This window comes from Ceratotherium simum, unplaced genomic scaffold, assembly GCF_057802395.1.
Source record: "Ceratotherium simum simum isolate JZ-2026a unplaced genomic scaffold, ASM5780239v1 HiC_scaffold_44, whole genome shotgun sequence".
NCBI lineage: Eukaryota > Metazoa > Chordata > Mammalia > Perissodactyla > Rhinocerotidae > Ceratotherium > Ceratotherium simum.
The window spans coordinates 58,199-130,287 of NW_028261260.1; the positions used below are offsets into that span (position 1 = coordinate 58,199).

Here is a 72,089-nt window from a genome sequence, read left to right on the forward strand (position 1 = left end):
CTTTGAGAATTTCCAGTGGGCTCCTGGGACTTCTCAAAGAATTTCTTCTCTCTTCTTATAAAAGGGGAAATATTAAACTAATTAAGTTGATTTGGTATGTTAAACTGCATGGGAAGCATTGTCAAATAAGCGATGCTAAGCCTCCTTTATAGATATCTTTGCATACATTTATATTACTAATATAAACATTTTAAAAAATATATGAAATTTTAAAAATTTCTAATACCTCCTGATATAATGTTATCATTTGTAATTGTAGTTATCATAAAATGTTACATGTCACAGAAATAACTGAATTTCCTTGTCAATTGCATTATAATATTAAATCTTTTGTCATCTCTAGAGAGTTATGGTTTTACTCTGATGCTATTGCAAATGTTTTGTCTTCAGAGCGATTCATGGAAAGGACTCTGACACTTACTCTAGAATACAGGTTTCTGATAAACTTTCAGATCATGAAACTGAACTGGGTAAGAAATTACAGAATTTTAACAGAGAAGTTGCTGGTTTCAAACAAAAGAAACTGCTAACAAAAAGTCAAGAATGAATGTTAATTAAATAGGATCACATAAACCAATTAATTAAATAGGACTACATAAGCCAAGGAAGATGCTCTAATGTTTTGTTTTTCCAGATTTAAAGAAATCTTTTTCCTAAGCTATCAACAATTTGGTAAGATGTACCTTTGTGAACAAGGATAAAGCATTTACTTTTTCTCCCTACCTGATCCCTCCAGAATTCAGAAACTCTCAGTGAATATTCTTATTTTCACTTATATAGATAATAATCAGGCCAAATTTTTAATATAAACAAATTAGTTTTATTGTGATTATCTTTGGTAAAAAAAAAAATGAGGGTAATTGTGGAGAAAAAAATTATGTTACACCTTTGTAGATGTTGGGTTCTAGTCCCGTTAATTGTCTTGGAGGTTTTGTTAAATACCTATAGAGCAGACTCCCTTGGCCTAAGGTATTGCCTTTGGTCTTGCTGACTGTTTGCAATGCCCTCTTTGGAAAATATGAACTGACTCCATGTGGGATGATCACCAGCAGATCACTGTCTGTTGGTGTACAACCTTCTGCTGATCCCTTGTCGTCTTATGCTAGCATGACCAGTTACTGTAAGTCTCTAATATCTTATACTCAAGCCTACCACCAACAGGATAAAGAAGCTTTCCCAGATTCCAATTTAAAGGATCCCATTGATCACGGTCTAGAGCCTGGTGACTGGATATCTGGAAACATCATCAGAGGAAAAGAGCCCTTGAGCCCTATTGGAAAGGGCCTTACCAACTCCTTCAGATGACTGGAAATCCACTCTGCTTTCAGACACCATGATAAAGCTGACTCGCAGTAACAACTTCCAGGAAGAGAAGTAGCCAACATCTGTTATAGACAGCCATCCCAAGACCCTGGACCAGACCTGTATATCCACTTCCACGACTATTTAATATTACCATCATCATATTCTTCAAATGTCACTTAAGATTTTTCTGATACCGTGTTCGTTTTTCCAATCCACATCTGAATGGGCCTCTGATAGCAATGTCTTTTTATAATGGGCTCATTCCTTCACTACACGTAAAAATCAATCTAACTGTTGGGTACGTGGGCAACTCTCCCTTTCTAGTTCATCTAGATTACCTTGGTGGATTTCTCCCCTCCAGGGCACAGACTGGAAAGCTTTGAAACAATTTATTAGGCATTCCTATTTCCCCCGTTCCTGCTTTCCAGGTCTTTTTAGTTGGTTACCCTCAGGTCTGGGTTCACTTTTAAGATTGGGTCTCCAGGTCCTCACATTATTGTTGGTTTTAGGACTAAGCATCTGGCTGTTCTTTAAAACAACTCTGGCTTGCTTCCACAAATGCCTTTGGGAAACTGCTACCCAAATCATGATGACTCAACACCTTCAGACCCTCGATGCAACTAATGCCAGAACCTCCACACACTTCCACTCTGAGACCTTAACTGACCTGTAACAGGTACCTGGCTGGACCCCTGCCCTGCATGGCCCAAGTTACTTGATTGGATAACTGAGTTCCACTAAGCCCACGAGTCCCTCCATGGGACTAGATGGACCCAAGGCAGGCAGAGGCCACTTAGGCACCGAAATGAGACAAACACCAAGTTGATCATCAACACTGCCTGTGGCAGGTTTCAATCAAAAGAGGGAAGTGTAGAATTAAAACAAAAGATAGAGGATCCCAAAAATGGACTCTGTGTGGCTAACCAGGACCTAAAACAAAACAGAGTCAAGCAGCCACCCCAGGACTGAGGTGCAGTCACGTACTCTGTTCTCAGAGAAACCACAACTTGTCCCTGAAACTGAGCGTCCCTTCCTGATGGATGGCCAGAAGCCTGATATGGCTGATTTTAGAATATCAGTATCTATAGGGGAACCAACGAATCAGAGGGCTTTCAAAACAATCCCTGTGGTCTATGGTTTTTGCCTTTGTAAGCTCTGCCCTCCCACACCCTCCCCAGAGTGTACTTCCAATTTGTTTTGGAGGCTATGTCTTAATACAAGTCTACATTAATCAAAAGAGTGTGGCATTTGTGTCTAAATGTTTGTGTGGAGTTGGCATTGTTTCTTTTTTTAAAGTTTGGTAGAACTCACCATTAAAGCCATCTTGGTCTGGACTTTTCTTGGTGGAAAGAATGAAAACAGTGGTCTTGGTATGTGATTTCCGTTATGAGTTAAATTTCTTTAATAGATAATAGTGCTATTCATGGTATCTATTTCTTCTTGAGTGAACTTGCTTGATTATGCTGTTCAAAGAACTTGTTCATTTCATCTATGAAATTGAATTATTAGTATAACATTGTTCATAATGTACCTATTACCCATTTAATGTCTGTAGGATCTGTAGTGATACCCTCTATCCTTCCTATTTTGTGTAATTTGTGTCTTCCTTCATTTTTTCTGATCACTCTGGCTAGAAGTTTATCAAGTGTATTGCTCTTTTCAAAGAAATAGGTTTTAGTTTCATCAATTTCTCCCCATTGCTTTTCTGTCTTTTACTTCTTAGTTTTTAGTGCTTATCTTTATGCTTTCACATCTTCTATTAATTTGAGTTTAATTTACTCTTTCTAGATTTTTTTTTTTTTTTGGTGAGGAAGATTAGCTCTGAGCTAACACCTATTGCCAATCCTCCTCTTTTTGCTGAGGAAGATTGGCCCTGAGCTAACATCTGTGCCCATCTTCCTCTATTTTATGTGGGAGGCCTGCCACAGCATGGCTTGATAAGTGGTGCATAGGTCCACACCTGAGATCCGAACCTACGAACCCCAGGCCGCCGAAGCAGAACGCATGAACTTAACCACTATGCCACCGGGCCCGGACCTTCTTTCTAGCTTTTTAAGGTGGAGGCTAGAACAGTTATCTATATCTTTCTTCTTTGCTAATATACACAACTGAACCTATAAATTTTCCTCCAGGTACTCCTTTAGCTGAATCTCACAAATTTTGGTATGCTGTTTTCATTTTTATTTAGGTCAAGATATTAATTTTTTCATTCTGGTTTCCTCTTTAATGCATTGATTATATAGAAGTATGCTGTTTATTTTCCAAGTATTTGAGAGTTTCCTAAGTTATTTCTGTTTTTGGTTTCTAAAGACAAACTATTAGTTTCCGCTTTTGGAACCCCTTGGCTTACTAACCAGGTGCATGTGGTCCTGACCTTTATTTGGTTTCCTTTTCTCCCCCCTTAGCCTGAACAATACTTACCATGGCCTGTGTCCAAGCTTCCATTCTTGGGAACTTGTTGCCCAGTAGTTAAATAGTTTTTTGGAGGCTATCTCCGGGACACAAAAGAAAATGTTCCCAGATAATCTGGTAGTGTCAATTGAACAAGCCGATCAGTCTGACCCTAGGTGACTACCCCATTATCTGGAAGCTCATGTTTCCCATTATAAGTCCAGATCAGGGTTACAGTGGCCCTAAGGGAAGTTTCAGCTTCCTCTGTTGTCATCCACGGCGCTCATCAGATGACAGAATCACGTCAGGTACCCTACTGTTTCATTATGGATGCAAAGACCCACTTTGAAAAGCCATGATCAGTCTTTACATGTTCTTCTTCCTGCTCATGTCACCAGCCAAGGTGGTGGTGGGCATGGTGGCTTGGAGCATGGTGTTGCTCACTTGGCAACTGATTGAAATCCACGCTTTGCCATCCAGCAAAACTTGCATGGCTCCTTTATCTGGTAGCCAGATGAGCCAAATTTCCACAGTCTCATTGGGGCTTTGCCCAAATCTCTCTCCAATTTCCCTTTTTCCACTCGTTTTAAGAGTACACCTCACTTCATCTCTAAAGTTCCTTCGATCACTAGGGAGCATTTTATCTGTAGTTACCACTGTGGTTCAGAGGGAAGTGGATTCTCTTTCTGGGTAGTGCAGAAGGGTGAGCAAGAACCATGTTTTTTTTTTTTTTTTTAAACTTAGTGGGATCCACCCCACTTGTTCTCTAACTCTAACCATTGACACAACTCATCAGGTGTCTAATGCATGACAGTCAAAAACCACTTGTCCCCTTGTCACCGAACACTTCAGCAACCAGATGTAGTACCAGTTGCCAGACTCCTATTCCATACTGAGGTAGCTGGCCTGCAGGATCCTGCCAGTCTTTTTTTCCAAAAAGGCACTGTGATCTTATCAGCCCCTGGGACAAAGGGGTTAAAAGTTTGATCTAGTCAATCTCTCAGGAGTAGGTGGGGCCAAAGGCCCTGTAGCGTGGCCTCTTTTACTGCAACCAAAATGGACCAACTTTTTACAGAGGTTACAACTTTTGTGTTGCGAGAATTCTTTACTTTGTAAAAGACAGCACTGTTTTCTTTATCAGAAGGATTCAGTGTTATGAGTCCACCTATAATTGTTTCAAGACATTTCGCAAGTACAGTCAAAGCACGCCCTTGAAGTTTGTTGGGGCTTATCAGTTACTCCTGCTGATGGGCAGCCAAGGCCACCGAAAAAGATTTTTAAATTGCCAACCAACAAGATACCACTTATACAGTGAAAACTTTGGATGTTAGAGGGATTTTTAACACTTTTTAAGCATTTACAGTTCAAACATGTAACATATGAATTCCAATTACACATTTTTAGAACAACACAGACAATTAATCAGCTCAGAGCCTCACTCACAACATAACCTAGTTTTTCCTCTTCACTACAATTTTTTCTCAAACTCTGTTAGGCACTTTTTAACAGAAACATAGACCAATGAGTTTATACAGGCACTTCAGGAGCTACTTGGTAGTTGCCCAGAGAGCATCTTCACAGCTGGAAGCTCATGGAATGGGGGTGGGGGGTGGGCAGAGGGAGCAGCTCCCACCAGTAAGCACAGCTTTGTATTTACTTTTGGTTTTAAGTAGCCATTTGTTAGGCCTCAATAAATGCACTATTTTATGACAATATTTTGAATTACAAATGTACAATATTTCACTTAGACCTTAAGGCTTGTATGAAAACCCATGCATAACACTGATTTCATGGGAAAGAGGGGTTTTGAATCTTTTAAAAAGGTAAGTTGAGATACACACACCAACACATAATGCATATATTCAGATTAATGCAAAAAACTTTATTGCTAAGTCTCTAACATCTGATGCCCTTTTCTTGGTGCTAAGGGCAAACAAATAACCAGTAATTTCCATCTTATTTTTGTTTTGATATATATGTTCTTTTAACCATGAGAGCTCTGAAGATCAAAATGTTACCTAGCATAAAGGGAAACTTTGCTCATCGGTTAAAGAAGTCTCCAGAAATTGAAATGAATTTTATCCTGCAATCCCTTGGGAGGAAAATAACTTAAAAATTGGAAAAAGAAAGCATAAAAAATCTGGTAAGTCTACATAGACCAAGACATGCTACCTCTAAGACACATGGCATGTTTTCTTTCTTTCTAAATGTCTTTATTTAACTTTTTTTTTACTATAGTAAATTATACACAACATCAAATTTACCATTTTAACCATTTTAAGTGTACAATTCAGTGACATTAAGTACATTCACAATGTTATGCAACCACCACTACTATCCATTTCCAGAAATTGTTCATCACCTCAAACAGAAACTCCGTACTCATAAAACAATAATTCCCCACTCCTTCTATCTCTAGCCTAGGAGTCACATTTCTCATGTTAATATAATTCAAGAGAGTCCTTTTAGAGGGCTTTAGAGGCAAGATTAAAGACTCTTTACATTCCTACTCTTACTATGTTCATCATCCAGGTGAAAAAAAGTAGAGATCTGTGGTGGTGCGGTGGTGTATAGACCCATACGTAGCAGTAATCTGTGTTCTACTTTCTGCTTCTATGGATTTACCTATTCTAGGTATTTCATATTAGTGGAGCCCTACGATATCTGTCCTTTTGTATCTGGCTTATTTCACTTATCATAATATTTCAAGGTTCATCCATGTTCTAAAAAGTATCAGAGTTCCATTCTTTTTTAATGCTGAATGACATTCCATGGTACGTATACATCACATCTTAGTTGTCCATTCACCCATCGATAGACACTTGTGTTGCTTCCAACTTTTGTCTATTGTGAATAATGCTGCTATGAATATTGGTGTACAAGTATCTGTTTGAGTCTCTGCTTTCAGTTCTTTTTGAGTATATACCTAGAAGTGGAATTGCTGAATCATATGCTAATTTTATTATGTATAACTTTTTGAGGAACTGCCAAACTGTCTTCCACAGAGGTTGCACCACTTTACATTTCCATCAGCAATGCACAAGGCTTCCAATTACTCCTCATCAACACTTGTTATTTTATGTTTTTTTCAATAACAGCCATCCTAAATGGGTGTGAATTGGTTTCTAATCGTATGCATTTGCATCTCCCTAATGACTCGTAACGTTGAATATCTTGTCATGTGCTTACAGGCCATTCATATATCTTCTTTGGAGAAATGTCTATTCAAGTCCTTTACCCATTTCTTAATTGGGTTGTTTGTTTTGTTGTTGATTGCAGGAGTTCTTTATATATTCTGGATATTAGACTCCTATCAGATATATGATTTGCCAACATTTTCACCCATTCTGAGTTGCCTTTTCACTCTCTTGATAGTATCCTTTGATACACAAAGTTTTAAAATTCTGAGGAAGTCCAATTTATCTATTCTTTTATTTTGTTGCCTGTGTTTTTGGTGTCAAATCCAAGAACATCACCAAATCCAATGTTGTGAAGATTTCCCCCTATGTTTTCTTCTAAGAGACGTATGGTTTTGGCCCTTACATTTAGGTCTTTGATTCATTTTGAGTTAATTTTTGCATGTGATGGGAGATAAGGAACCAATTCATTCGTTTGCAGGTGTATACCCAGTTTTTCCAGCACCATTTGCTGAAAAGACTGTCCTTGCCCCCATTGAATAGTCTTGGCATCCTTGTTGAAAATAAAATAACCATATAAGCAAGGATTTCTTTTCTGAGCTCTGTATTCTATTCCACTGGTCTAGATGTCTGTCCTAATGCTAGTACCACACTGTTTTGATTTCTGTAGCTTTGTAGTAAGTTTTGAAATCAGCAAGTGTGAGGCCTACAACTTTGTTCTTTTTCAACACTGCTTTGACTACTCAGGGTCCCTTGAGAATCCACGTGAATTTTAGGATGTTTTTTCTATTTCCACAGGAACGTCATTGGGATTTTGATAGAGATCACATTGAATCTGTGGATAGCTTTGGGAGTATTATGATCTTAATGATATTAACTCTTCTGACCCAGGGATACAGGATGTCGTTCCATTTATTTACATCTTCTTTAATGGCTTTCAGCAACATTTTGTGGTTTTTAGCGTAGAAGTCTTTCACCTCCTTGTCACATTTATTCCTAAGCATTTTATTCTTTTTCATGCTATTGTAAATGGAATTGTTTTTCTTATCTCCTTTTCACATTGTTCATTGTTAGCGTACAGAAATTCAACTGATTTTGTGTATTGATTTTGTATCCTGCAACTTTGTTGAATTTCTGTGTTAGCTCTCACAGGCTTTTTTGTGTGTGGAATCTTTAGGGTTTTATACGTAAAGATCATGTTTTCTGTGAACAGAGATTATTTTGCTATTTCCTTTCCAATTTAGACTGCTTTTATTTCTTTTTCTTTCCCATTTGCTCTAGCCAGAACATACAATACTCTGTTGAGTAGAAGTGGCAAAAGCAGGCATCCTTGTCTTTTTTCCGACCTTAGGGGAAAAGCTTTCAATCTTGCACTAACAAGTATCGTGTTAGCTGTGGATTTTTCATAGATAGCCTTTATGATGCTGAGGAAATTTCCTTCTATTCCTCATTTATCAAGATTTTTAGTCATGAGATGGTGTTTGAATTTTGTCAAATACTTTTTATGCGTCAATTGAAATGTGTTTCTTTTTTTCTCTTCCTTCTGGGAGTGTGGTGTATGAAATTGATTGAATTTCATAACTTGAACCATCCTTGTATTCTAGGAGTAGATCCTACTTGGTCATAGTGTATAATACTTTTAATAGGTAGCTGAATTCAGTTTGCTAATATTTTCTTGATGATTTTTGCATCAACATTCATAAGGGATAATGGTCTGTGGCTTTCTTTTCTTATACTATCATTATATCAGGATACAAAGATACAAAGCTGGCTTTGGTATCAGGGTAATGCTGGCCTCAATGAATGAGGAAGTATTCCCTCCTCCTTCACTTTTTAGAAGAGCTCGAGAAGGATTGGTGTTAATTCTTCTTTAAAATATTTGCTAGGATTCACCAGGGAAGCCCTGTACTCCAAGGCTTTCCTCAGTTGGGAGGAACAAATACACTTAACAATTTATAGCATCAGTTGGTGGCTGGTTTCAATCCAACCTCTAGCTGCTTAACTCCAAACATATGTCAAAAAGCAGCATATGCTATCAGATCTGAGGGAGTCCTCTCATATCCCCTAACTTGACCCATGCAGGCCCCAAACAGGTATAAAAGGGGATGGAAGATTTCCCCTCTCTGCTTGTCCAATACTTAGGAGAAAGCATGCACTACCATATCTCAGGAACTTTTGTGTCATTCCCCTAATCCAACTTGCATGTCAATCCCATGCAAGTCTAGATCTTGGGGAGTCTTATGTCTCCTAACCTGGCCCACCAAATCCCTTGTTTGGAGAACTCTCATCCTCCCTCTTCTCTCTCACCCATCATGTAGGTGGGATCATGCACTACCAGATCCCAGAAAATCTATGTTATCTCCTAATCTTGCCCACTTGGCCCCTGTCTTCTAAAGGGGCATTGAAACTTTATGAATCATGTTGAGTGGGGTCACATTTGTGAAGCACACACAGCAGGCAAGGCCAAAAGCTGGCATATTCAGTCTGCAAAGATACAACAAACCGCTTTCATATTCAGACAATTTATTACTTACATAGACAACAAAAGGAAGCATAGTCAAAGGTGCCAGAACCCCAGCCCTTTTCTCACACACCAAAAAGGATGTCACTAAAATGAAAGTGGCTAGATGACTGCAACAAAATTTGAGGGATACCCCATTCCTGAGGGACCAACTCTAGATGGCAGCTAAGTGGTATAAAATGGGAGAGGAGAAGTAGACAGAAAGCTGCATAGCTCATACCAATAGGCAATGAAAAAGTGTCTCATAACAGCCTCCCAGGGGAGTTAGGGAGGCAAAGGAATGATGGCCTCAAGGTAGCTCCCCACAAGCTGCCCATCCTATGTTCCAGGAGAATCACAAGATGTTATGTCAAAACTCAGATTAGCTGTGGTTCAAACTTTTGTTGCATGTCTTATACGGATACTTGTACAGAGGGTGCCATGATGGAGCTGTTCCCCTACACATTTCTTCCTACTTTTTCTATCAATTCTTGACCAGGAAGTGTTGAAATCTCCACTCTTTAATTGCAGATTTGTCTACTTCTTTCTGCACTATAGATTTGTTTAATGTATTTTAAAGCTCTGTAACTTGGTGCATAAATATTTAGATTTGTTATGTACTCCTCTTGAATTGTCCCCTTAATCATTGTGCAATGTTTTCTTTATGCCTGGTAATATTCACTTTTCTGAACTTCATTGTATTTGATATTGATGTAGCCACTCCAACTTTCTTTTGTTTAGTATTTCCATGCTATAATTTTTTGCATCCTTTTACTTCTAACCTATCTATATCTAAATATTTAAAATGAGTTTCTTGTAGATGGCATATAGTTTGGTCTTGCTTTCTGTCCAGTATGACTATCTTTGACACTTAATTACTTGGGGTTCATGTACCTTTTTGTATCTGTGGCTTTATAGTTTCCACCTTTTTTGGAAAACTTTTAGTCATTACTACTTGACATATTTGTTAAGCCCTCTCTTCTCTCTCAAACAGATACCTGCACTTCCATGTTCATTGCAGCACTATTCACAAGAGGCAAGATTTGGACATAACATAAATGTCCATGGATGGATGAATAGATAAAGAAAATCTGGGATATACACACAATGGAATATTATTCAGCCTTAAAAAGGATGGGGGAGTGACATCAGCATCATGGCAGAGTGAACTCTTCCCTTAATCTCTCCCCACTAAGATACAATGAAAAGGACATTCATAAACCACCAGAGGACATTCACACAACACAATAGACGTCTGAGAGATCCACGCAGCCATATGTCTGAAGGTGGAGGTGCTGGACCCCCCAGGGAGGGAGTGGAAGGAGGTAAAGGGATCTCCTCTCCCTTCTGAATGGCAGTGATCTAGAGCATGGGACCACATGTGGCAGCCAGGAGGTGACTCTGAGAGGAGGGCGGGAAGGGCAGCCCTTCGCAGGAACCCCTTTGCTCTTGGAGTTGCCTCCCAGCCTGTAGGAACACTCCACACTGAGGAGGCTAAGCAATCGTGGGGCTGTCTTCACCAAGACAGGCAGCCCAGGAGGGCAGACAGCAAGTGCAGAGCAGGAGTGCCCGGGATTGCATGTGAAAGTCAGCAACCTTTCCCTCCTCCCCCTGGTGCAACAGCTCAGCCGGTCGGCCAGCGTGGGGGACCCTCGCCAAAGCACCTGCATGCCTTAGTGTGTAAAGCAGCGGCAGCCAGTGGGCAAATGCAGATGCACCCTGTCAGCACAGCTTCCAACAGACAGGCACAGCTTCCAGGGGTCACAGTGGGCTCAGAATACACAGCTCCTGCCCCCCAGTGGTGGCAGGTGGAATCTGCAACCAGATACTACCACTATGTGACAGCACAAGTCCACCCCATCAAATAGCATGAAGAGGTACATTAACACTCCAGACCAGAAGGAAAATGACAAGTACCCAGAAATCAATCCTGAAGTCACAGAAATTTACAGTCTAAATGGCAGAGAATTCAAAATAGTTATCACGAAGAAACTCAATGAGTTACAAGAAAACTCAGAAAGACAGTTCAAGGAGCTCAGGAATAAAATTAATGAACAGAGGGAATTCTTCACAAAAGAGATTGAAAGTATTTTTAAAAATCGGAAATGTTGGAGATGAATGAGATAAAGAAAAATCTGGAGTCCTTAAATAACAGAGCTGATATTATGGAGGACAGAATTAGTAATTTAGAGGACAGAAATATAGACATGCTTCAGATGGAGGAAGAGAGAGAACCAAGACCAAAAAGAAATGAAGAAATTCTCCAAGAAATATCTGACTCAATTAGGAAATGCAACATAAGGATTATAGGTGTTCCAGAGGGAGAAGAGAGAGAGAGAGGAGAAGAGAGGTTGTCCAAAGAAATAATAGCTGAGAACTTCCAAAACCTGGGGAAGGAGCTGGAATTACACGTAAATGAAGCTAACAGAACTCCTAACTACATCAATGTAAAAAGACCTTCTCCTAGGCATATATTAGTAAAACGGGCAAAAGTCAGTGACAAAGAAAGAATATTAAGGGCAGCAAGGCAGAAGAACATAACCTACGAAGGAACCCCTATCAGGGTTTCAGTGGATTTCTCACCAGAAACCTCACAGGCTAGGAGAGAGTGGAATGATATAATCGAAATTCTGAAAGACAAAAAGTTTCAGCCAAGAATACTCTATCCAGCAAAAACATCCTTCAGATACGACAGAGAAATAAAAACTTTCCCAGATAAACAAAAGCTGAGGGAGTTCATTGCCACAAGACCCCGCCCCCCACAAGAAATGATCATGAAGGCCCTCATACCTGAAAAAAAAAAAAAGGGTTTACAAAGTCTTGAGCAAGGAGATAAATAGACAGAAAAATCAGAAAATTAAAGCTCTCTATCAGAACAGTTTAGCAAACACTTAATTATAATATTAAAGATAAAGGGAAGGGAAACGTCAAAAATAACTATAACCACTTCATTTTAATCACAAACTCACAACACAAAATGGAGTAAGTTGTGACAACAATAACTTAGATGGGGAAGAGGAAAGGGATGGAACCTGCTTAGACTAAGGAAATAAGAGGCTATCAGAAAATGGACTATCTCATCTATAAGATCTTTTATACAAACCTCACTGTAACCACTAAACAAAAAATCAGAACAGAGACACAAATCATAAATAAAGAGAAAACCATCACAGAGAACCACCAAACTGAATTGGCAGTCGGAAATACATGGGACGAGAAATAAGGGAAATAAAGAACAACTCGAAAACAAGAGATAAAATGGCAGTATTAAGCCCTCATATATCAATAATCACTCTAAATGTAAATGGATTGAATCCTCCAATCAAAAGACACAGAGTGGCTGGATGGATTAAAAAACAAGACCCAACAATATGCTGCCTCCAGGAAACAGATTTCAGCTCTAAAGACAACACAGGCTCAGAGTGAAGGGATGGAAGACGATACTCCAAGCTAAAGGCAAACAAAAGAAAGCTGGTGTTCCCATACTTAACATCAGACAAAGCAGACTTCAAAATAAAAAAGGCAATGAGAGACAAAGAGGGGCAGTATATAATGATAAAAGGGACACTCCACCAAGAAGACATAACACTTATCAATATATATATGCACCCAACACAGGAGCACCAAAATACATAAAGCAACTATTAACAGACCTAAAAGGAGAAATTAACAGCAACACGATAATAGTAGGGGACCTCAACTCTCCACTTACATCAATGGATAGATCATCCAGACAGAAAGTCAACAAGGAAATAGTGGAATTAAATGAAAAACTAAAGCAGATGGACTTAATAGGTATGTATAGAACACTCCATCCAAAAACAGCAGAATACACATTCTTCTCAAGTGCACATGGGACAGCCTCAATGTTTCCCAACATACGGACAGTGCACATGGAACATTCTCAGTGTTTCCCAACATATGCTGGGACAGACCATATGTTGGGAAACAAGGCAAGCCTCAATAAATTTAAGAAGGTTGAAATCATATCAAGCATCTTTTCCAACCATAATGCTATGAAACTAGAAATCAACTACAAGAAAAAAGCTGGGAAAGTGACAAATATGTGGAGACTAAACAACATGCTACTGAACAACCAATGGATCAATGAAGAAATTAAAGGAGAAATCAAAAAATATATGGAGACAAATGAAAATGAAAATACACCATACCAACTCATATGGGATGCAGCAAAAGTGGTCTTAAGAGGGAAATTCGTAGCAATACAGGCCCACTTCAACAAACAAGAAAAATCTCAAATAAGCAATCTTAAACTACACCTAACAGAACTAGAAAAAGAAGAACAAACACAAAGCCCAAAGTCAGCAGAAGGAGAGAAATAATAAAAATTATAGCAGAAATAAATGAAATTGAAACCAACAAAAAAAAAGTAGAAAGGATCAATGAAACCAAGAGGTGGTTCTTTGAGAAGATAAACCAAATTGACAAACCCTTAGCCAGACTCACTAAGAAAAAAAGAGAGAAGGCTCAAATAAATAAAATTAGAAATGAAAGAGGAGAAATTACAATGGATAGCACAGAAATACAAAGGATTAGAAGAGAATACTATGAAAAGCTATATGCCAACAAATTGGACAATCTAGAAGAAATGGATAAATTCTTAGACTCATACAACCTCCTAAAACTGAATCAAGATGAAAAAGAGAATCTGAATAGACAAATCACAAGTAAAGAGATCGAAACAGTCATCAAAAACCTCCCCAAAAATAAAGTCCAGGACCAGATGGCTTCTCTGGAGAATTCTATCAAACATTCAAAGAAGATTTAATACCTATCCTTCTCAAACTATTCCAAAAATTGAAGAAGACAGAAGACTTCCTAACACATTCTACGAGGCCAACATCACCCTGATCCCAAAGCCAGACAAGGACAACACAAAGAAGGAAAATTACAGGCCAATATTGCTGATGAACATAAATGCAAAAATCCTCAACAAAATATTGGCAAACTGAATACAGCAATACATTAAAAGGATCATACACCATGATCAAGTGGGATTTATACCAGGGACACAGGGATGGTTCAACATCCACAAATCAATCAATGTGATACATCCCATCAACAAAATGAGGAATAAAAACCACATGATCATCTCAATAGATGCAGAGAAAGCATTTGACAAGATCCAACATCCATTTATGATAAAAACTCTCAACAAAATGGGTATGGTAGGAAAGTACCTCCATATAATAAAGGCCATATATGACAAACCCACAGCCAACATCATGCTCAACAGGGAAAAATTGAGAGCTATCCCTCTGAGAACAGGAACAAGACAAGGGTGTCCACTCCCGCCACACTTCTTCAATGTTGTACTGCAGGTTTTGGACAGAGCAATTACGCAAGAAAAAGAAATAGAAGGTATCCAAATTGGCGAGGAAGAGGTGAAACTCTCACTGTTTGCAGATGGCATGGTTTTATACATAGAAAACCCTAAAGAATCCATTGGAAAACTAATAGAAATAACCAACAACTGTAGCAAAGTTGCAGGGTACAAAATCAACTTACAAAAATCAGTTGCATTTCTATACACTAATAACGAACTAACAGAAAGACAACTCAAGAATGCAATCCCATTTACAAGTACAACAAAAAGAATAAAATATCTAGGAATAAATTTAACCAAGGAGGTGAAAGACCTATACAATGAAACCTAATAGACATTATCGAAAGAAATCGATGATGACATAAAGAAATGGAATGACATTCCATGTACAAGGATTGGAAGAACAAACATAGTTAAAATGTCCATACTACCTAAAGCAATCTATAGATTCAATGCAATCCCAATCAGAATCCCAGTGACATTCTTCACGGAAATAGAACAAAGAATCTTAAAATTCATATGGGGCAACAAAAGACCCTGAATCCTGAGAAAGCAATCCTGAGAAAAAAGAACAAAGCTGGAGGCCTCACAATCCCTGACCTCAAAATATACTACAAAGCTATAGCAATCAAAACAGCATGGTACTGGTACAAAAACAGACACACAGATCAGTGGAGCAGAATTGAAAACCCAGAAATAAAACCACACATCTATGGACAGCTAATCTTTGACAAAGGAGCCAAGAACAAACAATGGAGAAAAGAAAGTCTCTTCAATAAATGTGGTTGGGAAAACTGGACAGCCACGTGCAAAAGAATGAAAGTAGACCATTATCTTTTGCCATATGCAAAAATTAACTCAAAATGGATTAAAGACTTGAAGGTAAGATGTGAAACCATAAAACTCCTAGAAGAATATATAGGCAGTACACCCTTTGACGTCGGTCTTAGAAGGATCTTTTCAAATACCATGTCTACGTGGGCAAGGGAAACAAAAGAAAAAGTAAACAAATGGGACTACGTCAGACTAAAGAGCTTCTGCAAGGCAAAGGAAACCAGGAATAAAACAAAAAGACAACCCACCAACTGGGAGAAAATATTTGCAAATCACATATCCGACAAGGAGTTAATCTCCAAAATATATAAAGAACTCATACAACTCAACAACAAAAAAACAAACAACTTGATCAGAAAGTGGGCAGGGGATGTGAACAGACATTTTTCCAAAGAAGATATACAGATGGCCAACAGGCACATGAAAAGATGTTCAACATCACTAATCACTAGGGAAATGCAAATCAAAACTACAACGAGATATCACCTTATACTTGTTAGAATGGCTATAATTACCAAGACAAAAAAAAACAAATGTTGGAGAGGATGTGGAGAAAAGGGAGCCCTCAAACACTGCTGGTGGGAATGCAAAACTGGTGCAGCCACTTATGGAAAACAGTATGGAGATTTCTCAAAAAATTAAAAATAGAAATACCATACGACCCAGCTATCCCACTACTAGGTATTGATCCAAAGAACTTGAAGTCAACAATTCAAAGAGACTTATGCACCCTTATGTTCATTGCAGCATTATTCACAACAGCCAAGGTGTGGAAGCAACCCAAGTGCCCAAAAACTGACAAATGGATAAATATTGTGTATATATATATATATGCACACATACATATACATAAACAATGGAATGCTACTCAGCCATAAAAAAAAGACAAAATCGTCCCATTTGCAACAACATGGATGGACCTTGAGGGTATTATGTTAAGTGAAATAAGCCAGACAGAGAAAGACAAACACTGTATGATTTCATTCATGTGCAAGATAAACAAACACACGGACAAAGAGAACAGATTAGTGGTTACCAGACGGGCAGGGGGTTGGAGGGTGGGCATAAGGGGTAAAGGGGCACAGATATATGGTGATTGACAAATAATAAAGTGCAACTGAAATTTCACAATGTTATAAACTATTATGACCTCAATTAAATTTTTTTCAAAAAGGAAGAGAATCTTGCCAAATGTGGCAACACGGATGAACGTGGGAGACATTATCGTAAGTGAAATATTCCAGTCACGAGAAGACAACATCTGCATGATCTCACTTACATGAGGAATATAAAATAAACTCATAGAGACAGAGAGGAGTGTGGCAGTTGCCAAGGGCTTGGAGAGGAGAAATGGGGAGTTGCTGTTCAACATGTACAAAGTTTCAGTTATACAAGATGAATATGTTCTAGAGATCTACTGTACAGCATTGTGCCTACAGTTAACAATACTGTACTGTGCACTTACAAATGTGTTAAGAGGGTGATCTCATGTTAAGTGTTCTCACCACAATAAAAATAAATAAAATAAAATAAAACTATACTGCTTTACAAAACCTGAAGTGATCTTCAAGTTGGATCAAGGAGAATCTCCATTGTCACCAGGGGAAGAATTTCTGAACAGAAGGGCTCCAGGTGAGTTATTGAATACTGGCAGAAAGTATCTGTGTGTTGGTCCCAGACTATTGATAGTGATGCTCTCATCTATGCATCCCTGAGGCACCTGCCCAGGCTAGTATCACTCACAGCAAGCCCCCACAGACATTTCCCCCATGAGGGCCAATGCTGCGGCTGGGCCTGCCTTGTGGTTCTTATTATGATCACAGGACGTACTTCAGCACAAACCACCAGGGAACTTGAGGAATAAGATTTATTACTCATAGGTCCTGGAGGGTACATGGCATGCCTGAGGACCACACAGTGAGATCATGGGGAGAGGCGGGGAGAGAGAGAGAGAATAGACTTGGAGATCTGCCCTTATTAGGGTCCAAGAGTGGGATGTCTAGGGTATTTCAGGTTCACTCTTCATTGGCTAATTTAAAACATAAGAGCAGGAATTAGGGCACAGTAAGGGAGAAGAGGGGTCACTCAAGTGGTCGGTTATCTAGGTTACCCAGGGCTTTCTGAAAGAGAGAACTTCATGGGTGGGGGCAGCCTAATTCCTCATCTGTTTATTTTGCTAGTATATTTGTCACACAGCCAACAATATGTTTATTTAAGATGGATGTCTTTTGAAATGGATGCCTCGGCAATCAAAAGCTTAAATGTCAGTCACTTGTAGTACAGCATCCAGGGGAAATTAAGTCCCAGGTAGTCAGAAGTGAACACTAAAAAACATTTTTAAAGACTCCCCTTTTAGAGCCCTTTACTTTTAGGTTTAGAAAAAATATATCTAATGTGAAAGGGGAAGGTGGAAGGTAGGGTACGAAATGTAAACTTTCCGATTTTCTCACTTTCCAAAGCTAGGCACCAAGAATATTACTTAAAGCTGACAAATTAATTAATATGGCTATAAATAACATTAGAAAGGTACAAACTAAGAAATAATATGAGGGCAACTAAATGTGGGGGTTAAAAGATGAGTAGAAAAGGAGAATAAACGTGCTGACTTTTTCATTGTTATACAATAGGAATTACTAGATAAATTTAAATAAACATTGTCCAATAAATTCGCTCCGGTGATGGGAATATTCTATACCTGCACTGTCCAAAAGAGTAGCTAATTGCTACCTGTAGCTGTTGAGCATTTCAAACGTGGCTAGTGTGAGTGAAGAACTGAATTTCTATTATATTTAATAATAACTTAAATGTAAATAGTTACATGTGGCTAGTGGCTACCCCATCAGATAAAATAAGTCTACACAAATAGACAATTATTGAAATTACATAAGATTCTAGTTTAAAACTTTCAAGAACTGTAAAAGGTGTGAAATTTTACCCAATATGCAACTGAGTTTAAGGGATGCTGGCAGAAGATAAAAGACTCCTGGGTCAAAGACAAAGGACTTCATTGCTCATATCAATAAAAATATCCAGAGTACCAGTAACTTTTTATGATATGGATGGAACACAGGTTAAGTTTCTGAGAGATTTTGAGTACAAGATTATTTTTGGAAATGAAACCTTTAAGAGGGACAAATAGCCTGTCCAGATTCAAACAGATAACACTGTGGGCTTTGGAGTGGTGGCATGAACAGCTAATGTGCATGTAGCTGGTGTAAAACTTTTTTCCAGAATGCTGTCTCGTAATTCTTTTATCTGTTGGTACCTAAGCCAGTGGGCTCAGGGCCATATTAGGTTTTTAGCATAGCCCTGACATTGTTCCATGGAATGTGGGGAGCAGCAGGATAATAACAATCAAGTAGGCACAAAAAAATTTATAATAAATATAAAGAATATGTCTAAGATTCTCAGTCAATAAAAACTAGATATCTTGACTGTACACCATTATTTTTAAGATGTACAATATGATTTAATATACATATACATTATGAAATGAGTGCCACAATCAAATTAATGAACATATCCATCACTTCTAAATATATACAATTTTTACTTGTCAATCCTGCCTCAATAAGGATACAAAAAACAAAAGAGCACAGAGCTGAAATTATATCCCCTGAAAAAAAATAAAGTCTGTGTGTGTATGATATGTTATATGTGTGTTGTGTTATAGAAGACCCCAATTAATAAACACCTATTTTGTGTCAGGCTCTTATACTCACACCTCATGCTATCTGAAAAATGTGCAGGATATGTATCCTCTCCCCATTAACAGGGATAGTGTAGATACTGAGGTTCAGAGACATTTGATACTTATAAGTGGCAGATTCATTACTTGTCCAACTGCAAATTTATATTTTTCCATCTGATCTGAAAACATACAATGACTTAGCTCAAGTCACCGAGCAAGTGATTTATAGGGAGGGTTAGAATTCCTGTGGGCTCAATATACAGAGCCAAGAAATTGTGACATGAGAAGGTTTGTGTAGCAATAAACCATTTTCCACAGCGAGACAGGAATAACTGGGTAGATGGGCATTTCTACTAAAAGACTGTCCTCACAAGTAACTTGAAACATCAATGTCAAAACAAATTTTTGAAAATCTGGAAAAAACAAAACTAGGTATCTTGAAAAGTAGATGGAAAGTAGAGTTAAAAACTGGTCAGTAGAATGACTGAATTGGCAAAAATGAGTGAACAAACTGAAAAGAAGAAAATTAAAATTTGAAAGTGAGCAGGATCATTGTTGAACAACACTGATATAATAAACAAAGACATCAGAGTCAAGATAGAGCAACAAATCCAATCCAGGCGGAAAAATGACTTTATCTCCCACCAGTTTTATACTTCCTCTTGTGCATTTGTGTATCTGTGAATAAAAGCCGGGAAAACTAGAGACTGGGCTATAAGTCTGTTCCTTTAAACATGGGTAATTTTTGCCATTTGAAGTTTATTTCGATGATGCGTAGAATGGAAAAGAGAAAAATGCAACTGGAAGCATATAGTCCTAATGAGTACACGATCACTGTAATTTGTACTTGACAATTTGAGAATCTAGACCCTGCTATTCCTACCCAATCCATACCCTGTTTCTGAAATATTCCTGAAAACTCTCACGCACTGATTTTCCTTTTTATTCTATTTATGGTTCATAATCCTTGTTTAATTCATCCTGTTATCTGATTTTACAGTCCCCACAATTAACCAATCTTAAAAACCACTGTTCTCTACTCACGATTCCTTTCCTTCATTTTTTTCGCTACTAGGCTTTGAAAATCATTATTTTTAAAATGCTAAATACCTGGGGCCAGCCCAGTGTCATAGCGGTTAAGTGCACGCGCTCCGCTTTGGCGGCCCGGGGTTCGCAGGTTCGGATCCCGGGCACACACCGGCACACCGCCGGTCAAGCCATGCTGTGGCAGGCTCTCATATAAAGGAGAGGAAGATGGGCACGGATGTTAGCCCAGGGCCAATCTTCCTGAGCAAAAAGAGGAGGATTGGCATCGGATGTTAGCTCAGGGCTAATATTCCTCACACACACACACACACAAAAAAAGCAAAAAAAAAAAAAAAAGCTAAATACCTATGATTATTCAATGCTAGTTTCCTCTCCATTTTCCAAGTAAAGAGAATTTTTCCAAACAACTTTTTTTTCCCAAACAAAGAGAGTCCAAGAAATATACACTTGGGATTACTTTATCCTTTGGATACTAGGCCAGAAACAGGTGTCTAATTAACAAGAGGGCATAGAGCACAGATATATAAGCCCTATTCCATAAAAAGGCTGGGATTTCTAAGAAATTTTAAATTTTTTCTCAGTTTTAGAAGTCAATCAACTTGATAATCTCTTACAAAAAAGCAAAAAATGAAGAAAATATTTGTGGCAAGTTTTATTCACCACCAAAAAAGCTTTCTACAGAGCCAGAGAAAGTTTCTAGAAAACCACGAAATCTGGGCATGGATACATGTTCTTCAAAAAAAAAAAAAGGCCCATAACTGTGAAACTGCACCATCAATATTCAAAAAAGAGAAAAGGCTCTTCAACGTTAGAGATCAGATAACTAATATTGCAAAGATAGCCTATATGGATAATCAGGATGTTATGGCCTTTAGAGCTGTTGCGTGATGTCAACAAAAAGAGTGGAGTAGAGAGCCTCAAGGGCCTGTCTCTCCACAGAAACACTAAAAACATCAAATAAATAAATAAACACCAAAACCTCAGAATCAACTTTGTCAGAACTATGGAAAACAATAAACAATGTAATCAAGCAAGTGATAAGCCAAAAAAGAGACAACTTAAACATGGTTTTTAAGTAATCTCTGCCAAACCACGAGATGACCACAAGCTAAAGGAACAAAGCTTTCAGAGGCCATGTAAGACAAAAAAAAAATCTTGAAAAATTAGTTTATAAATATCATTAAACAGAAAAGCAACTACAACTCACAGCAAGCAACAATAACAAACCCTGAGGAGGGGAAAGAAGTTGATTTCCAGAGTGCCTACATTATAATATTAAAAAATATCCTGTTTTCAACAAAAAAAAATTGAGGCATGCAAAGAAACAAGAAAAGATGGCTTATTTATGGGAAAAGGGAAATTAAGAAAAACCATCTCTGAGGAAGAACAGACACTGGACTTACTAGTTAAAGACTTTAAATCAAATGTCTTAATATGTTCAAAGAGCTAAAGGGAAGCCATGGACAAAGGACTGAATGAAACTGAGAACACAATGTATGGACAAATAGAGACTATCGATAAGGAGATAGAAACTGTAAAAGGAAACAGAAATTCTGGAGATGAAAAGTACAATAAGCAAAATGAAAAAGTAACTAGAGGCTTTCAAACAGATGTGAGCAGGTAGAAGGAAGAATAAACAAACTTGAAGATAGGTCATTTGAAATTATCCAGTCTGAGTAACAGAAAAAAGAAGAATGAACAAAAGTGAACAGAACCTAAGAAACCTGTGAAGCACCATCAAACATACGAACATATGTGTAGTGAGAGTGCCAGAAGGAGAGGAGAGAGAGAAAAGGGGATAAAGAATATTTGAAGAAATAATGGCTGAAACTTTCCAAATTTGATTAAATACATAAATGTATACACCGAAGAAGCTAAACAAATCCCAGGTAGGATAAACACAAAGAGATACACACCAAGACACATTATACTCAAATTGGCCAAAGCCAAAGAGAGAATCTAGAAAGCAGTAAGAGAGAAGTCACTTGTCAAGTACAAGGGATCTTCAATAAGATTAACAAGCAATTTCTCATTAGAGACCATGGAGGCCAGAGAGCAGTGGGAAGACATATGTAAAGTGCTGAAAGAAATAAACCATCAATCAGGAATTCTGTATCCAGCAAAATTGTCTTTCAAAAAACGAGGAAGAAATTAAGATATTCCCAGATAAGTAAAAGAAAAGAGTTTGTTACTGCTATACCTGCCCTAAGAAGTGCTAAAGGGAGTCCTTCAGGCTGAAATGAAAGAACACCAGATAGTAGCTCAAAGCCATATGAAGAAATAAATACTTATAAACATAATGAAATAAGTAAATATAAAGGTCAGTATTGTTGCATTTTGGTTTGTAACTTCTCTTTTCTTGTTGTATGATTTAAAAGACAAATGCATAAAACAATAATTACAAATCTATGTCAATGGGCACACAATGTATAAAGATGTATGTTGTGACAATAACAACACAAAGGGAAAGGGATTGAGCTGTACCAGAGCTCAACTGAATACTGCTGAAACTAACTTGTGCACTTTTGAAACCAAATTGGTATTAATTCAAAATAGATTGCTAAAGTTTACAATGTTAACTGTAACCCCCAGAGTAACCACTAGGAATATAACTATCAAATATACAGAAAAAGGAAATGAGAAGAGAATCAAAATGATACAGTACAGAAAATCAATTAAGCACAAAAGAAGGGACAATGAAGCAAATGAAAAACAAAAAAGAAAACAAACAGCAAAATGGCAGAAGTCTTTGCTTATCAGCAATTACTTTAAATATAAATGGATTAAAATCTCTAGTCAAAAGAAAGGTTGGCAGACTAGATAAAGAAAACAAGACCCAACTATGTGCTTTCTATACTCTTGTAGATACTCATTTTATATCTCTGGACACGCATAGGTTGAAAGTGAAAGGTTAGAAAAAATATTCCATGCAAATATCAATCAAAAGAGATCAAGTGGGGTACACAAACATTAGAAAAAATAGACCTTAGGTCAAAAATTGTTACAGGAAACAAAGAAGGACATTATATAGTGATGAAAGAGTCAATTCACCAAGAATACGTAACAATTATGATCATATACACACCAAACATTAGAGCTCCATAATATATGAAGCAAATATTGACAGACTTGAAGGGAAAAATGAGAGCTGTATACTAATATTAGGATATTTAAATAATGGATCGAACAACCACACAGAAGATGAACAAGGGAATAGAGGATTTGAGCAACATTATAGACCAATTGGACACAACAGACAGACACAGAACACACCACCCAACAACAGCAGAATACACATTTTTGCAAGTGTACATGGAACATTTTCCATTTTCTAACATTTGTTAGGCCACAAAATAAGTCTTAATAAATTTTAAAAGATTTAAATCATACAAAGTATCTTTTCTGATCACAACAGAAAGAAACTAGAAACCAATAGTGAAAGGAAAACTGGAAAATTCTCAAATACGTGGGAATTAAATACACTCTTAAACAAATAATTGGTCAAAAAAGAAATTCAAAAATATCTTGAGACAAATGAAAATGAAAACACAACACACAAAAACATGGAATGCAGCAAAAGCAGTGCTAAAAGGGAAACTTAGAGCTGGAAAGCCTTACATCAAAAAAAAATAGGAATGCCTCAAATCAACAACCAAACTTTACACCCAAAGGAACCGTAAAAAGAAGCAAAGAGTAAAGCCAAAGCTAGCAGAAGGAAGAAAATAATAAAGATTACAGCCAAGATAATCAAAACAGGGAAGAGAAAAAAATCAGCAAAACCAAGAATTGGTTCTTCTAAAAGTTCAACAAAATCAACAAACTTTTAGCTATATTGACTAAGAAAAAAGAAAAAATCCTCAAATAACTAAAATCAGAAACTACTGATTGTACAGAAATGAAAATAATCATAAGAGAGTACTATAAACAATTGTATGCTAACAAACTGGAAAACCTAGATGAAATGGACAAACTCTTGAAAACACACATCTACCAAGACTGAATCATGAAGAGATAGAAAAATCTAACAGACCCATAACTAGTAACAGACCCATAACTAGTAAGTAGATTGAATCAGTAATCAGATCAAAATCAAATAAAATCAAATTGGATTAGTAATCAAATCAAAAATCTCCAAGGAAAAGCCCAGGACCAGATGGCTAAGCTGGTGAATTTTACCAAACACTTAAAGAAAAATCAACACTAATCTTTCTCAAACTCTTCCAAGAAATTGAAGAGCAGGGAACACTTTCTAACTCATTCTAAGAGGCCAGCATTGTCCTCATATCAAAGCCAGACAAAGGCAGCATAAGAAAAGAAAACTACAGACCAATATCCCTTATGCATATTGATGCAAAATCCTCAAGAAAACACTATCAAACTGAATTGAACAATCTATTTAGGGGCTGGCCTGTGGCTTAGCGGTTAAGTGTGCGCGCTCCGCTGCTGGTGGCCCGGGTTCGGATCCTGGGCGCGCACCAACGCACCGCTTCTCCAGCCATGCTGAGGCCGCGTCCCACATACAGCAACTAGAAGGATGTGCAGCTATGACATACAACTATCTACTGGGGCTTTGGGGGAAAAAATAAATAAATAAAAGTTTAAAAAAAAAAAAAACAATCTATTTAAAGATCCATACACCATGACTACGTGGGATTTAATCCTGAAAGGCAAGGATGGGTCAAGATATGAAAATCAATCAATGTAATACACTGCATTAAGAGAAGGAAGAAAAACAAAATCACATGATCATCTCAATTGATGGAGAAAAAGCATTTGATAATATTCAACATCCTTTCATGACATAAACGCTCAACAAACTAGCAATAGAAGGAAATGACACCAACAAAATAAAAGCCATATATGAAAACCCACAGCCGACATCATACTCAACGGTGAAAAAATAAAAGCTTTTCCTATAAGATCAGGAACAAGACAAGGACGTCCTTGCTACTGCTATTAAAATGTCAATTACGTCTATCAAACATAGTACTGTGAGTCCTAGCCAGAGCAATTAGGCAAGAAAAAGAAAGAAAAAGCATCCAAAATGGAAAGGAAGGAGTTAAATGACCTCTGTTCTCAGGAAACATGATCTTATATGCAGAAAATCCTAAAAATTTCACATTAAACCTGTTAGAACTAATAAACAAATTCAGCAAAGCTGCAGGATACAAAATTGGCATGCGAAAATCGGTTGTGTTTCTATACACTAACAATGAACAATTGAAGAGGAAATTAAGAAAACAATTCCACTTACAATAGCATCACAAAGAATAAAATACTTAGGAATAAACTTAACCAAGGAGGTGAAAACTTATACACCGAAAACTACAAAAAGGTTGCTGAAATATGTTAAAGAAGACATAGTAAATGGAAAGACATCCCACGTTCATGGACCGGAAGACTTAATACTGTTAAGATGACAATACTACCCAAAGCTATCTACAGATTCAGTACAATCCCTAACAAAATCCCAATGACATTGTTTGCAGAAATAGAAAAATCCACCCTAAAATTCATATGGAATCTCCTAAATTCATTTTCTAAAATTCATATGGACCTTGAATAGCCAAAACAATCTTGAAAAAGAATAAGTCGGAGATCTCACACTTGCTGATTTCTAAATTTACTACAAAAGCTATGGTAATCAAAATAGTGTGGTTCTGTTATAAAGTCAGACATACAGACCAATGGAATAGGGTAGAGATCTCAGAAATAAACCTTGCACACACGCTAAAATGATTTTTGACAAGGATGCCAAGGCGATTCAATGGGGCAAGGACAGTCTTTTCAACAAATCGTGTTGTGAAACTGGGTATTCACGTGCAAAAAAAATATAAAGTGGAACCTTTATCTTACACCATATACAAAAATTAACTCAAAATGGATCAAGACCTAAATGTAAGCTCTAAAACTACACAACTCTTAGAACGAAACAGGGGAAAATCTTCATGACGTTGGGTTTGGCAATGCTTTTCTTAATACGATACCAAAAGCACAGGCAGCAAAAGAAAAAATAGGTAAATTGGAATTCATAAAAATTAAAAAGTTTTGTGCATCAAACATTATTGAAAGCGAAAAGGCAACCCACGGAATGAGAGAATATATTTGCAAATCATATATTTGATAAGTGATTAACATTCAGAACATATGAAGAATTCCTACAACTCAGCAACAAAAAAACCAAACAATTTGATTCAAAAATGGGCAAAGGACTTGAATAGACATTTCTCCAGTGAAGATATACAAATGGCCGAAAGCACATGAAAAAGATGGTCAATATCACTAGTCATTAGGGAAATGCAAAGCAAAATCACAATGAGATACCCCTTCACACTCATTAGTATGTCTATTATTTAAAACACACACACACACAAACAGAAAATAACAAGTGTTGGTGAGGATGTGGAGAAATTGAAACATTTGTGCATCACTGGAACCGTGCAGCTGCTGTGGGAAACAGTATAGTGGTTCCTCAAAAAATTAAACAGAGAATTATCGTATGATCCAGAAATTCTACTTCTGGGTACATACCTAAAAGAACTGAAAGCAAAGACTCGAACAAATATTTGTACACCCATGTTCATAACAGCATTATTTCACGATAGCCAAATGTGGAAGCAATCCAAGTATCCATTAACTGAGGGATGGAGAAACAAAATATGGTACATACATACAACGGAGTATATTCAGAAATTCCAACACTTGCTACCACATGGATGAACCTTGAATGCATTATGCTAAATGAAATAGCCAATCACAAAAGGACAAATACTGTATGATTTCGCTCACACGAGGTACCTAGAGTAGTCAAATTCATAGCATCAGAAAGTAGAATGATGGTTGCTGGGGTTGCTGTTTCCCAGCTGAAACTCTATACCCAATAGACAATAACTCCTCATTCTCGCGCTCGCCTTCCACGGAGGCCATGGTCCCCACGACTGGAATCAAGAGAGCAGCATTCAAACTCCCCCCCTGGCCTCTGCTTCTGGGGACCAGTCCCCGGGAACAGGACTAAGTGAGGAGAGCCAGAGCACCGGGTCTGCTTTGCTGGGCTTGTAGCCCTTGGTCCCTCCCAGGCCCACTCCTCTCTTTCACCCTCTTGGTCCCATTCTCTGGGATTTCCCTCCACCCACCCTGATTCCTCCAACACGCGCGCGCGCGCACTCCTATTCCCCACTTTCTTGGGATTGCGGGGCTCTGGGCAGTTTCCGGAAGTGCTGGAGGTGGAGGAACCCCAGGGGGGCGCTTACTCTCCGCCCCACCCGGACAGTTCTCCTTCACGAGGATGGGGTTTTGAAAGAAGCCTCGCTTACAGGGGGAGGCGGGGGTGGGGGAAAATGCAGGAACATCCCTGGGATAAGAGCTGGGAGTAGACTAGACGCTGCGCTTTTCCCTCTGAGCAGGCAATTGACAGAAAGTGCCAAACAGCTAAGGGTTGCATCTTTCTGTCTCAGCCTGACAAACCCCTTCAAGTGACCCAGTTAACCCGGAGATCTGATCCTCACAGCTCCTTCTCTTTCCTAGATCCTTGCAGGTTGGAAGACAGGGTGTAGGGCGCACATCTCTTTCACTCCATAAATACTTAAATAACTCAGAATGGTTTTCTAAAGATCTAATGCCAACTTATATCCCTCCAGACTTGTAAATATCAGCCATTCTGGTGGATGTGTAATGGGATACTGATATTCTTTCTCGCGGGTTCTTGCTCTTGCTTTGATTATCCTTGTCTTGGTCCAGCAGACCTAGGAGAGATGAACATTTTCATCTATTGAACTTCTCTTTTGAATAAGAAATGGTGACTTTATAAAGGAAAGAAGTGCACTTTGCTTTGGATTCTTCATTACTGAGATTTGCTTGACAATCTAGCTGAGACAAAAGAGGAGGTGGTTCCATAGCCTGACTTGTTCTAGCTATTTCTCTGAGCGAATCAAAGGAACATTGTTAAAGGCTTCAAGTGTCTGAGCATGGTGGCATTTATATTTTCTTTAAATGCAATAAAATCTTCCCCATATGAGGGCTCTTGGTTTTCCTGCCTGGGGGCTTATTCCTCCATTGCTCACATGGTTTCCTCCTTGCCATCCTTCAAGTCTCAGTCTCAGTGTCACCTCTTCAGAGAAGCCTTCTCTGACTACCTTGAGAATTCCTGTCCTTGCCTTCTGCTCCCATCATAGTCCTTATCTCTACCTCTAGACTCTAAGCTCCAGGAAGGCAAGCAATGTCTTGTTAGCACCAGAAATCCACTTCCTAGTAGCATCTGGCAGGTGTAGGTACTTTTTCCTTTATTCAAGAAGTGTTTGAGCACATGTATGATCAGTGAAACAAACACAAGGTCCCTGTCCTCAGGAAGCTGACCTGCTGTTGAAACAGACACACTTAGGAAACTTTACGTAGTGAAAGAACTATGAGGGGAAAAAAAAAAAAGATAAGAGTAACAGAGGAGTGTAATGCTATCATGGATGGTCACCAACCCAATTAGCTTAACTTCTATGACAATTTATTTCCTGAAATAACTGGAAGCCTGGAGGTGAGTCACTCAGGATGTGATCATTCAATAAACTAATGACATCAAGACTCTGTCACCTACTCAGCATGTTGGCTTAACCTCTACGAGCTCTTTCTACGGTTATAAGAGGCTACAGTCCAGTCTCACAAACAACGACCAAAGGTAGCAAAGGACTGTTTATTCCCTTTGAGTATTTATCTGTAATGAAGAGAGTAGGACACCATTTTTGATGTTTGACTGCTGAGAGCCTTGAAGCCTCACCCCTCCCTCTTCTCCTTGTGCACACATCTAGGCAAACTGGTAAGAAAGCCTGAATGATTCTTCCTTTGGCACTGGCAGGCGATTCAAACCTCGAAATCCCCTGCCCAGGCCTGGGAACCCTCACCCGACCCACTCCCTAGCCACAATAAAAACACAGGCCAGTCTCCTTTCCTTGCTCTCTCAAGCCATTTCAGACCTGCTTGAGGGGCCTGTCCTCTTCTCCCTGGAGACCTCCATGATGTAAGTAATATGACTTTCATATACTCTTGGTGTGCGCATGGCATCATCAGTCTCAACACCCAAACCACATTCGTGTGGGGTCCATCTGCCTCTGTAGGTGACCACAACATTGTCCGAGAGGAAGAGATTTACAAGAACTCTCTAGAGCCTGCTGTTCATAGTTCATGAGCTCCACTCAAGTCACATTTTTATACGTCAGCAAATGTTTGGTGAGGGAAAGGAGGCCAAGATGGTTGGCTTTAGACCAATGACTACTAAAGTCTTAGCGGCAGGTCTTGATCCCCAGAGCTTGTGCAGAATGGAGCAATGGCTTTCCCCAGCAGAACAGTCATTCCCAGTTATCTCCAGGTTCAAAACTAGACTGGCTCCTTTGAGCTGAGTAAGGTGTGAGCGTTCTTGCACAGGCAGAAGGAGATGACTTTAGGAAGAGATATCCTGGACTCTCCTTCCTCAGGGAAGAATGTGTAGCTTAAGAGATGGAAAATAAATATGCTGCTAATCATTCCCAAGCTGTGGAATGGATCACATGGGTCTACTGGAAATATTTATGTATATAGACACAAATTTGTGGCATCAGTAAAACAAAAACTTAACTCTTGACCACACAGATGGCTTTATGATTATTTTATCAATCTGTCCAGAAGTCTTTTTACACAGTATATAGGCATTAAAACACATGTTTACCTGACTTTAAAGTCAGAGCTTATTTCCAAATCTTACGTAGACAAGGAAAGCATTTAGCTCAGATATTTCTAGTGGCAGAATTCCCCGTCCTATAAAGAGCGATCAAATTTCTGGAAAAATATTAATAAGTGAGGGACCAAGATTTATTAAATGTACCAAGGAAGTATGAACATATATGAAGTATTTATGTGTTGGTGAATGTAGAGGGAACGTGCTATGTTAAGCCTGTACTTTAACAAAACAGAACTATTTGGGATGCATAGAAACAATTATGTCACAACTTTAAAATGGGAAAAAAAGAAAAGATGCATTTCCCCATGGTCATGTGATTTTAATCAGAACTATACAATTCAGACCCGCAAGGACTTGCAAAAAATTTTAGCTCTAAAAAGACCAGGAATAAATAAATGAATAACTGCTCAGTTCTACCTCCTGAGAAGGGAGGTTCTGGTCTATGGAAACGGGGAGGACTGGCAACCCACTCCAGAACAAAAAGAAATCATATTTGAGGTGGGTAACTAATCACCCACCACTGACTAGACAAGTACAAATTTTAGAATTCAACTTAATTTACTGTAGTTTTAAAAGCATGTATTTTAATTTAAAATTTCAGTAAAAGTTGATTATCTAATATACACTAAAGAAGAAATATCTGTATTTATGAGTCAGGAATTTCATAGTTTCCAAACTGATTTTCCTTTACATTTAACACTTGTATTGATGATGCAAATTGTGACCCAGCTTGGACCCAGATCCTTTTTTATCGTGTGTGTGTGTGTGTGTGTGTGCGCGCGCGCGCGCGTGTTTAATGATGCAAACACCATTAAAATAAAAGTCTAAATGAAAAGGTATAAAAAAGAAGCATTCCAATTGCAAATTGGCCCTATAGAAAGGGTGTATAAGATGTGATACCAAGACAAGTTGGGGCCATTTTGTGGTCCTTTAATCTCTTGCAGTTACCCTTTAAAAACTTAAAAATTTACTTAAAGGAGAACTAGTAGCCAGTTATTCTGCTTCAATTCACATTTAGCTTACGTTTGAAGGCAAACCCTTCTTTTTGCTTTTGCCATTTTACTGCAACAATGTTTTTCTGTTTGCTAGTTCTAGGGTAGCATTCTAATTCTAAAGCATGATCATTAGCACAAAAGAATAACAAAATATTTAATCATTTCTTCCCTCTTGACAACCGCTGTGCTATCTACACCTAAAACAGGACATCCAGTTAGGCTTTTTCTGTAAAAAGGATAAAAACACATCACATGGCATCAAAAGGATCCTAAAGCAAACAACCTACCTGAGATAACTATCAGGGTACATACTTAAAAGTAATTTATTTGCCTTGTTAAAATTTCCCTGGTCAGAGAAAATGTTTCACAGAAACCATTATTTTTTTCTTGCATTCCACTAACCTCACACATTAAGCAAAAAAAATTGTTAATATCAAAAATGCCTATTTTAAAAAGCCAACTCTTCAGCATTTTTATTGATCGCATTTGGAAAGCCTTATGCTACTATTTAAAAGGCATCACAGACCAATTCATTTGGCCAAATAATTCTACATCATTAGTTTGAAATAACACTTAATGAAACAGCCACAGCATCAAAAGATTTAAGTTACATTGGAATCTCCAGAAATGATAAAACATTTTGCACTACTTTAAAAAAATATATGGAAAGTTAAGAAAAGAAACCCTGAGAATTACATCAACACTTGCAAGGTAAGCACAGAGCATCATCTGTGAAGTCTGACTAAACTTCAAAAGATCTGTTCACACAGCTTAAAAGCAATGAAATTCAAAATACGATAAACAAAAATAAACTTTTGGTTTCTGTCTGACATGTAAAGAGCTTGGACGTATTCACTCCCATCCTCACAACAAGAATAAAGCTGGACAAAATGAAATCCAACAACTCTTCTTAGAGTCACCCGAGAATTGAGATCATAAGACAAACTGTTGTCCTGAAAACTGACAGACAGACAGGCAATTATAGAGAATCACAGCTTACCGGTATATTTAAACTGTAACTGATAAACTGCTGGAGGCTCAGTGTAGACTAGAGTTAGGGTTAAAAAACTCTGAAGGATCCCAGTCTTAGGGAGGCCCCCACACTTTCCACAGTTTTTCTTGAAAGAACCCTACCAGTTCCTCACTACAAAGATCAGAGAAAAATCCTCCAGTGCCTCCCACAGCGGGGAGGGGAAAGGCCACCATTGTCGAAATATGCCCAGAGGTCTCTCCTCCTTAAACAAGGCCTGCCCTCAAGGGAAACTATTTTACCAGAGCCTAACCTAATGAGATTTTATCAAAGCCTATCCAACCTGGGGAAGGAAAACACCCAACTCCAGCTCAAATACATAACTCAGGCTCACAAACAGATTGAGACCTAATCATAGGACTACAGAAGGCTTGCCCTCCTCCTACACATTACCACCAGATCAGTAGCACTCCTGCATAACAGCAAGGGATTATAGCTGAAAGAATTGAAAGCCTCGGACCCTATTTATGGACAAACACAACAGAGGAGACAAAAAACAAGGACACTAGAGGAAGTTTTAGCCTCCGAGCATGTACAGCTACAGCAAACAGTAAATGGCCTAACTCTTAACCAGATAAACATAAAAGCTCACACTAAAGACCAATCTGCTTCAGCTCCTTTTACCTGAGATATCATGTTCATCTTTCAAAATAAAATTGCAATGCATGATAAAACACAAAATCACAGTCTGAAGAAACAAAGCAAGCGTCAGAACTAGACTCAGACTTGGCAGAGATTTTGGAATTACCAGACTTGAAATTAAAGTGACTATGATTAATGTGCTAATGGCTGTAATGGAAAAAGGAAATAACATGCAAGAACAGACGGGTAATGTAAACAGAGAGATGGAAACTCTAAGGAAGAATCAAGTTAGAAAATGTTAGAAATCAAAAACACTGTAACAGAAACGAAGAACGCTTTGATGAGTTCATCAATAGACTGAACATGGCTAGGGAAAAAAAAATCAGTGAGCTTGATGACATGTCAATGGAAACTTCCAAAAGTTAAATGCAAAAAGCTAAAAGAATGAAAAATACGGAATAGAATATCCAAGAACTGTGGGATAATTACAAAAGGTGTAACATACGCATAATGGGAATGCCAGAAGGAGAAAGAACAGAGAACATAAGAAATATTTGAAGTAACCATGGCTGAGAATTTTCCAAAGTTAGTAACAGACACCAAACCACAGATCTGGGAAGCTCGCAGAACAGCAACTAGGCAAAATGCCAGAGAATCTACACCTAGGCATATCATATTCAAACTTTAGAAAATCAAAGACAAAGAGAATACCTTGAAGGAAGCCAGGGATAGTGGTGGTAGACGGGGAACGTTAGATATAGAGAAATAGATAAGAATTACTTTGGACTTCTCTCCAGAAACCATTCAAGCAAGAAGAAAGTGGAGTGAAATATATAGTGTTGAAGGAAAAAACCCACTAACCTAGAATTCTGTACACAATGAACAACTCTATGTCCACAAATTTAATAACCTAGATGAAGTGAAACAAAATCTACCAAAACAAACACAAAGAGAAATAGATAATCTGAATAGGCCTATATCTATTAATGAAATTGAATCAATAATTAATAACCTTTCTAAAAATGCTCCAGGCCCAGATGGGTTCACTGGTGGATTCTACCAAACATTTAAGGTAGAAATGATACTAATTCTCTACAATCTCTTCCATAAAATAGAGCAGAGGAAACAATTCCTAACTCATTCTATAAGGCCAGCATTACCTTAATACTAAAACCAGACAAAGACATTACAAGACAGGAAAAGTACAGAACACATGAATATAGATGCGTAATCTCTCAACAAAATATTAGCAAATTGACTCCAAAAATGTATAAAAGCAATCATATACCATAACCAAGTGGGATTTATCCCAGGTACGCAAGGGGCTTTTTCAACACTGAAAATCAATTAATGTAATCAATTGATATCAATGGGCTAAAGAAGAAAAGCACATGATCCTATCAATAGATGCATAAAATGCATCTCACAAAATCCAACACCTATTTATGATGAAAACTCTCAGGAAATAATGTATAGAGGGAACGTCCTCAACTTGATAAAGAACATCTACAGAAAACTGACAGCCAGCATCATACTTAATGCTGAGAAATTAAATTATTTTCCCCAAGACAGAGAACAAGGGAAGGATGTCCCATCATCACTCCTAGTCAACATGCTACTGGAAGTCCTAGCTAACAGAGCAAAACAAGAAAATGAAATAAAAGGCATACAGACTGGGAAGAAAGAAAGAAACTATCTTTGTTCATAGATGACATTATTGCCTATGTCAAATAATTGACCAAAAAAAAAAAAAAAGCCCGGAACTAAAAAGTGATTATAGCAAGGTTGCAGGATACAAAATTATTATACAAAAGTCAATTGCCTTCGCATAAACCAGCAATGAAAAATTGAAATTTGAAGGGAAAAACACAATACTATTTACATTAGCACCAAAACAATGAAATAAATCTAACAAAATACGTACAAGGCCTATATGAGGAAAACTACAACTCAGATGAAGTAAACCAAAGAAGAACTAAGTAAATGGAGAGATGTTCCATGTTAATGGATAGCAAGTTTCAATTGTTAAGATGTCAGTTCCAACTAACTTGATCAATAAATTCAAGTCAATCTCAATCAAAATCACGGCAAGTTATTGTTTTAGACACCGATAAATTGATTTCAGAGTTTATATGGAAATGCAAAAGATCCAGAATAGCCAACTCAATACAGGCATACCTCGTTTTATTGCATTTCTCAGATACTGAGTTTTTTTACAAGTCCCCCCACCAGCAAGAAGATTGCCACTCACTGAAGGCTCAGATGATGGTTTGCAATTTTTAGCAATAAAGTATCTTTTAATTAAGGTATGTACATTGCTTTTTTAGAATAATGCTATTGCACACTTAGACTACAGTGCAGTGTCAACATAACTTTTATGTGCACTGGGAAACCAAAAAATTCACGTGACTCGCCTTATTGCAACATTTGCTTTATTATGGTGGTCTGGAACCGAACCTGCAACATCTCTGAGCAATGCCTGTATTGAAAAAGAACAAAGTCAGAGGACTGACGGTACCTGACTTCAAAAATTACTATAAAGCTGCAGTGGTCAAACCAGTGTGGTACTAGAGAAAGAATCGACAAAAACATTAATGGAACAGAATAGAGAGCCCACAAGTAGACTCACATAAACATTATCAACTGATCTTTGACAAAGGAGCAAAGAAGATAGTCTTTTTAACAAACGGTGCTAGAACAATTGAACATCCACATAAAATAAAAAATGTAGACACAGACCTTACATTTCTCACAAATGTTAACTCAAAATGGATCATAAACTTAAAAATATGACGCAAAAGTATAAAAATTCCAGAAGATAACACAGAAGAAAATCTAGGAGACCTTGAGTTTGGCAATGAGTTTGTAGAAAACACCAGGAGCACAATCCATGAATGAACAAAGTGATCATTTAAATTCACTAGAATTAAAAACTTCTGCTCTGTGAAAGAACGTCAAGAGAATGAAAAGACAAGCCACGGACTGAGAGAAAATATTTGCAAAAGACATCTGGTAAAGGAATTTTATCCAAAATATATAAGTAACTCTTAAAACTCAACAATAAGAAAATGAACAACCCAATAAAAAATGGGTGAAAGAGTTGAACAGACACCTCACAAAAGAAGATATACTTATGGCAAACAGGCACATGAAAAGAAGTCCGGCATCAGATGTTATTACAGAATCGCAAATTGTGAGATACCACTACACACGTATTAGAATGGCCAAAATCCAAAATACTGACAACACCTAATGCTGGTGAGGATATGGAGCAATGAGAACTCTCATTCGTTGCTGGTGAGAATGTAAAATGATACATCCACTTTTGGAAGGCAGTTTGGCAGTTTCTTATAAAGCTAAATAAACATAGTCTCCACTACACAATCCAGCAATTGTGCTCCTTGGTATCTACTCAGTTGATTTGAAAACTTATGTCAATACAGAAGCCTGCACAACAAATGTTTATAGTAGTTTTATTCATAATTGCAAACGCTTGGAAGCAAGCAAGATGTCCTCCAATAGATGAGTGGATAAACAAACCGTGTACATCCATACAATGGAATATTATTCAGTGATAGAAATGAGCTATCAGGCCAGAAAAAGACACGGAGAAAGCTTAAACGCATATTCTAAGTGAAAGAAGCCAGTCTAAAAAGGCTACTTCCTGTAGGACATTCTGGAAAAGGTAAAGCTATTGAGACAGTAAAGAAATGAGTGGCTGCCAAGAGTTCAGGAGGAGAAAACAAGAAGGGAGAGGTGGAATAGACAGAGCACCGGAGATTTTTAGAGCGGTGAAACTATTCTGTACAATAATGTAATGGTGATTTTACACCATTATAATGACGGATATTACACCAGATGACATTACGCATTTGGCAAAACCCATAGAACTGTACAACACAAAGAGTGACTGCTAATGTAAACTATGGACTGTAGCGAGTAGTAATGTATCATTCATTAAGTGTATAAAATGCACCACACTAATGTAATGTAATGTAAGATGTTAATAATAGGAGAAACTGTGTGTGGGGTGACGAGAGGGGGTATAGGGGTATATGGGAACTCTTCGCGCTTTCTGCTCAATCATTCTGTAAACCTAAAACTGCTCTAAAAAAGTCTACTAGAAAAAAATTATGTTATTGTGTCCGTAGGCCTCTAATTTGTTAAAAAGTCGACGTGTGCACACATTAATTTTCAAAAAAGGTTTGCTCATGGAAATGCAAAATTGATATAATAATTTTCTTATTTTCAGTTCTATGTATTTTCATGTATTACTTGTGTAAGTTTCAACAGCTAGCTTATTCTCTCTCCCCTCCCAACTGCCCTCCCCCCCCCCACCCCGCCATAAACGCTGCCGGTCACAGATGTTACTCTTTTATGTTAATATTGGCTCCATTTTCTCCTATTTGTTCTATTTCACAGCCGTATTCAATAAGAGATACTTGGGCGCGCCTTTCCTTCTCTTGGCAGCTTGATTTTAAAAGGTACACTTCTGCAGGGACAGTAAACGCACCCTAACCTCCCTCCATCTCCTCCCCACCCCCACCTCCACGTCTTCAAACACTCAAAACAGCAGAAATAGTAAAATGAGCATTATATACATATATTACGCAGATTTAATGATTCTTGACCTTTGGCCATATCTGCTTTCTCTAATTGTTTTGCTGAAGTTTTAAAAAGTAAATTACAAATCCATGATTTCATAATTGTAAATGTTTCAGCATGTATCCTTAAAACATAACAATTTCTTACGTCGTCCAAATGTTATCAGTGACCAAAGTAATGGTAATTTTCCTTAATATTTCTAATATCTAGTCCATATTCATATTTCTCCAATTGGCTCCTGCAACTGTTGCTTTTTCCAACCAGGATCCGATCGAGAACCACGCTTTCCAGTGTGTAACGTCGTAAAGTAAAAGTCTAACCCATAAGCTCTAGGATTCAGGAAAAGTCTCCAGCAGTTAGGTTCAATTGTCACGTCTTCCAACCCGCTCAAGAAGCAGAAAGGCTTCCCAAGCTACTTCCTGCGCTCTCAAGGTGCTATGGGAAATGTAGTCTTGGATGTCGTGGGCGCCCCGCGCAGCACTCTGGGAAGGGTCCTCGGCGCTCACTCTGCGCACGCGCACACCCACCCCGCCTCCTCCCGTCCGCCAGTCCGGCTCGAGACGGGAACGGTGTGGGCGTCTTCGGGTCTAGGCGGGAGCAGAGGCTGCGGCCAGGGGTGAGCGCGCCGGGGACGGGGCTCCGCGCGGCTGAGGCCCTGCCGGGTCGGGTGGGCTCGTGTCCGCGGATGGGAGCGGGGAGTCCTCCCCTCCCCCAGCGCCGTGCGCCCGCCGCGTCCCGGCCCGCAGGGCGGGCTCTCGGTCAGGACTCGGGAGGCGCGGCGCGGCCGGGGCGGGGCTGCGGGCGGCGGGAGGGCTGCGCCCCCGGAGCGTTCGCGGGGAGTGCGGGGCGCCTGAGAGCAGCGCGCGCAGCTCTCCGGGGAACGAAAGGGTGGTCTGGGGACGTTGTGTCCGGGGCTCGTGCTGACCCCTGTGTAGGGGGCTTTCGGAAGACCCCGTTTCCTTCGTCTGGGCTTTCGCATCACCCTCACGACAAGCCTCCTTGTCGGTGTAAACGTGCCGTTGTGCACAGTGGAAGGCAGCTCCTGGCGGCGGCATGGTAGACCCCAGGGCACCAGCCGGCGGGTGGGAGAGGTAGGGTGCCAATACGAATACGTTTCACTCCCTGCGTCTGGCTCTGCCTCGTCTCCTCCGTGCCCCAAACCCGACGCGGCAGACCTCGGAGCCCTTAGTAGAGTGTCCTCTCCCCCACATTCCCGGAGGGGTGATTGTGGAGTGCACGCGGACAGAATCTCAGCGCGCGGGAAATGTGTCCTGGGATTTGTGGGTTCTCTCCAGAGCCCCTGGGTCAGACGGCGGCTCTTGACCCTGCCTCGCCGTCCAGGCCGTCTCCGTCCTCAAACACAGCGTCTGGTACCTAATGGAGTGCTGACCAAGAGAAAGGTAATGCAAACCAAACACAATGTAAAGGTTTTCCGTAGCAACGGGAAAAAGAAAAGGATGTGAAGTTAATTTTACTGATGTATTTAATTCAGTACATCCAAAATGTGGTTTTGACTTGTGGCAGTAGCCACACTTGAGGTGTAGTAGCTGCAAGCAGCTAATGGCAACAGTACTGGGTACTACATTTCTAGTGAATTGCAAAAGAGTCAGGCTTCGAGTGTTAGATGAAGGTTTCAAATAGAGTGAGTTTGTTTCTCAGGCCCAGGTCCCAGCCCCTCTCGAGCAAAGGAACTCTTTTAAGGCAGGAAAGGGAGTCTCAGGAACACTGCCACTTGGAAGAACAGCCTTTCTGACAGACCCCTCACCGGAGCTTCAGAGCAGAGGCGGAAGGTTCCAGACGGGAGCAGGTCCAGATTTGCTCCACCAGAAGCAGTTCTTGATCCCTGTATAGCATGAGTCAGACTGGATGATGTCACCACGCCCAGAAGCCATCACAGACTGTGTGACAGTGGACACTGGACCAGCTTGCAGAAGGTGGTAACCGGGCATTGAGAGGGGTGGGTGACTGTCAGGCTGCCCAGGAAAAGGCAGCTCACTGGATGGCTGGTGAGGACATGGTGTCCGGGGAAGGTGTACCCAGCCAGTGCTGACGAAATCCTCAACAGCACCCTGTTTCCTTCACTCTGCCCTCACTCTTCAGATTCCGAGCTGCTCTCACACCATGTTCCTCAGCACGTGTGGCGTCTAGAGTTATGCCGATGCTGCCTCTTTCCTGAACGTAGAGAATAACGAAATGATAGTAGAAGAAGGGTTTTCTACACTGGGCGCCTTTGGAAGCCCAAAACTATCAGGCCTGAAATGAATGGTTTTTGTAGAGTCAGCCAGGACAGAACCAAGAACTAAGCGTGGTGCTGCTGACTTACACGCGTGTGAGTACTATAAGCATCTTATCCGAAGGCCTTTTTTAGAAACTGCAACCAATTTAGAACAAAAAGTTAAACAAATTTATTTCTTGCATGAAGCATCCCATCTTTATCTGGGAGTTTTCTGTGGAAGTTCTAACTCAAGGTGAAAGACAAGAACTTGATTAATAATCCAGCCTGAGTAGTTTTTTGACAACATTAGGTTTAATGAAGGTGGAGGGTTTCACCTCTGGTGCTGCTGACTTTGTTTAATCCTCTGTTGTTTTATTTTGTTGTTGTTAATTAGTCAGAAGAGGATATACATTGTTAATTCATCAAGAAAAAGCAGTTTACCTTACTCAGTGAAAATGCAAGGTTAAGTCCACGTAGTCATATCGAAGATACATGTGCACGTTCAGGTGGTGCTACCTCTGTGTGTTCCTTCTTGCCCCTTCTCAAGAATGTCCAAGGGGTATTTTCCCATAGGGAAGGCTTTTCTCCAGCTCGTGTTATGAGAGTTTTAGGCAGATGAATGTAGGAGTTGTAAGACCGACCAGGTTTCTCATGACCCCGTTTCTCTTTCCTCCTCCCCAGCTGAACCTTCACAGTTCTTTACATTCTTCCAGGAGTAGCAGAAAATGAACATAGCTCAGGTGAGTTCGAGTTTTGATAACCTGTTTGTGTTACAATGGATTTTATAAGGGCTTAAGTGTCTGTACATTAACATGGAAAAGTAGAAATAGAAACGGATCAGATGCGTTCAGAGAAGATATAGAAATACAGTTGGAGAGCACAGCAAAGGTGGCGGGTGGATATATGCAGGTCCTCTGACGTTACAAATGTACTATGTTTGGAGTTCCACATTTATTTCTGAGGTTTTTGATAGCCGTGTCAGGGTATCAGACATGATAATTCTTTAAAGGTTAACATTGGTGAGAAGATAAAGCAAACTGATTCCTCATAGGATATAAAGACAATTGAAGATAAAAAAATATCTTTGTTGTTTTCGAGTAGGTGATTTAGTTAACAACTTCCAGTGATAACCCTAAAATAATATAGAGTGTTGCCTCTACTTGTTCTTCAGTAAAGGTAGAAGACGTAATGCTGAATGTGAACTCAGTCAATACTATTTTTCGGAAACTCAAACACAGGGATTGCGTGAGACATTTTTCTGATGGATCAAATGACTATCCTTAAAATTACTCTCCATAAATATTTCGAGTACCCGTGATTTTCAGGACGGTTTAAAATCGTCAGCTCAGCAGTTTAAAATCCTGTTAAAATTGTCAGCTCAGCAGTTTAAAATCCTGTTCTCTTTCAAGTGTTTCAATGCTTCCCATCCCACTCTAAACTTGTGCATGAGGCCTTGGTTTCTCTCCCCACTTGCCTGTGATCTCCAGTGACCAGAGACTTGGTTATAATCAAATCCATTGGGTCTTGTCTAATCCTTTCCTTACTTGACTTTTCTGTAGCACTTGCCTCTACTTCTCACACTGTCCTGGAAAGTTTCTCTGTTACTGTCTGTGACACCCTCCACTGGCTCTGTCCTTCTCCTGCTGATGTCTTCACGGAGTCATCTTCTTTCCCTTGTCCTTTCACGTGGCTCATCCACAGTTTCCATCTTTGGCCTTTTAATCTTCTCTATTGTCTTGGAATGATTTCATTTTCTCTCATTTTTTTCTTTTTTAAACAGCTTTATTGAGATTCAATTCACATACCATGCCATTCACCCATTTAAAATGTAAAATTCAATGATTTTTTTAGTGTACTCATAGGTATGTGCAAACAGCACCACAGTGGATTTTAGAACATTTTCATCAACTTGAAAAGCAATTCTGGGGGCTGGCCTGGTGGCGTAGTGGTTAAATTCGCATGCTCCGCTTTGGCGGCCCAGGATTTGCAGGTTCAGATCCCGGGCGCAGACCTACACGCCACTCATCAAGCTGTGCTGTGACTGCCTCCCATGTACGAAAATAGAGGAAGATGGGCACAGATGTTAGCTCAGGGACAATCTTCCTCAAACAAAAAGAGGAAGATTGGTGAGAGATGTTAGCTCAGGGACAGTCTTCCTCACCAAAAAAAAAAGAAAAAAGCAGTTCTGTACACTTTCTCTTCTCCCATCATTCCGTTCACCCCCAGGCCCCTCAACTTTTGCTGAACCAGTCCCTGTATTATTTCTCGTAGGGCAGTTTTACCTCTGACAAATTCTGTTTTTTGTTTATCTGGGAAGGTTTTAATTTTTCCACTTTTGCTGGATATAGAATTCTTGATTGACAACCTTTTTCTTTTAGCACTTTGAATATGTCATTCCCCCTGCCTTCTGTCCTCCATGCTTGTAATACTGTTGTACGTGGTGAGTCACTTCTTTCTTACTGCTTTTGAGATTGGTGGTTTGGAGACTTCTTGTCGATTATTTCTTCAAATATTCTTTCAGACCCTTTCTTTGTCTCCTCTCTGTCTGGGACTCTCGTTATACGTATGTCTGTAAACTTGGTGCTATCCCCCGGTTCATTTTCTGTCATTATTTTTTCTTTCTGTTTCTCACTCTGCGTAACTTCAGTGGACCTGTGTCCATTTGTTCACGCTTTCTTCCACCCGCTCAAATCTGCTCTTGAATCCCTCTAGTGCAAGTTTTGTTTCAGTTATTGTACTTTTCAACTCTTGAGTTTCTATTTGGTTCCTTTTTATAATTTCTATCTCTTGATTGATATTCTTTGTTCAGTGGAACATTGTTCTCATACTTTCTTTTAGTCCTTAGGCATTGTTTCCTCTGGGTCTTTGACGATATTTAAAATAGCTGATTTAAAGTCATTGCCTAGTAAGTCCAACATCTGCTTCCTCAGATGCAGGAATCAGTTTCTATTGATTACACGTTTTCCTGTGTAGGGGTCTTACTTTCTTGTTTTCTTCTTTGTTTGGCAATTTTTTATTGATAATTGGACATTTTAAGTAAAACAGTGTGGCAACTTTAGAAATCAGGATTTCTCCCCTCCACAGGGGTCACTGTTGAAGTTTATTTGTTCAGTGACTTCTTTGAGCTAATGCTGTGGAGCCTGTATTTCTTGTGATCTGTGGCAGTTGAAGTCTCTGTCCTGAAATGCCTGGAACCAGTGAGTCTCCCAGTCTTTGCTAAGGGGCTCTGTGCGTGTGAGGGCATTCCTACAGCAGTCAGACAGGCAGTTTACAACTCGGCCTTAGCCTTCACTTCCTTCTTACCCCAAACCTCAAGGTCACCCAGAGGTGACAGCTTAGGGCCTTCTCACATCTTTCCTGGACATATGCGTGGCTCTCCGCATGTGTGCGGCCTTCTAGATTCTCAGGAATATATTGGAGCTTTTAAAAATCTTTATGGACATCTCATTCTCCAGCTTTTCCTTTTAAGCTTTTTGATTAGGACACTGTTTGCCCCAACTGTTATCCACCTCCTCAGGTAGCCACTAAGTTAAGCAAGTGCCTTCAAATGTTTTTGACAAACGCCTCTGAGGATAAGGCTTTTCATTCTCTGTGAGCTCTGAGGTAGCTCAAATAAAGACGTCCTTGCAAGTGAGGTCTTTCAGGGAACCACCCAACAGGCCAAATAAAGAGTTTCCTGGGAGTGGGGCTCTGAGGGAACCTCAGCCCGGTTCTGCCCCCCAGTGGTTGCCACGCTGCTGGTTTCAGCCTTGAGTGCAGACTGTCGGTTCTCACGCCGCCGCCACCACGTTGGAGAGAGAGGAGTGGGAACAGGGTCCCTGAAAAGCACACGCTATCACCGCTCTCACTCTGATTCTGCTGTTTTCCTTGTGTAAATGTTCTGTCAATTGCCTTTGTTACCTTCTACAACTTTTGCCGGTTTATTCATTGCTTTTATGGAGGAGAGAATTTTCTTGGATCCTTATTTCCCCATTTTCACTTAGGTCATTGGTTAGCTTAGGTTTTGTTAATCCGGCTGATTTTTATTAAGCCGGATGTTAGAGAGATTGGCGAAAATGAACACAATGCCGCTTTTCTCACTGATATTTTTAGTTTTTGAAAATATAGTTAAATTTTCTTTACTTTTTTCAGATTAAAATAAATTTCCTTGAGAGGTGTTCCTATTCTTTTACTCATTTGTTTTGGTTACCAGCTACTAGCACTGATCTTCATGCAGAGTAGGTACTCACTCAGTCATACTGAAGACATGAATGAACAAAGAACTGGATACATAACACTGGAAAAAAGCTTGTTTCTGTCCTCTTGTCTCTTGGTCTGTTTCCTTTCTTTTTATTTTTTATTGTGAAAAGAACACTGAACATGAGATCTGCCCTCTTAGAGATTGGGCAGAGTTTTATGTGTACAATATAGTATCGTTAACTATAGGCGTGATGTACAGCAGATCTCTAGAACTTAATGACCTTGGATAGCTGAGACCGAAACTTTGTACCTGCAACTCCTCATTTCCCCCTCCTCCCAGCCCCTTTGAAGTCTTTTGTTGTGGAAACTTTCCCTTTTCTCAGTTTCCAGGACTCCACCCTCTCCTGATCCTATTATTACTTTTCAGAAAACGCCTTCTCTGGCTTTGTGGGCCTTTTTTCTGTCAGCCTCTTCAATTATCATGGTTCCTCAAATTCTACTTTTGGTACTTTTCTTTCCTCAATCCCCTTGTGCTCGGGTTGCTCTGATTGCCTCTGATAACTTCAGTTACCGCCTAAATTGCTAGTAATTCCTAAATGCTTGTCTTCGTCCTAGGCCTCCCTTCTATGTTCTAAAACCGTGTGCATACTAGTTTAAGGGACATTCCTAGCTTTATGTTCCGTAGACCCTTCAGTAGCAACCTGAGCAGATCTGTCTCACTACGACTTCTAGCACATTTTTTCCTTTCGTTTCCCAAATATCAGTGTTTGGCACCAGCACTCAAGAAGCTGCGCATGCAGTTAGACTGGGTAGCTGCACGGGAAAGTCGTTGTCAAGTTGGTTGCTGCTTCTGCTCTATGATTAAGTCCCTATCCTTGTATCCATTGCTGTTCCATCAGCGTAGATAGTGTTCTCTTATACTGGTCTGTTTGATTGCTCTTCATGAGCTCTAAGAGATTTATATTATATATCTTCAGACATGTACTTATCCATAAGTTTGATCATGTATAATGTCTCCGCAACTTAGTGTATCTCTTCCTTGGCCCCCGTTATTTACAGTGATGATGTCCAAGGAGAGATGGACTATCCTAGAATTCTCTAGAATACCCAGGGTAATCGCTTGGGATGTAGAAGAAGCGTTGCAGGAAGTCTCTTTACATTGAGTTTTTTTTTGTTTTAGTTTTTGTTTATACAAATTATAGGTTTGTATAAGCAAACCTATAATTCATAAATATATACAAATGAATTATGTTAAGTTAGAAGCCTTTTAAACTAATGGAGTAGCTGTAAAGTTAAAGACAAAATTAGGTCAAAAATTGGCATCTTTTATAGCCATTTGTTTTAGAGCCTTAAGAGTAAACAGGAAAATTAGTAGTTCTCAAAGATGTTTTCTTTGTCACGTAATTCTGAACCTTTGCACAAAATGTGCTGTTTCAGGGATCAGTGTCATTTGAAGACGTGGCTGTGGAGCTCACTCAGGAAGAGTGGCGGTATATGGGCGCTGCGCAGAGGGCCCTGTACAGGGATGTGATGCTGGAGAACTACAGCCACCTCGTCTCCGTGGGTGAGCAGACCTTACCATGTGACTCCCTCTAGATTACATTTCCTTTTGTTAAAATTACTGCACATAAACCGTTTTTAGAGATTGGTGGTGTTCCGGCTTTTTATTAAGAGGTCTAAGGAAACTAAAACCTTTAGAGAAACAGAAACGATGTTTGTGTCATTACTTCCGCGTTGAAAATTTCAAATGAGCGCCTTCATTTTGCTGCTCTTGCTGCTGTCTCTTTCTCCACCTTTGGCAACCAAAAGGCCTATGGATCTGGTCTGTTTAGACCCCCAATTGTTATGTTTACAGGGTACTGCATTACTAAACCCAAGGTGATTTTCAAGTTGGAGCAAGGAGAAGAGCCCTGGTCCTTAGAGGAAGAATTCCTAAACCAGAGGTACCCAGGTGAGTGAGCCCTGGCAGAAACACCTGGGTAGTTAGACCTTAGAAGGGAACACTTTTGAAAGTTTTTTTTTTTTTCCTTTTAAACAGCTTTATTGAGATATAATTCACATGTCATACAATTCACCCATTTAAAGTACACAATTCGATGGGTTTTAATATATTCACAGGTAGGTGTAAACATCACCACAGTCAATTTTCATCACCTCAAAAAGAAACTCCATACCCTTTAGCTATCACTTCCCTATCTCCCTGTCCCCTCCAGCCCTGGCAACCACTGGTCACTTTCTGTCTCTATAGATTTGCCTATTCTGGACATTTCATATAAATGGAATCACACATTATGTGGTCTTTTGTGTTGGGTTTCTTTCACTTAGGATTACAAGGTTCATATTGTAGCATGTATCAATACTTCATGCTTTGTATGGCAAAACAGTATTTCCTTGTGTGGGTGTACCACATTTGTGTGTCCATTCATCAGTCAGTGGACGTTTGGGATTCCACCTTTTGGCTATTATTGAGTAATGCTGATATAAACGTACATTTACAAATTTTTGCGTGGACGTATGCTTTTATTTCTCTTGAGTTTATATCTAGGCATGGAATTGATGCGTTATATGGTAACTCTGTTTGGGGAACTGCCAGACTGTTTTCCAAAGCGGCTGCACCATTTTACATTCCTAATGACAGCATACAAGGGTTTTGATTTCTCCACGTCTTCACCAACACTTGTTGTTATCTGACTTTTTGATTCTTGCCGTCCTAGAGGATGTGAAGTGGTATATCACTGAGATTTTGATTTGCATTTCTGTTGTAGTCAGCTGGAGTGGCATAGCACAATACCATAGCCTGGGTGGCTTAAATAACAGAAATTTATTTCTCACAGTTCTGGAGGCTGGAAGTCCAAGATGAAGGTGCCAGCAGGGTTGGTTTCTGGTGAGGCCTCTCTTCCTGGCTTGGAGATGGCTGCCTTCTCACTGTGTCCTCACATGGCCTTTCCTTGGTGCATGCATGGAGAGAGAGAGCTCTGATCTCTCTTCCTCTTCTCGTAAGGACACCAGTCCTATAGAGTTAGGGCCCCACCCTTATGACTTCATTTAGTCTTAATTACATCCCTAAAGATGTTATCTCCAAATACAGTTACATTGGGGTTTAGGGCTTCAACATATGAATTTGAGGGGAGACACAATTCAGTCTATAACAATTTCCCTGATCACTAATGATGTCAAGTATCTTTTCATGTGCTTCTTTTAGCCTTTGTCTAAACTAGTAAACGATTCCAGGGATTTCAGAAGTTATAGTTTCAATATAATTCCTAGAGCAAAAAAGTACAATCATCTGAAGTAACTGTGTTTACTGAAAGTTTTGTTGTGAAGCCATGTAAACAGATAGGATAACATAAAGATTGACATAATTTAGATCAAGCGTATCTCCCAGTCACTAAATGCAAATGATTGGATCATATTGATTGGCTAAAAAAGATATCCCTAAATGAGGATCTTAGAAAGTTTGTAATAAAATAATAGTAAACTTATCAAGTTAGTAAAAATAAAATAATTCAGGGTTTCGTGTTCTGTTATTCAGGTTTGAATTTTGGCAATAGATACATTAATACAGTAAAGGTCCTCTAGCTCAAGAGCACAGTTGAAGTAAAACTTGAAGCATTTGAATGACTGCACCAAACAAAATGATATCAATGATCGTAACACACTAAATAAGGAAGTTCTGGGAACTTAACAGTTCACTAGGATCAGGAGCTCATAATATATCTCATCTTATTAAATAATAGGTACTGTGGACATTAAAGAAGTATGCCTGTAGAGGAGGATATACATGATATTTGTACTCAAGTGAATCATGTATTTGTGTATGTGTATGCTGAAATCAAACAACAAGCCTTCCAAAGTCCCATGGGAGAGTCTTAAATTTGTGAAAATGTAGTGTTAATCTAAAAAGAGAACACCAATAAATCCAACATATTAGAATCACCACAAATAACGTTCTCTCAACATAGTTTGATCCATCTAGAAAATAATGATAAAATGAGTAAACAAAAACACTCTTTCGACATGGTAATTTTAAAAATTGTCTCCCTTAAACGACGTATAAAGACGGAAATGAAATCTAAAATTGCACCACATTTATGAAATAAAAAAAAATGTGCATATTAGAAACCTTGGGATATAGCTAAATGAGTGAACAGAGGTAAATTTGTAGTCTCGTATTTATATTAATAGATTAAGAATTAAGAAGAGTAAAAAATATACTAATGAAAGCAGAAGGATTTAAAGTAAAAGTAAAAATTAGTAAACTAAAAAAACTGAGAAATTGTAGAATGTTTCTTAGAATAAAAAACAATAAAATAGATGAAACTTGAACCCTAACAAAGACAAAAGAAGCGCTTATATAATAAATTCAAGTGGGGATATACTTGTAAAGATTTAAAATGCGATATCAGAGTAACTCCGTTCATAAGAGCGATGTGGGACGACTCACTCTACCAGATATCAAGGCTTTATGTAAAGCTCTGAGTAGTTCAGTCCTATGGAGCTGGGGCTGGGATGGTTTAATAAATCAGTGGGGAAAGAATCCTGAGGTAACCTTATGATCAAAACAGAAACTCAGATTCAGGTAGCTTAAAGACCTGATTATCAAAGCAAAACTAGAAATATTCTATGTGATGATTAAGGAGAACATGTTCATGACTCTGCTTAGGGAAGGAATGGGTAAGATCTAAAAAGCATTAACCAGGGAAAAGCTGGAGTAAATGAGGCTTCCTACTCCTCCCACTAAGTATAGTTAAATATGTACTTATGTATAGTACATTTATATAAGACAAACGTAAGATTCTGAAAGATGGAACGAGGAATGAAGATGAGCTAGGGACCTTGGCACCTGATGAAGTACGGGGTGGTTAGTGTCAACGGAAGGCTGGTGGGGAGCCTGATCTCTCAGCTCTGCCCAGTGTTCATGTGGCGGCCTTCTCCTCCAAATCCCAAGGATGTCAGCGGAGGGCTAGTGGGAACCTAGACTTGTCTCCCCACTTGGCAGTAGTGAAGCTGCCCTCCACTTCTTCTGTTGGCGTGGTTTGAGAGGAGGCCGGCTAAAACTTAACATTAATTTTGATAAAGTCCAATTCATTAATTTTCTTTTAAGGACCATGCTTTTGTTGTCCTGTCTGGAAACATTGAAACTCAAAGTAAAAACAGATTTCTTCCTACGTTTTCTTCTAGACATTTTTAAATTTCACATTTTACACTTTGTGATCCATTTGGTGTTAATTTTCGTAGAAAGTGTGAGGTATGTGTCAGGTTTAAATTTTTGAAAAGACGAGTGCAGTTACTCTAGCACCATTTGTTGAAAAGATTATGATTTGCCCACTGAATAGCATTTGCACTGTTCTTGGGAAACGGATATATAGTTGTGCGTGTGTGTGTGTGCGCGCGCACGCACGTGCGCCTATGTACATATATTCCATATATCTAAGACTATTTCTTTGGCATGTCTGTTCTTCTTTATTCATCTACATAGTTATCCTTATGCCAGTACCAGATTAACTTTTTTACTCTAGCTTATTAGTTGGGTCTTGAAATCAGGTAGTGTGAGTCCACCGATTTTCTTTTATATGAATTTTAAAATGAGCTTCTTGATATTTACAAAAAGGCATGCAGGCATTTGAAGTGGGATTGCGTTGAGTGTACAGATCAAATTAAAGAGAATCGACGTCTTAACGATATAGAGTCTTTCAGTCCATAAACCACATATACCTCTCCATTTATTTAGGATTTCTTTCATCAGTAGTTTTCAGCATACAGATACCAAGGTTTTCTGGTTTTGTTTTTTTAGTGCTATGGGAAATTATGTTGTTTATCTGATTTAAAATTCCAGTTGATTGTTGTTTGTATATGATTGGCTTTGTACATTGGCTTTGTATTTTGGCCTTGCGGAAAACACTTATAGTTTGAGGAGTTTGGGGAAGATCTTCCATGTAGACCTACTCCGTATCTTTCATTTTTGTTCTTGCCTTATTGCATTGGTTGGAACTTCCATTACAGTCTTGAGTAGAAGTGCTGAGAGTAAACACCCTTGTCCTTTTCCCAATCTTAGGTGTAAAGCATTCTGGTTAAAGCATTCTGACTAAGGCATTCATCACTCTTAGGTATGATGTTAGCTGTAGGCTTTTTATAGATTCCCTTTATTAGGTTAATGAATGGATTTTGAATTTTGTGAAATGTTTTTTGCCTTAATTGATGTGATTGTGTAATTTTACTTCTTTAGATGATGACTGTGATTGGTTTTTGAATATTGCAACAGTTTGCATTCTTGGGATGAATCCCACTTGATTCTAATTTATTATTTCTTTTTATATATTGCTGTCGTCTTGGGCTACTTTTTCTTTTTTCAGGATTTTTGCATTTTTATCATGAAGGATATTGGTCTGTAGGTTTCTTTTCTTGAACTGTCTTTGGTTTTGCTATGAGGATAATACAGGCCTCATAAAATGATTTAGGAAATAGTCACTCATCTTGTGTTTTCTAGACGAGATTATATAAAATTGGTATTATTTCTTCTTGAAATGTTTGGTAGAATTCACTATAGTTAAAACCATTTGGTCCTGGAACTGTTTTTTGAAACTGCGTATTTTTTGACCACATAAGTCAATTTCTTAAACAGATACTGATCTCTTTGGGTTATCTCTTTCTTCTTGAATGAGTTTGGTAGTTTTTTTTTTTTTCCCCCAAGAAATCCATCCATTTTATTTATATTGTCAAATTTACAGACATAGGGTTTTTCTGTTATTATCTCTTTAAGGTCTATTGTGTCAGTGAGTTACATCCTCTTTCGCATATATCTTTCTGATATTGATAAGGTGTGTCTTCCGTTTTTTCGTCTGTTTGTATCGTTAAAGAAAACTCTTTCTAAGCACTAAGCTCAGGTTTGATTGATTTTTCTCTGTTGTTTTCCATTTCATTGTCTAATCTTGGTTATTTTCTTCCTTTTTCTTTCTTTAGATTTAACTTCTCTTTGTCTAGTTTCTTAAAGTGGAAGCTTAAGTAGCTGATTGGGGGTCTTTCTTTTCTCATATAAAAATTTTAAGCTGTAAATTTATCTCTGAGCACTACTTTAGTTGCATCCCACAACTTTCTGTATGTTTTAAACAGTTTTTGTTTTCGTTCACTTCAAAATATGTTAATTTTCTGTGAGACTTCCTCCTTGACCCATGGGTCAATTAGAAGTGTATTAATTTATAAATACTCTGCATTCTCCAGGTAAGTTTGTGCTACTGATTTCTAGTATAATTTCTCTATGGCTTGAGATCACACTTGATATGATTTCTGTTCTTTTATGTTTGTAAAGATGTGGCTTATAGCCCAGAATGTGGTCTGTCTTGGTGAACACTTCATGTGCATTTGAGAATAATGTGAATTCAGCTGTTTTGTAGTGTATTGTGCCCTTGGGTTGTGAGGGTGTGGTTTTCACAAGTGGTATTTCCTCTCTTCTAGCTGTGACTTTGGGCTACCGTGTGTTCCTGCCTCTTTTCTTGTTCCTGTGCTGCCTTTTCTTCCTTCTTTGCTTCCCCTACCTGCCATGAATTGCCACCAGTGCCTTAAAGCAACGGATTTGTTAGAGTAGATAGGAATGTGGTTCTGGGTGGAATTTTGGCTGTGGCTGCTGATACCATCACCCAGAATGTCCTATGAATGGAACTTTCTCAGGATTTTTGCTGTGAGCTCTTGGTTTGGCTCATGGAGGAAAATTTTGCAAGACGGGACAAATCCTTTATTTCTGTGGGAAGAAAAATCCTTTATTTCACAGGGAAGAGTGTTCCAGGTTTTTTTGGCTTGAGTAGGGTTGATGCCGTCAGCAAGGTTTTCTGTTCTGTTAGACAACCGTTCTCTCAGACCTTTGGGTAAAAGAAACAGGCTTTTCTTGGAGCTCTTCTGTCTCTGCCTTTTATTGTCTTTGGATTGCAGGCTTCTCCAGCACCCCATATGGGATATATGAGAAGCAGAAAGAAAAGCCTTGGAATTCTCTGCCATGTCATTTCTTAAGTCCCAAAGTCCACTTTTCCATTTTGTAGCATCTTCATTTGTTAATTTTTCTTTTCTTTGGTCCAGAGATTTTTAATGGTAAGAGGGAGGGACCTAGAAAGATGGAGCTGCTCCATCTTGGCCAGCACTGGAAATAATACCTGTTTTTTTTAAACAACATAGATGAGGAGAGAGAGTATCTGTCTTTCTGTCTGTGTGCATGAAGTATTAATCTTTGGAAACAGGCAAAAGATACGGCTCTAAGCACCTCTTCATAAGTAATGTGAGTCATAGGATGTTTTCAATTTCTCTCATTTTAGGATTTTACCAAGTCGATGTCCACGTTGAGGGGAACCAGGAAAAACAAGAGAAACCTCTGTGGCAAGTACTATTCATGGATAACAAAACATTGAGTAAAGAAGTACAGAAAGTTTTAGAAAAACCATTTAATCTGGATTCAACTGCAGATTTTTCGGGAACAATGCCCTATAAATGTGACTCTAGTAGAATGAATTTGCCGGTTGTTTCTGAATTAATTATTAATGATAGAAACTATTCAAGAAAGAAAGCTGATTACCTGAATGTATGTGAAAAGTTGCAGGTTGATGTTAAGCAGGAGAAAACTCATAGTGGAGAGAAGTCTTATGAATGTAATAAAAATGTGAAAGCTCTCAGTTATGAGAAAGATCATCAGAAATTTCAAACTCTGGAGCAATCTTTTGAATGTAATGAATTTGGGAAAGTTTTACATGATAAGACTGTCGGTGTTACAGCTAAGAGTTCTCTAACAGGAGAGGAATCCTGTAAGAATTTTGAATTTAGGAAAAACTTTGATAAAGCAACTCTATTTAACCACATGAGAAATGGCACAAGGGAAAAGTGCTTTAGTCTTAATGAAGATGGGAAACCCTGTGACAAAACCACCATTGTGGAATACAGTCAAGTTTGCATGGCTATGACACGCTATGAATGTCATGAAAGTGGGAATAACTTCAACAGGAATTCACCCCTCACTCAACCTCAGAGAACTGTTATAGGACAGGTTGCTTTTGAAAGCGGTAAATCTGAAGAAAACTTGAGCCAGAGCTCAGCCCATGTAGTACATCAGAAGACACAAACTGGAGATAAATTCTGTGTTTATAATGAATGTACAAATGCCTTCTATCAGAAATTAGACCTTACAGTACATCAGAGAACTCACACAGAAGAGAAATTCTACCAGTGTGGTAAATATGGGAAATCCTTCCATCAAAACTCAGCCCTCGATGTACTTCAGCCAAGTGACACAGGAGAGAAGTCATTTGAATATAGTGAATGTAGGAAATTCTTTTACCAGAAAGCACACCTCATTCAGCATCAAAAGATCCAGTCAGGGGAGAAACGTTATGAATGTGAGGAATGTGGGGAATCCTTTTGTCCCAATTCACATTCTATTCATTATCCTGGAACTCATATGGGGGTCAATGTCTGTGAATGTAGTGAATGTGGGAAAACTTTCTGTCAGAAATCAAACCTCAGTGAATATCTGTCAGCTCATACAAAAGAGAAACCTAGTGATAACAACGGACGTGGGAAATCTTACAAGAAGTCTTCCCTCACCATACACCAGAGAACACACAGAGATAGGAAACCCTTTCAAGGTAATGAATATGGGAAAACATTCTCCAAGATGGCACATCTCACAAAATATCAGAGAATTCACACAGGGGAGAAGCTGTATGAATGTATCGAATGTGGGAAAACTTTCTCCAAGACATCGCATCTCAGAGCACATCAGAGAATTCACACAGGCAAAACAGCCTATGAATGTATTGAGTGTAGGAAAACTTTCTCTCACAAGACTCACCTCCTTGCACATCAGAGAATTCATACAGGGGAGAAACCTTGTGAATGTAATGAATGTGGGAAAACTTTTGCTGATAATTCAACCCTCAGAGCACATCAGAGAACTCACACAGGGGAGAAACCCTACGAGTGTAATGATTGTGGGAAGTCTTTTGCCCATATATCTGTTCTCAGAGGACATCAGAGAATTCACACGGGGGAGAAACCTTACGAATGTTATGACTGTGGGAGATCTTTTGCCCATCATTCAGCTCTCAGAGCACATCAGAGAGTTCACACAGGTGAGAAACCCTATGAATGTAATGACTGTGAGAAAACTTTTGCCCATAATTCAGCTCTCAGAGTACATCAGAGAGTTCACACAGGGGAGAAACCATATGAATGTAACGTGTGTGAGAAAACCTTTGCCCATAATTCAGCCCTCAGAGCGCATCAGAAAATTCACACCGGGGAGAAACTCTATCAATGTAATGAATGTGGGAAAACTTTTTCCCAGAAGACACACCTCAGTACACATCAGAGGATTCACACAGGGGAGAAGCCCTATGAGTGTACTGAATGTGGGAAAACCTTCTCCCAGAAATCATACCTCAGTGGTCATGAGAGAATTCACAAAGCGGAAAAACCTTATGAATGTAACGAATGTGGGAAAACCTTCGTTTATAAGGCAGCCCTCATAGTCCATCAGAGAATTCACACAGGGGAGAAACCATATGAATGTAACGAATGTGGGAAAACTTTCTCCCAAAGGACACACCTCAGTGCACATCAGCGAACTCACACAGGGGAGAAACCTTATGAATGTAATGAATGTGCGAAAACTTTTGCTGATAATTCAGCCCTCAGGGCACATCAGAGAATTCACACAGGGGAGAAACCCTATGAATGTAATGAATGTGGGAAAACTTTCACCAAGACATCACACCTCAGAGCACATCTGAGGACTCGTGCAGGGGAGAAACCCTATGAATGTAATGAATGTGGGAAAACTTTCTCCCAGAAGTCATATGTTAGTGCACATCAGAGAATTCACACAGGGGAGAAACCGTATGAGTGTAATGTATGTGGGAAACCTTTTGCCCATACTTCAACCCTCAGAGTACATCAGAGGATTCATACAGGTGTAAAATCCTATGAATGTAATGAATGTGGGAAAACTTTCTCCCGGAAGTCACACCTCAGAGCACATCAGAGAATTCACTCAGGGGAGAAACCTTATGAGTGTAACGATTGTGGGAAATCTTTTGCCGATAATTCCACCCTCAGAGCACATCGGAGAACTCACACAGGGGAAAAGCCCTATGAATGTAATGACTGTGGGAAAACTTTTGGCCGTAAGACAACTCTTAGAGTACATCACACCAGAATGCACACCAGAGAGAAAACCCTTGCATGTAATGAATTTGGAAAGTCCTAAAGGAACTCGTATGTTATTAGGTAACACACAGGGGAGAAGCTCGTGTCACGTAGACCTGCAGATTATTTCCCTTAACTAATTCCTTTTCCACTAGGCACATAGCTTGCCTAAGTTTCCCAGTCTGTCCTTCATCCAGGTGCTGCTGGTCATGGAATATGACACTACTACATTTAAGCTAAGTCTGGACTTAAAAAGTCACCTTAGATTCTTCCTGTCCTGTGTTATACTGGAATGGAGAGACTTCCATGCAGACTTGGGTGCTGTGTGTTGAAGATGGTAGAGCACAAGGTGAAAGAGACTAGAATCTGAATAACTGGGTGAAACAGAATTCTCCACTAACATCTTCACCAGTTGGCTTTTTGTTTTTTTAGGCAAGGATTAAGTTTGGCTGTGTTGAGCTCTTACAGATTTTGGTCTATTGATTAAATGCAATAGCTTAGCCAATTCTCTGTTAGAGTAGGATGAAACACTGAATATAATGAATGTCAGAAGACCACCAAGAATTCAACCTGTCGTTGTACATCAGAGACTCCACATGAGGAGGAAGAAAACTTCTGTCAATATCTTGAATGATCAGCCTTCATCAAAAATCAGAGAAATCTCAGGGAAAAACACAAAAGCCTTGTACTGCAAAGTGAACTTCATTAAACATGAAATAATTAAAACTAGACTAAAATCTTATATTTTGATAAGTGAAACTTTTTACAGATACGTTTGTGTGTTGTCTAACAATGGTATACGTTCTAAGAAATGGGTTGTTAGGCGATGTTGTCGTGTGAACATCATAGAGTACTTACACAGACGTAGGTGGTGTAGCCTACTACACATCTGGGCTGTATGGTACTAGTCTTACGGGACCACCGTCGCATGTGTGGTCTGGCATTGACTGAAACGTTATGTGGCTTGTGACTGTACTGAGTTTGCTTCAGAGAACGTTTTTCTGAGGAAATAAATCAGTTTCTGAATTGAAGATCAAATCTTCGCCTAGAACTGATGTGCCAAAACTTGTGTTTTCCATGTAATACCAAGTTTTATAGAATATAAAGAAGAAAATATTTACCTCTACACAAACTGACTGTGGAATGTGAAGTTTTAAAGATGGAGGAGTAACTTGAATTCTTTGGACAGTACCAATAAATGTTTGTGACTAGTATCTGAGCTATGTGGTACATCTGTCTGAGTCTCTGTAGCAGAGAATTTGTTATTACTGGTGAGTTCCAGTAGAAGGCAGTAGCCAAACCTGCTCTGGACCTCTCCACTTTCCTTTTCTGTGTGACAGTCTGTGTCCTTCTGTTGGCTTCCCTCAGCTTGATGCTGTGATTTTGGCCTGCCTGCTATGTCTGAATATTAGTCTGGTCCAGTTGTTCTAGGTCCTTGGAAATCTGTGAGATTTCTCAAGCATTCTTGTGTGTATGTGTCTGCGTGTGTCGTGTATGTGTGTTTGGTGGATGTTGATTTTTGGAAGCTTTTTTGGCCTTCATTTTATGCCACTCTAGTGGTTCATTTTGCACTGAGTAATTATAAAGCAAATCCTCCCCTCAGCCATCTTGTATGCATGTAGCCTGAGGATCCTGTCTGGGATCTTTTTTACACCCGTGATGCTTGCTCACGCTGCAGTGTTGCAAACCAGTGTTGTTTCTGCCCTGCTTGGGCAGCAGGCTTTGGAATTGGGGTGAGAAATCAGGGCTACTTTCATGTCAGAAGCACTGCATTGGTACTGAAAAGCAGACTCACTTTTTGGGAGACTATGTAGTATACATAGTATAGTCTTAGCCAGGAACATATTTGATCAGTCTGCCATCATTTCAGGCTACATGGTTTGGTCAGCACAGAGAAGAAAGTAAATGAAACCCTCATTTTTAAAACCTGAAACACTAAAAATTTCTCTGAATCCTGGGCATGTTGCTGTCTGCAAGTGTAAGCTGGTATATTGAGCATGAGGACAAGTCAGGTGGTTCTCAGGTTAAGTTTTCTATTCCCTATCCTCTGTTGATACCATGTGAGGGAAAATGATGGTATATCTTGAGCATTAATTGGAGAATAGGTATTTCTTCAACACTGGGTTATCACTTAACTTAGTGGCATCACTGCCAGAGAAAGGAGCCAGGAGTAAGAGCCCACCATTGGATGAGGGCTTATCATCGCACCACCGGAGATGGATCAACACTCCTTGTGGTGGAAAAGTTCCAGCAGCGGAGAGAATATGTTTGCCCCTCCTCAGTTTCTGACACCCTGATGCAACTAGAGCTTATTGCACAGTGCCAAAAGGGAAATGAAAGTCAAGAGATCTCTTTCTACATGCTTGATTTTTCAGAAAACTATAGATGAAAAGGAAACTATCTAACTTGGAGTGCTTCCCAAAAAGAATTTAAAACTAACTTCAGTTTAGAATAGTTTTAGATTTCAAGAAAAGTTACCACCATAGTTCGTATATACCCCTCACTCAGTTCCCCGTATTAACATCTTATATTGCTCTGGTTCATTTGTCATAACTAACTAACATTGATACATTACTAACTAAACACATCATTTTTTAGATTTCACTAGTGTTTCCCTGCTGTTTTTGTATTCCAAGATGTCATCTAGGATACCACATGGCATTTAATTGTTATGTCCCCTTAGCTTCCACTGGTCTGTGACCATTTCTCAGACCTTCCATGTGTTTGATTACCTTAACAGTTTTGAGGAGTGCTTGTTGAGTATTTTGTAGAATATCCCTCAGTTTGGGTTTCTGATACCTTTTTTTATGATTGTGCTGGTGTTACGGGTTTTTTATAGGAAAACCACAGAGATGAGATGCCATTTTCATCACATCAGTAGTATGTACTGTCAACATGAGTGATCACTGATAATGCCAAGCTTGATCACCTGGTCGAGGTGGTGTCCCTCAACTGAAAAGCACGTGTAGCAAGCACCGTGCTGGCTACTTGGTAAATATTTCTTTTATAAATTATTAATCTATCAAATTGTGCATAAAATAAGATCAGAATCCTTTTTATATGTTTTGATTTCAATGTTGGAAATAATAGAAATGCAGATAGGTTAAAAGTCATAGCACCCAGAATTTAAAAAGAGCCTCAAGCTGATCCTGTTGACAGTCCACATTTTTGGTTTTTAGTGTTTGTTGGAATAAGAATGAATCATTGCTCTCTTCTTTGCTCCCCAGGAATTAACTTCAGGATTTTATGTATCTTCATATCTCATTCTGAGAGTGGTGACCAACTCTTCTATACCTCTTAATCCCTGGCATTTGGACTTTGAGTAATGAAAGGACTGAAAGAAAGTTTGTCTGCATTTCATGAGCCCGTCAACCCAGAGATTATTATATTAACTCAGGTACCAACAGGAGATAGGAAGAATGACCGGCGGGTTTAACTAAGAAATGTATGACGATAGCAGAAATAAGTCAGAATTGAGAGCAAGGTGGGTTATCAAAAGCCAAATGCCTGTATGGGGTATTTTAAAAGCATTGATAAATTGTGTGGTGCTAGTAAGAATAGTTAAAAAGGAATGGGTGTGTTATCATCAGACAGAAAGTTAAGTTTAGACATATAGGTTATAGGCAGGTGACATAATGAGAAATATATATAAAAGATGTAGGAGCACATGGTCACTCCCAGGTGGTAGCTTAGTAGCCAAACTGGAAGGGTTATAGAGAAGCAAGAGTTACTGTTGAAGCAAGAACATGTGGGCATATGTTATTGCACATGTACAATGCATATTGTCATCAGACAGTGTAGATGAAAATCTAACAGGAACTCCTACAGAAGTAACACCTCTGGGAGAGAAATATATCGATCGGAGTACATGTGGAGAACACGTATGTTAACGGGCAACATGCTCTCAAGACAGGCGTATACCTCTGGTAGAAGATGATAACCCAGCAGCACAGGTAGAATGTAATCGTATCGCTACTGAGAAAGCAGAAGCAAGACTCTATTGTTAGACTGCTCAGGAAACCAGAGGAGATTCTTGGTGGCCAGAGTGCAGGTGGCTCCAAGAGAAGTAGGTCAGAAACCAACAAGCACTGAGAAAGTCATTAGCACAGAAAATAAGGGAAGGGCCAAAAGAGACCACTGAATAAACTGAACTTGAGAAAAAGAACTAGATTATACATGCCTCATGGATAGATAACTCGCAAGAAAGAGAAAAAGGGTACGCATTGAGAAATAGCCGAAAGGCCGAAAACGACAGAACTGCCACGTTACCAAAAAATGTGGTGCACTAAACAGTGACGGTTAAACAGGGTTGAATGGCTAAAGAAGACTCACAGGACCCAAAATGACAATGCTTATAAATCTACAATTTATTAAGGGAAAAGGGTGCAATATAGCAACAGTATAAAGTAAGGATTTGCCTCACAGCCAGGGGTCTGGATAAGAGGCAGGCATGAGCTCCCATTTTCCTCCATGGTATGGACACAATTTCACTGTCAGAGAAGAACTTACGTGTGCACAGAACACCTCAGAAGCGTAAAATGGATTCACTGCTGGGGTTTTTTATACCCTGCTGGGCATGTAGGCATGTTCTTGCTGTGTAACCAGCCCCAACAACAAAGGACTCTGAGGGTCTCAGTGAGAACAGGTGCCAGTCATCAATTGCACTGTTAGCAATAAACGCTGCTGATAAGCTGTTAAAAGCTGCCCCCAAAACCTTTTGGACCCGTGGCTACAAGACAACACTATTAATCAATATATTTCATTCCTTGACCAATGATGTGCAGGATACTTCAGCTCAGGTCTGTTCCAGGTCTGCTGGACTTAACCCTCACAGCAAAGTCCAGCCCCCCTGATTTTTGGTGAAAGCCTTTGACAAAAAAAATCATCACTCTTAGTTTGACAGCAGTCATTTGCCTTTCAGCAGCTTGCAATCAAATAGAGAATCAAAATGCACATACAGACTTCAAAGAGTTGTAATAACAATGGCTCTCCAGAGATATATGGCTATCCCATCCACTAGGCAACCACACATTTGCATTGTCGGGCCCAATTTGGTGAAATACAGGGAGAAGATTATCCATCCCATTAATCCCTTTGGAATTCTTGCAGTGAGTCAAAGTAGGAGACATAGTCTCTGGTTTTGGAATGTTTCCAGAGTCTTGGACCTTAATTTTAGCCCCATTGTAGAGACTTTCAGATCTGGCATTAAAAAAGAAATTGTTGTGAAGTAGGGATGAGTTGTTTGTAAATTGGAATGCATGTAAATTGGAAAAGAAGTAAAATTGTCTACAGATGACATGAGAGAGAAAATCTGATAGAATCTATGAAAAAGCTATTAAAAACTAAGCAGCTGCTATTTATTCTTAATAAGCAAATAAAGCTACTAGTACTAATAAGTAAACTAATCAAGGTTGAAGGATACAGGATGAATATACTGAGTGTCTTCCTATATACTAGCAACAAACAACTGGAAATTGAATTTAAAAATTACAGTTTACAATAGCACCAAAAACTGTCAAATATCTAGGGAATATGTAAGATCTTTCTACTGAGAACTGTAGAACAATGCTGTGAGTAATTAAAGAAGACCTAAATAAGTTGAGATAAACCATGTTCATTGGTCAGAAGACTCCATCTTGTTAAGATATCAAATCTCCCAAATTATGTTATTATATGTATTGTATACATTCAGTCCCATCCAATTAATGTATTATATACTTTTAACCCCATCCTTTCAAAAGCCCAAGTGATCCTTTTATGCAGATTGACAAGTTGATACTAAAATTTGTATAGAAATGCGAAGGACCTAGAATGGTCAAAACTACTTTGAAATGTGAATGAAATGAAATGAAATGTAAAGTTAGAGAATTAACATGACCTGATATTGAGACTGCATGTAAAGTTAGCGCAATCGAGACAGTGTGGTACTGGTGTAAAGTTACACCAGTAGAACAATGGAACAGAATAGAGTCCAGAAATAAACCTGCACACATGTGGACAACTGTCTTTTTAAACTTTGATCCCTACCTTGTCCTGTATTAAAAAATTAAATGGAACATAGATCTAATTGTAAAAACTAAAACTAAAGAATTTGTAGCAGAAAACATAGGAGAAATGTTTTACCTTGGGTAAGGCAAACATTTCTTAGATACGACACCTAAAGAATGATACATAAAAGAAAAAAATAATTGATAAATTGGACTTCATCAAAACTATAAAACTGCTCCTCAAGAGACACAATTACGTGAATGAAAAGCCACAGCCTGGAAAATGTATATCTGACAAAGGACTTGTACTCTTTTAATAATAAGAAAATAGCCCAATTTTTAAAAATACGGACAAAAGAAGATAATACAGATGGAAAATAAGCATGTGAAAAGCTGCTTGTGAACATCGTTAATCATTAGGGAAATACAAACTGGAAAGCTCAATGACACATCACCACACACCTATTTGAACGGCAAGGATTAAAAAGAATGACCATGCCAAGTATTGACAAAGTTGCACAGGAGCTGGAATTCTGGTACATTGCTGATGGTAATTTTTCAATTGGTATAGTTTTAAATTGGTAAATTTTAAAATGGTACAGTACAGACACTTTGAAAATTATTTTGGCAGTTTCCTAAGAAGACAAACATATGCCCACGATTCATTCCAGACATTTCACTCGTGAGTATTTACCCAAGAGAAAAGAAAGCCTATATCTATACAGAGACTTGTACATGAATGTTCATAGCCATTTCATTTGTAATAAGAAACAACTGGAAGCAACCCGGCTGTCCATCAACTGGTGAATGTGTAATTGTGGTACATCCATAAGATGAATCTCAAAATAATTACGGTGAGTGGAAGAAGCCAGATAAGCAAGAGTACATAAGGATTTCATTTATGTAGCATGCCAGAAAATGCGAACTAATCTATAGTGATAGAAAACAGATCAGTGATTGCCTGGTTTGGCAGGGAGCAGTAGAAGAGGAGGATTGCCAAAGGGCACCAGGAAGATTTGGGGGGTGATGGATGTTTTTACAATCTTGATTGTTGGTGGTAGTTTCATGTGTTTATTATACATATGTCAAATCTCATCACATCGTGCACTTTCAATATGTGCAGTTTAGTGTACGTCAGTCATACCTCAGTTCTCTTTTGGGATAAGGGACAGATTGACAATACTCATTGAACTCACTCTGTTATTTTCAAGTGCCTCAGACAGAGACGGGGGTGCAAGAGTAGGGGGTGGAGGTGGTTGGCTGTCAACCACAACTCTGATGGCTAAGTTGGCCCAAAGATCTGTTTGAACTCATTGAAGAGAAGGTGTGAAAAGTCACTTTGCTTGTAAGTAATTTCTCTTTTTAACTTCTTTTGTAAACAATTATTAATTTGCCCTTTCCCTCTCTTTTGCCGTTTGCTCTCAGAAATTATCTTACAGGCAGACTCTGAACATTAACCTTGATGAGAGTGGCAGGACAGTGTCCTGTAGGGTCTGAACAAGCTATGGAGCTTATCTCCCCGGCCTTAAAACTCGCCCAGCTTCTTCCTCCTAGGCATTACCTGTGCTACCACACAGAGTCGTTGCCGGCACAGGGAAATTGACGATTCCTCTCAAAGCTGTTAAGGGACTGAAGAATAAGTGAAATTGTTTCTTAAGTACCGAAGAATTTCCTAAAATGTGCAGACAGTCTCATAGACGGCTATTGAACTATTTGTTCAACTGTGTCTGGTGAATGTTTCTTCCAGAACTAGACTTCTTAACATTTCTAATGTAGAGACTAGACTTAAGAGCCACTTTTTATTTCCCGATGACTAATGGCCATAAACTGTGCAAGTAACTAAGGAGCCAGTGGTGAAAATCCTCAGAAATCTCCTTATTTTATTCGAATATGGATGAGACTGATATGGGTGAGGTATGATTCTTCCTGAGGCAAAGTTCCTTTCCAACTGTGAATCTGTGAAACCAAGCAAGTTATGTGCTTCCAAAAACAATGGTGAGACGGGCATAGGATGGACATAGCCATTCCAAAAGGCGGAAATAGGAAGGAAGGAAGGAAGGAAGGAAGGGGTGACGAGTCCCAAGCTCGTCTACAATCTAGCAAGGCAAACTCCAGAGATCTTAAGCCTCTAGAATCATCCTCTCTGTCTCGATTCTCTGCCTCCCGGACCCACTGGGTGGCAAGGATACCCTCACAGTGGACCGAGTGCCACCCATTCCATAGCTCCCTGCCATGGTCCCACCAAGGCCATTGCTCTCTGCTGGGGCCTTCCCCGTGCCTGAGCTCTGCCAAGTAGGGGTAGGTCCCAGAGGGCCCCACTCCTGTGCCTTTGATTGGAGGCCATCTGCCCTGTTGAAACCTAGGCAGTGGTCCTGATGATCTCTGAATCGCCCTCAGGGTCCTTCCTCCCTTTTCTTGAAGGATAGCACACAATCACAGCCTGCCTTCATTCCATCCCATTTTCTCTGTTTCCTTTAGTCCTAGCTGGAAGTGTTTCTGCTGGTATAATCCCGTTTCCATTCCTGAATTCTGTTGAGATGGCTGATTACGTCCATGGTTCGCACCCAACTATTCTCCTTATCAAATGCTCAGTCCACCACACCCTTACTGTTCTCTTCAGGCCACACTTTTTCATTTTTGGTAAGCTGGACAGGCTGAGAATTTTCCACATTTTTCAGTTCTGATTCCTTTTGCTTAAAAATTCTGTGTTCAATTCATCTCTCTCGTCTCACATTTCACTCTGAGTAGTCAGGAGGAGCCAAGCCACTCCTTCACTACTGCTTAGAGAGTTCCTCAGCTAAATATCCAGTGTTATCACACGCAGGTTCTACCTTCTGCAAACAATAGAACATTAGCACAATTCGGCCATGTGTCTTGCCACTTTATAACAAGGATAGCCTTTCTTCATTGTCCAGTAACATCTTCCTCATTTCCATCTGAGACCTCATCAGAATGACTTTTACCGTCCATATTTCTACCAACATTCTGTATACAATTATTTATGTGTTCTCTAAAAAGATGGAAGTTTTCACTACAGCGGCTCTCCTCTTTTCTTTCTCAGCTCTCACCAGAATTGCCTGTAAAAATACTTTCATGACAATATCAGCATTTTCTAGGATGAACTTCAAAACTCTTCCAACCTCTGCCCATTAGCCAGTTCCAAAGCCACTTTCATATTTTTAGGTATTTGTTATAGGAGCATCCCACTTCTCAGTGCCAATTTTTGTCTTAGTTTGGACTGCTACAACAGAATACCATAGACTGGGTGGCTTAAACAACAAAAATTTATTTCTCACAGTTCTGAAGGCTAGCAAGTCCAAGATCAAGGTGTCTGGTGAGAACCTGCTTCCTGGGTTGCAGATGGCCATCTTGTCATTGTATGCTGGCACAGACAGGGGAGAGAGAGAGAAAGCAAGCTCTCTTATATCTCTTCTTATGAGGACACTAATCCCATTCATGAGGGCTCCACCTGTATGACCTAATTGTCTCCCAAAGGCCCCACCTCCAAATACCATCGCATTGGAGGATAGGATTTCAACATATGAATTTGAAAGAAGGGGGACACAAACATTCAGACCATAGCACTTCCCCAAATTCTAACTGAGCAACTTGGTTGCGTTGCTGAAGACACTAGCCTTCTGCAAATTGCATTTAAGATGCCAAGTGTAGAAGGCCTTGGCCTCAGGACCTGGCTGGAAAACATTGGCCCCGCTAGACTGTACCCAAAGTTCTCTTCAATATAAGCAAAGAATTGGTTGAGAATGGCTCTTACATAGAGAGATCCTGGGGAGGTTTGATGCATATGACAAGTGATTATTGGTCCTTTGTTAAGAAGGAGGGAGAAAATTGTAAGGATAGGTAATTGCATTACTGAGATCTATGAACTAACATAGAATAATTCTCTGCATGAATCGGCTTAGTTTTTTTCCAAATGAGAAAGCAACCCCGCTCCCCAGACCCCCTCACATGTCCTTGAAACATGCCAACAGTCTGGGCATCTGCTGTCTTGATGGGGATTGTTTCTCTTGAATCTTCTGCATCTAATTTAGAACAACAAAATAGAGGCCATTTTTATTGTGTTCTGCGTTTGCATCCTGATTTCCTACCTTTCTGTTCTCCTAGTTCTGTATTTTCTCAAGGAAGTAATCAACCACATTCTCCTGTAAGCTGTGATGATTAAGCTAGAAGCTACTTACTCTAGCTGTGCTGATTCCTACCAGGTTTTTTGCACCACCAGTTTTCTTGCTCATGGGCACTATGTTTTCAGTGGTTTGACTTTTGAACTTTGTGTTGATTTTGTACCTGTAAGAGACTTTTTCTGTCTTCATAATTTATTTATTATCCCTTACTATTTCTCTTCATTCCTGCTCATTTTAATCTCCTAACAGTAAAAGTATATAATGATGTACATGGGAAGAAGGAACTCATTGGCTGAGCAGATAACCAGTCAGCTTCAAAGAAAAGAACAGCCCTAAAACCTTCTCGGCTGTTAAGGACACTGTCTATCTAAACATAACATAGAGTAAACAGAATTGTTTGTTAACAAATAGTTTAGGTTAATATGTGGAACTAATTCACACACACAAGCACATGCATACATGTGTGTGTCATAGGTCATTTATATCATACATTGTTAGTGTCATGTATTATATTTTTGAAGTTATATGAACTTTAATAATTGAATCACTAGGACTACAGTGGTGTCTGTCATGCTGTGTGTTAAAGCATGCTTAGCCTCTCTGTAAGAGAGAGCCCCAGAGACCTGAGGACGTTTATCTATGTAGAACCACAGGGTGTCTGAATATATGGATTTGTGATACTCTCGAAAATAATCCTGTACTTAGGATTAAGGGTACAAGGGACTTCCATGTACGTTTTTGCGACTTCATATGAATCTACAATTATTTCAAAATAAAAAGTGTAAAGAAGAACTCTGTCAAAAGAAATCTGCTGATAAACATGAAACCGTAACTTCATCAGAAACATGCTGATTAGGCTTCTTGTGGTTGCCACCTTGTTGGTTGCTTAACTCGATGCAAAATCCACCTCATGCCAAGTATAACAACTAACGTATCTGTTACGTAGTTTACTGAAACAGGTAACATTGATATTTGGGACATAGACAAAACAAGATGAATCATAGCATTTTGATATTCTTAGCTTATCTAAAACAATAATTTATTAAGGGCTAGCTGAAGCTATGGAAAGAGAGGTGTACTTGACAGTAAATGCCTCACCTGCCACCTCTGCCTCCACTTCCTGCAGGGCTCTCTAAAGGACTCCGTGAAGAATTTGGAAGAGCAAGTGCCCCACTTCTACGTATTCATCTCTTCCCACTGATGTGCAGTGCTCCCTCTGTAATAAATCAAGTGTCAGTGGACCCAACGATGGGTGAGTTACTGAGCTTTTATTCTTTTCCAGTAGGATATTCTGTCCATCATGACATCTATATCATGCTGTCTTGATGACCAGTTTTATGAACCTTGATTGATAGTATGGCAATTCCTCCCATCTTTTTTTTTAATTCTACAGTTTTGGTTTTTTTTGTTTTTTTTTGTTTTTTTTTTACTATTCTTGGACCTTTGCCTTTTGTATAAAGGTAATAATTAGTTGTCAGTGTACTCAGAAAACCTGGTGGAAATTTCGAGGAGAAATGCATTGAGTGTATAGATTAATTTGAGAATTGAAATGCTTACTATAGTGAATGGTAGCATTCGTGAACATAGAATAAATTTCCATTTAGCTCTACAAATTGCTGTGTTTCTTGCTCATGTTGATGGGTCAAGGGAATCAATAAATTATTATCTGTCTTTCTCACTGAAGTACTTGAGGAATTTAAGACAGATCAAGGGAGAAAAGGTGAAGGTCAAAACTTGAGCTTCTAATTAAATGGCATGTGGCAGACAGGCTTTAGATGAGTGTCATGTTACAGCAGACATTCCATTAATTACCCCTAAAGTGTTCTAAGGTCTCCATGTACCTCTGAGGCCCACATAAGGCTCCAGAGGAGAGAGTTCTAGGTATTCAGGGACGTGGGCTCTCAGGAGACGTCAGAGGCATTCTGAGACTGGTGGGGCTACCAAGTAAAGGGGATGGTGTGCCGTGAGAGTGAATTTTCTTCTGGTCCCTTGGTGAATAACAACAGGGAACATTTATAGGGGATTTAACTGTGTATCAACCACCATCAGTGCACTTTATACCTATTGTATAAACCAATCATTAATTAATTGTATCAGTTGTATCCTTCGTACCCAGGACACACTTATGATGTGAGGAATATTATTATTCACATTGTAGAAATGATGAAACACTAAATAACTTGCAGAACAATAATCAGTTTCTGGAGGTGCAGCTATCCAAACTCAGAGCTCTGTTCCCATAGCCTGCATTTTTTCCCAATGGCCCTCAGAGTGTGGGAAGGGTGGCCTGAGAAACGCAGCATCTAGTTTAGTGGGGCTGTGTGTTTGGTGGAGGCCAAGGGGGAATAGCAGGGTGAAAGGCCCCTGAGTTCCCTTTACCCCCACTAGGCTGACATGAGGTCTACACTGTTCCTGGACATTCCTGCTGACTGTAAACCAGATTGCTCAAGGGAACAGGCACCACCTGGGCATCAAGAGACATGCTCCCCATGGCTGCATTTTTTATCATCTAAATTGCCCAGAAGAGCCTTCTTTTCCATATACCTCCCTGGGCATCTTGCAATGGGGAAAATACTTCTGACATTGTTGCTTCCTTCTCCCAAATTTTCTTCTCTCTTGTACTGGAAAGGTACATATCCTTAAGTAATTCAGTATTCTGGCAAGTATTAAAACTTTGAGAAAGGTGCTTGAATATGCATTCCTCTGCAACTCGCTCTTTTTTCTCTCCAGATTCCTTATGTGAGAATCCTATCCTGTGTTCTTTATTTTCTCTCCTGTATGGTATTCTAAGGTAGGCATATACATAGATTATCAGCTGTCAGGTTATTTACGTGTTTATTTTGATCATATAAAGAGGGGTGCTATAAGCTTTCGTGTACAAAATGACCCCAAAAATCTCTTCCACAACAAATGTGTCCATTGTCAATTCTTTTATTTTGTTCCCGTTAAGCATAGAATCTGAGAGTGTGGAGGGCTGGGGAAAGTGTGTTAAGACAATGGAGGGAGCCTGTGGGTGAATGCTAACTATGATAGCAGACAGACGTCATGCCTGCCCTGTACATGTGTTCACGGACACATCCCAGAAAGTTTCTCTGGCGTGTTTATTTGAGGATGAACTGAGTAAAAGAGGGTATTCCTTATCTATTGCTGTATAATACTATTACCATTTACTTAGTGGCTTAAAACAACCCAGTTTCCACAGAGGTTAGCCGGGTCGTCTCCAAGACTGCAGTCAAGGTGCTGGCCAGAGCAGATTTCTTGTCTGAAGGCCCCAAATGGGGAAGGATTCCGTTCCGAGCTCACCGGGTTGTTGTGTCCAAGCTCACTTCCTTGTGGCTGTTGGACTGAGGGATTTGATTTCTTCGTGGCTGTTGGTCATAGGCTGCCCACAGCTACTTGCCAGTGTGGACCCCTCGACATAGTTGCTGGATTCATCAAAGTCTCCTCACAAGATGGAGGTCACAGCCTATGTGATGGTCATGGAAGTGATACGTCATCACACTTGCTGTATTCTCTTGGTTAAAGGCAAGGGGCAGGTTCCGCCTCCACTCACAGGGAGGGAACCACAAAGGTTGTGAACAATAGGAGGTGGGGATCATGGGAACCACCTAAGAGTCTATCTGCCACAGGGGTTGTATCAATTTCCAGCAATGTATAAAGCTTTGCCTTGTTCAACAGCTTCTCAAAATTTAGTATTGTCAGAATTTGCCAAACTGTTGGGTGGCAATACCATCTTATTTTAATTTTTTAAAATAGAAATGCAGTGAAGCTTATTTTATATATTTATTTGCCTTTTTGGTAAATGACCAACTTCTGTCTTCCACTTAGTGTTCTATTTATTTGTGTGTCTTTCTCACTGATATTAGAAATTCTTTATATTTTCTGAGTATTCTTTATGGCATCCGGAATATTGCAGATACTTTCTGCCAGTCTGAAACTTGTGACTTTTTGTTTTCTGTAAGGAAGATATTTTTCCTTTCAATGTGGAAGAGTTAAATTATCGCCTCCTGTTGGGGTTTGGTTTCAGACAATATTCATGAGGAAATTCTCTTATTCTTTTTACTAAATGACTGAAATATTTGTGTTTCATGTTTAAGTCTTTAATCGCTCTGGGATGAATTTATTGTAAGGTGTAAGGTACAAATCCGTAGTGTTTCCATATGGATATCTGATTGGTCTAGCTACTTTTTAAATATCCGTATTTCTAAGCTGTTCTGCAGTGCCACCTCTCTCGTGGATACCTGTGTCCATTTTTCTCTCTTCAGCTTCATTCGGTTGTTTGTCTCTACCTTGCCAAACAAAACTTCCTTAATTTATTTTTATTATAAATCTTACTATCCAGTACTTAAGTTTCTTCATGTAATTACTGCACAAGAGTGTCTCTTGTCTTTTGGCAGGCCTTTGTTCTTTGATATAAGTTTTATGTCAGCTTATGAGGGTCCTCAGGAAATCCCATTGAGGTTTTGGCTGGAATCACACTGATAATTTGTGTAGAATTGACATTTTTTATGATTTTGGCTCTTCCTATTGATACTTGTCATATAAATCTCCATTTATTTGCTTTTCCTTTTCTCTCTTGTGAGTAAGTTCACCTTTGAAATGGTGAGACCATGGTATCTGTTTCGCAGGGTAAGTTATAATAGAAGTGGGGGCTATACTTATTTATATTCTTCAGTCAGTTTGACCCCAAGTTCACAGTATTTCAAGTTGCTATTGAACATTTTATATATTTTAAATTAAATAGTACTTTATTTTACCAATTACTTAATTACCGAGTACCCTAATCCTATGAGTTAAATTATCTTTTCTCACCTCATTGCTATGTATGTTCCCTCTGTAAAAACCAACAAACTGAAAACATGTGGCTGTAAATACTAAGTGTGTTTCTAGGGCCTTGATTCTTTTCTTGTGGGCTGTTTTGTCTCTGACTGCACCTACACCATGTTGTCTTGATGATTCTGGCTTTCCAAGCCTTTATTGGTAGCTAGGCACATCCTCCCAATGTATTATTTTCCTCTTCAGAGATTTTGTTAGTTTTCTCGTGCTCACTTTTTTTCTTTCAAATAAATATGAAAATCTAGTCGTCAGTGTCCTCAGTCAACCTGGTGGATATTTTAAGTGGAAAGGCATTGAATATATAGACCAAATTGAGATATGAGATGCTTCATATATGGAATCACCTTACCCATTAACATGGGCCTGATGCCCATTTAGTTTTGTACATTGACAAGTTGGAAGGACATCTTTAGGGTTTGAGGAGAACAATAAAAGACTTCCTCTCTTCCCAGTGGAGTCTCCTAAAAATTGAAACACATTAAGGGAAGAAAGTAGATGAAGTTCCAAATGTTTGAAAAAAAAATGTCTCATTGATAAAGAATGCATGGGATACAACATTTAGCTTTGGATCACAGCTGATTTTAAACTCCCAGAACTTAAAAGTTCTGCTCAAACCTGAGGCCCTCATGATGCCTGCCAACCTTCGCAAAGTTGGAATGGGTTGGTACTTTGGTCTGGCCACCTTTGCTCCTGGATAGGTGCCCACTTTGCTCTATCAGCCTCATCTGTTCAAAGACCCTATACTGGGCGTATCACAAGGTGCCCGGTACAATGGGAATAGGTTGTGTGGAGTGGAGGAGACAGAGGGCAGTGAGAAGCACTTCAGTATGTGGGACACGTTAGCATCAACTCATTTAGCAGCAATACCCTTAGTAACAATGCCTAGAACATGGCCCTTAGCAACAATGTACTTAAAAATAATGCCTTTACCAACAGCATCCTTAACCCCTAGCAACATTACCCTTAGTAGAAATGCCGTTTGTTACAACTCCCTTAGTAACCGTGGCCCTTAGCAACAACAGCCTTAACAACAATCACCTTAGCAACAAATAGCTTGACCTGCCCACCCTTGTAAACCAACTTGTCCTTAGCAACAATCCACTTAGCCACAGTGCTCTTAGCAACGAGGTCGTTAACAAAACTGGTCCTAGAGACAGCACTCATAGCAACAGTATTCTTAACAACAACGCTCTTAGCAACACTGTCCCTTAGCAACAATACCCTCAGCAACAATGTCATGCCCTCAGCATATCACGCTTAGTTAAAACTCCTCAGCGTCGACACCCTTGACAAATAAGGGCCTTAGTAAAATCTTTTATACCAACAATATTCTTAACAAATTCCAGTCCCCAAATTCTCTTAATAAAATTGTCCCTAGCAACAACACTCAGCCACAGTGTGCTTAGCAACAGTTACCTCACAACAGTGGTCATGGCAACAGTGCCATTAACAACAGTACCCTTAGCAAAACTTTCTTTGCAACAGCTCCCTTAACATTAACGCCTTTAAGAACAACATCCCTTTTAAAAGGCCCTTAACAACAACTCTATTAGCCATAACACGCTTGGTCACAATGCCGTTAGCAACAACGTTAGCAACAATGGCATTTCTTTTAAAGCACAGCCCTGGCAACATCTTCTCTTAGTTTTCCTCACTTTCTTTCCAGGATATTTTCTCTCAATATAGGATTCTGATTTGAGAGTTGCTTCCTTTCAGCACTTTAAAAATGCTTTTCCAGGGGCTGGCCTGGTGGCATAGCAGTTGAGTTTGCACATTCTGCTTCGGAGGCCTGGGGTTCGCCGGTTTGGATCCTGGGCGCAGACCTACTCACCGCTCATCAAGCCATGCTGAGGGGGCATCCCACACAGAAGAACTAGAAGGACCTACATCTAGGATATACAACTACGTGCTGGGACTTTGGGGAGAAAAAAGAAAAAGAGGAACATTGGCAACAGATGTTAGCTCAGGGCCAATCTTCCTCAAAAAAAAAAAAATGCTTTTCCATCGTCTTTTGGCCTCCATACTTTCTGATGAGAAATCTGCCTTAACTTCAATCTTCGTTCCCCTATATGCAATATGTCGTTTTTCTATGGCTGCTCTCAAAGTATTTTCTTTATCTTTACTGTTCAGCAAATTGACTATTATGTGTTTGGATGTGGTTTTCTTTGAGTGCATCCTGTTCATGAGTTGCTGAGATACTTGGATCTGTAAATTTATATTTGTCTCCAAATTTGGGAAGTTTTCAACCGTTACTTCTTCAGATATATTTTCTGCACCAATCTTTGTCTCCTCTCATTCTGAGATGGATGACATAGTTTTTAGATCTTTTGATGTTGTCCCATGGATTCTTCAGGCTCTGTTCATTTTTTTCAATATTCTTTCTTTGTT

The 72,089-nt window shown here is 39.2% G+C and overlaps 1 protein-coding gene across 1 annotated transcript; it reads left to right on the forward strand.

Annotated features, from left to right (window-relative positions):
* The first annotated feature begins 37,800 nt into the window (after nt 1-37,800).
* Nucleotides 37,801-55,953, forward strand: ZNF658 (zinc finger protein 658). Its single transcript, XM_087428388.1, has 6 exons — nt 37,801-38,564; nt 38,866-39,493; nt 40,061-40,119; nt 44,996-45,122; nt 45,414-45,509; nt 51,859-55,953. The coding sequence occupies exons 3-6, from the start codon at nt 40,105-40,107 to the stop codon at nt 54,798-54,800; spliced, it is 3,180 nt and encodes a 1,059-aa protein (XP_087284514.1). The 5' UTR covers nt 37,801-38,564; nt 38,866-39,493; nt 40,061-40,104; the 3' UTR covers nt 54,801-55,953.
* Nucleotides 55,954-72,089: the final 16,136 nt, after the last annotated feature.

Bases quoted from the DNA above. Each gene is read 5' to 3' on its own strand.
- ZNF658 (XM_087428388.1), top strand. The intron at 45,123-45,413 runs GTGAGCAGACCT...TTATGTTTACAG, and splicing joins CAGCCACCTCGTCTCCGTGG to GGTACTGCATTACTAAACCC. The intron at 45,510-51,858 runs GTGAGTGAGCCC...CTCTCATTTTAG, and splicing joins CCTAAACCAGAGGTACCCAG to GATTTTACCAAGTCGATGTC.